Source organism: Panthera uncia, chromosome D4, assembly GCF_023721935.1.
Source record: "Panthera uncia isolate 11264 chromosome D4, Puncia_PCG_1.0, whole genome shotgun sequence".
NCBI lineage: Eukaryota > Metazoa > Chordata > Mammalia > Carnivora > Felidae > Panthera > Panthera uncia.
In genome coordinates this window covers 55,002,383-55,071,121 of record NC_064807.1, presented here as the reverse complement: position 1 = coordinate 55,071,121, position 68,739 = coordinate 55,002,383, and the positions used below count along the sequence as shown (strand labels likewise).

At 52.4% G+C, this 68,739-nt stretch overlaps 3 protein-coding genes across 8 annotated transcripts; all 3 read left to right on the top strand.

Annotated features, from left to right (window-relative positions):
* The first annotated feature begins 112 nt into the window (after positions 1 to 112).
* On the top strand, positions 113 to 13,928 carry DCTN3 (dynactin subunit 3). 5 transcript variants are annotated; one of them, XM_049625496.1, is made up of 7 exons: positions 129 to 329; positions 1,816 to 1,900; positions 2,598 to 2,684; positions 3,688 to 3,783; positions 4,758 to 4,816; positions 5,428 to 5,487; positions 10,883 to 13,928. In XM_049625496.1, the coding sequence occupies exons 1-7, from the start codon at positions 234 to 236 to the stop codon at positions 10,928 to 10,930; spliced, it is 531 nt and encodes a 176-aa protein (XP_049481453.1). In that variant the 5' UTR covers positions 129 to 233; the 3' UTR covers positions 10,931 to 13,928. The 5 variants fall into 5 exon arrangements, with proteins under 5 accessions (XP_049481417.1, XP_049481427.1, XP_049481453.1 ...); XM_049625479.1 differs by lacking the exon at positions 10,883 to 13,928 and adding an exon at positions 5,677 to 5,991 and having other exon boundaries at positions 166 to 329; XM_049625486.1 differs by lacking the exon at positions 10,883 to 13,928 and adding an exon at positions 5,677 to 5,991 and having other exon boundaries at positions 169 to 329; positions 3,688 to 3,771.
* On the top strand, positions 6,567 to 10,030 carry RPP25L (ribonuclease P/MRP subunit p25 like). 2 transcript variants are annotated; one of them, XM_049625544.1, is made up of 2 exons: positions 6,567 to 7,556; positions 9,199 to 10,030. In XM_049625544.1, exon 2 carries the CDS (start codon positions 9,233 to 9,235, stop codon positions 9,722 to 9,724), a length of 492 nt encoding a protein of 163 aa, XP_049481501.1. In that variant the 5' UTR covers positions 6,567 to 7,556; positions 9,199 to 9,232; the 3' UTR covers positions 9,725 to 10,030. The 2 variants fall into 2 exon arrangements, with proteins under 2 accessions (XP_049481501.1, XP_049481508.1); XM_049625551.1 differs by lacking the exon at positions 6,567 to 7,556 and adding an exon at positions 7,571 to 7,951.
* Positions 13,929 to 33,391: 19,463 nt separating the features above from the next.
* On the top strand, positions 33,392 to 66,389 carry CNTFR (ciliary neurotrophic factor receptor). The gene is made up of 10 exons (XM_049625364.1): positions 33,392 to 33,490; positions 36,199 to 36,308; positions 48,215 to 48,299; positions 52,522 to 52,755; positions 59,615 to 59,732; positions 59,907 to 60,073; positions 61,314 to 61,477; positions 64,947 to 65,127; positions 65,538 to 65,706; positions 65,798 to 66,389. Coding segments are annotated over exons 3-10 (1,119 nt in total). The 5' UTR covers positions 33,392 to 33,490; positions 36,199 to 36,308; the 3' UTR covers positions 65,799 to 66,389.
* The last annotated feature ends 2,350 nt before the right edge of the window (positions 66,390 to 68,739 follow it).

The following is a 68,739-nucleotide window of genomic DNA, read 5'->3' as shown; positions in this document are numbered from 1 at the left end:
GCAGGAACTGGAAACTAGGACAGAGCCTGATAGGTAGTCGTTGCCTTGGTAACCAGACAGCTTTTGACACCTTTCGCTGGCCCTGCCGGTCACTTCCGGCACCCGAGGGCTGAGTCGTAACGTCACTTCTCGTATTGAGGGATGCCCCCGCGCTCTGATTAGCCAGCCTTCTCTATTTGGCCGGACGTCCCGCCCTCTGCCTGTTCCTCGGCTGAGGCGGGGGCGAGGTAGCTATGGCGGCTGTCAGCGACGTGCAGCGGCTACAGGCCCGTGTGGAGGAGCTGGAGCGCTGGGTGTACGGGTCTGGCGGGCCGCGCGGCTCGCGGAAGGTGAGTGATCTGGGATCCAGTGCTGCCTTTCTGGGGCAGAGCAAGAGCGGCCTACTGGCATGGTCCTCGGGATAGGTGCAACCGCTCCAGCCTCGTCGCCCGCAGCCAGACCTTTGGAATAACAAAGGTTCGAAACCTTTCGGAGCTTATCGGACCCACGGGCTCCATTTCCATGGAGGACACTCAGCGTTATTAGGACCGATTGCGATGGGCTCATTGTAAACTGTGACTAAGACTGCCTCTGTCCTCTCGGGCTGGAGACCTAACACACTTGAAAATCTGACTAACGAGAGTTTCTGTAAGAGCTGAAGTCCACAATGGAAGGGCTGGCATAGAGCCCTGCGTAATCAATTGCTAAATATTGTGCAGAAAGAGGTCCGTGGGACACTGGAGGGCGCAGAGCAAAGGTGGATAAGGAAGGCTCCCGGAATGAGAGATGAGGTCTGAGAGAGCCAGAATTAGAGGGAAGGGATTGGATACCCGGTGGGTTGTTGTTTTTTTGTTTTTTGTTTTTTGTTTTTTTTTTAGTTTATTTATTTAGAGGCGACGGGGGGGGGGGGGGGGGGGGGGGAGGAGGGGGGAAAGGGGGGAACCCCAAAGGGGCCCCCCGCTGTGGGGGGGGGGGGGGGGGGTGGCTGGATTCCACCAACGGTCATACCATGACCTGAACCAAAACCAAGAGTCCCACACCTAACCCACCGAGCCACCAGGGGCCAGAATACCGGGTGTTTAGATATGGATGGAACACTCCTTCACACCAGTGACTGAATTTTGACAACCGTGAACCTTAGTTCTCCTACCCTCTCCCCCCGCCCCTTTTTTAATATAGGAAGACCTTTTACTGAAGGTAGAGTGTCAGGCATACCCTGGAGTTAGATGCATCAGAGATAATGATGTCTGTTTGTATACTTCTTATGGAATTGTCACTAGCAGATTGTGCCCCATTTGAGAACTGATTTTTCAAAACATTCTCTCCCTTTGACATCCATGACAAAAATCCTCCTTGTTTTCCTTCTACCTCTGTGGCTGTTGCTGCTTAGTCCCATTTGCCTCCCCATATATTTGACCCTTGAATATTAGCATTCTTCACCCCATATTCTAAAACCTGGGTAAGATCATTCACTTTCATAGCCTCTCCCTCTGTTTGATCCTTTAATATGGGAATTCCTTACCTTCTACCCCTGGAGCCTAGGTAGGTTCAGCCAGAGAGGTAGGAACCAGGTTATGCTAATGTCCTATAAACTCTAACATAGTTAATTACCTTCCCAATCAGACTTGAAACTTCCCAGAGACTACATGACTATCTCCCCCTTCACACTGAGGATTCCCAGAAGGTGGGGTTGCATCTCCTTTAAAACAAGAGAAAGGGGCGAACCTATTTTGCTGGGATAAAGAGATTTGGGAGATGAAGGAATGGGGGTTCTTTACCTCTTTCAAGCCTTGGTCAAGCAGCGAACCTTGGAATTAACTTTCAGTCCCCTTGCAGGTGGCTGATGGCCTGGTCAAGGTACAAGTGGCTTTGGGGAACATTGCCAGCAAGAGGGAGAGGGTGAAGATTCTGTACAAAAAGAGTAAGTGATTCCATAGGGTGCCTGCCTTCCCTCCTTCCCATGCCTATGCTTCCTGGGACCTGGCCCTTGCCTTCCAGCCCAGTAGGTCATTGGAGTCACTCTATGGGGATAGAATGTGAAGATATTTCCCTGCTGAAGTGGTGTCATGGGGTGTGATTTCTACTTTGTGGTTAAACTCCAAGCCCATGACAGTGTCATAAGTTATGGGATAAGGGCTCTGCCTCAAAAGTCCTCTGGTGAAGGAGGGAGGAGAGGTATAGTATTTCCACAGGCAAGGTTCAGAGGCAGGAAGGAAATTAGGCACTGAGAACCCAGGCTTGGCTCAGCCATGCCTTTTTGATTATGTCAGAGCCAGCAACCTAAAAATCAGAAAAGGCTCTCACTTGTCTTGGTGGCACTGAGGAGCAAGTGGCCTTCCACTTTTGGTGAAGATAGGTCAGTGGGAATGCTGAGGGTTCCAGGATAGTGGAGGCAATTGTGTTCCCAGCTGTAAAGGCTGAGTTTGGCCAGGAGGTATTCACAGGGGAGAGACAGGGAGGTGGGGCCCAGTGGAAGCCTGCTGATAGATACTGTGGGTGTCATCTCCTCACTCAAGGCTCTCCCCAAAGTTGATCACTAATATCCTTCTAATATCCTTCATAAGACAGATTTCCCACACCCCACCCCTATGCCATTTTCTGTTTTGCTTCTTTTCTAGTTGAAGACTTGATCAAATATCTGGATCCTGAGTACATTGACCGCATTGCCATACCTGATGCCTCTAAGCTGCAGTTTATTTTAGCAGGTAGTGCTGGCCAATCTGTGCACATGCATCTGGGGATTATGGATTATGGGGGAAGTTGGGCATGGAGATGGCTTCCCTGCCAGTCTTCTCATGGATACAGCACTGGAAGCTGCAGTCTAAAATTCTGGCCTGGCTCTTGGCTGAGGCCTGAGGTCATCCTGTGGTCTTCTAGTGAACATTGGGTATGGTATACTTCTGAGCCAGCTGAGGCCATGGTGCCAGCAACACTGGGAACTACTTCAGTTTTCTAACAGTGGTCTGCCTCTAGGATCTTCCTTCAGAACCTTCCTCACTTCTGCTCACTAGATAAAGGAGCTTCTAGGAAAGGGTGGGAGCAGAGAACATTGCATTTGGGAGAGGTGAGAATATTGGCACGGGTTTCAGCATTTTCCTTTCATGTGAGAAGGCACAGGTGTTTCAGAGTTCTAGGCAGGAACTATTCACCTGGCAATGTCTGCTGCTCAATTTAGTCAATCACTCCATGAGGTAGGGTTTGCCAAGTACCTGTGTTTGTTAATTCATTCAGAAGATGTTTAATGATCATTTTCTGTGATCCAGACCATCCTCAGTGTGAGGCATACAGTGGTGAACCAGAATGCCCCTGAACCATTGCCGCGGCTCAGGTGCCAAGTTCAGGAGATCTTTTCCTATATTAACTCTGGAGTCCAGCCTTTCCTTCCCTCCCTGGCCACTGTCTGCCTGGATTCACTGAGTTTGTTATAGCAGGCTAGAGGAAGAGGCCTTAGAGTTAAAACTTCAAGAAAGGTGGTATTTGGGGAAACCTAGAGGCTCCTTGGGTTCAAGATGGGTCATACCAGAGGCATCTAGGAGAGGTGGGAGCAGAATGGGGGACTGTGCACCTAGAGAAGGGGGCAGTGAGCAGAGTAGCTGCCCCATGCTGCAGGACTCAGCCATCTACCCTGTCAGGTCCTCAGTCCCTTGCATGGAAGTAGCAGTGCCCAGGTTTGCCTCACTGCCACTATCTTGTCTGTTTATGTCTCAGAGGAGCAGTTTATCTTATCCCAGATTGCACTCCTGGAACAGGTGGAGGCTTTGGTGCCTATGCTGGACAGCGCTCACATCAAAGGTACCTCTTTAGGTCTGCAGCTCTACCACTCTGCTTAGGGAGGTGGGTGGATGGACAGGACTTCCTTGTGCTTCAGGTTCCCTGGGTTCAAGCTAAGTCTGCTCCTTGTCTTTACCTCAACCCTGGGGATACCTGTCATCTGCATTGGGATGAAAATTGCCAGAGCAGAGAATTCGTTTTCAGAACCTCAGGCAGTTTGGGCCTAAGGACACTAGTGTAAGTCCAGCAGCTCCCAACTCTGAGTATTCCTTTTACCTTCTACCTCACCCCTCAGCATCTGTCCTTTAGGCTGCTACATAGCCCAGATTTTACTATAAGAGTTCCTGCCAGGTGTGTGAATGTGTATAAATTCTTCCTGCCGCACTGTTGAGAACAGTCCCTGGGCCTGAGTTTTGACAAACAGACAGTGACTTTAATTGAATCCAGATATCCATCTTGTCTGTCTCTGGAGGTATTTTTTCCTGTTCCCCCTCCCTACCCCTGATCAGCTATCTGCTGAGCATTTGACAACCTTAAGCTATAGGCTCAGCATGGTGGCCAGGGCTCTGGGTGTTGGATTCTAGGTGTCCAGCTTAGGAACCTTGCATTCATCCTCAGCCCACCTTCAGGCTCCCTCTTCTAGGCAGACCTGGACCCACTGGACTGAGAGCAAAGGAACAGATCCCATAACAGGCAAAGCTGTCTTTACCTCACCCTGCTTACAGCATTGGGGTGGGGGTATGGGGCAACTCTGGGGACCCCAAGGTTTATTTTCTCCTAGGGCCCTGTATCCCCACCCCACCCCCCACCCCTGCCTTGGGTCCGAGAGTAAGACTGGGATGGGCAGGGAGCCACACCACCACCTTTAGCTGCAGTGGTCGATGAAGCCTGGCGTTTGCTTAGCTTCTCCACTCAATACTCTAATCCTGCTGAAGACCTAATAGACTATTGAACAGTCCCGGGGGAAGGCACAAGCATCATCGGGCAGTATGCGTTGTGTTTTACAGCCGTTCCTGAGCATGCCACCCGCCTGCAGCGCTTGGCCCAGATCCACATCCAGCAGCAGGTATGGGAGGGGAGAGGACTGGAAGAGAAAGACGTGGCGAGGCTCCTAGTCCCCACCGCTGCCGCCTGGGCAAGCAGCCTCAGGCTACCCTGATGTCAGCTCCAGGGGAAACCTGAGGGTTTATCCTTTTATCTTCCTCGGCTTTAGAGAGGGAAAGGGACTTGCTTGGCCACATCGGGATCTCTTGACTCTCCGAGTAGGACTATTCTGAGATACCAGAAGATTGATGATGGGAAGTACCCAAGAATTTCTGGGGATGGTGTGTCCTTGACTATGGGTGGAGGAGCTGTTTTTTGGTTTTTTGTTTTGTTTTGTTTTGTTTTGCCATTCCCAGGCCCCAAAGTTTAAAGAGGGTTCAAATATAGGGGGCAGGGGAGGAGGACACATACTAGCAGGAGTGTTTCCTTAAATGTGTGGTTCACTCCCCCTTAGGACTGCTGTTAGGGTACCCATCCTGGAGCCCCATTAGAAATTTCCTCCTTTTGACTCTGGGGTGAAACACTACCTTTTCTAGGCTTTATGGGCTGTGAAGGTCCCTGACGAGGCAGGAAAGTTAATGGGAAGTGGGGGCTTTATCCAACCCCTTTCTCTGCCATATGTTGTCCCCGTAGGACCAGTGTGTGGAGATCACTGAGGAGTCCAAGGCTCTCCTGGAGGAATACAACAAAACTGTATCCTTTCTGCTCAGCCAGGCCCCTGAGGAATGTTGTCCAAAGCCCTGTCCTTTTGTTCCATCTCCATCTCTGTCTCTTTCATCCCATCCCAGTCAACCTGTTTCCCTCCTCCCCTACCCTTTGGCAAATGCAAAATCTCTCCAGTCCCTCACTCAGGCTCCTGTTCTCACCTTGACCTGCCACCAGACAATTCTTCTCTCCAAACAATTTGTGCAGTGGGATGAGCTACTTTGCCAGCTAGAGGCCGCCAAGCAAGTGAAGCCAGCAGAGGAGTGATGGTTGCTCCCCATCCCAGGGTGGGCCAGGACAGCCAGGTTCCAGGGCCCTGTGTTAACCTGCCTTTGTAATAGGGCAGAGGCAGGTCTGTATTGATTGGATTCACAGCCTACTTGTCTGTATTCAGGGGCTCTGAGATCAGAGGTCTGGCTACTTGAGATTTGCTATTTGCACCCACTCCCCACATCAGTGTCCTATTCCAGTGACAATAAACTATAGAAATCACTGGAGCAGTGTGCCAACTTCCTGGTCTAGGATGGGAGTGGTGGTGAGGATGGGGGTGGTGGAAGGCAGAATTGTCAACCTTCCTAGTGGTTGGACCAGGAGGTATACTCATCCTGATCTGGCTTTCTGGGAGATGTAGAGTTCTCAGGACAAATGCTCTCATTTGATTGATATGAATGGAGTATTTATTTGTGTATCCATTTATCCCACATTTACCAAGTATCCTCTAAATGTCAGGTGCCATGGTAGGTGAGGAGGACACAGGTAGGGTCCACTTGATCCCTGCTCTGCACAGACTAGCTGGGGAGACAGTCAAAGAAAAGAGCAGTCCTACCAAGTGGGCACAAAACAAAAAGGAATGAGGGAGGCAGTCCTGGAGGGTGATATGTAGGATGTTTGAGAGCAAGGGAGTAGCATGCGCAAAGCAGAGAGGAACCTTGAGGTTTCTCTCATGGGAGTTTACTTGGTGCTATTAAGCGGGAAGAGGAGCCCAGAAGAGGTTTGGTTGCAGGGCTTTGGGCTCTGGGCTGGGGTGGGGGGCGGGGGGAGGGGTGGTTGTTGCCGGGTGGAGAGGGAGGGAACCTGAGGATAAAGAGTGGAGGAGTGGTGCTTCACTCCAAGTGTTTGCTGCCCCCTTGTGGTCTCAGGGAGTGCTGTCGTCCCAAATCCCTTTTTAACAGTCTGCTGGCCACCCAACGGTTTCACTAGCGTCTCAAATTCAGCATGTCGAAAAGAAGTCTGAAACTGGGAGTCACCCTAGACTCTTTCCTTCTCAGTTCAGTCACCAACTCTTCACCAAACCTACGTCTTCCAACTTAATCTACTTTTCTGTATTCCCACTGCCATTTCTCTTAATTCTCACAAATAATTTAACAACTATTTGAGCGCCTATTATACACTAGGCAACATACGAGTCTCAGTGGACATGCCCCCGGGACCCCGCGGCCTGTTCACCGGCCCGCGGCCGTTGGTAGAGGCCCAGTTCCCCCACCCCCACCCCCTCTGGCGGTAGCACAAATTGGTTTGCTCACAAATTGGTTTGCCCCCTGATGAAAACCCTCCGTGGCTTGCCATGCCCACAGAATTAAGTCCAATGTCAGAACTCGGTGACCAAGGGACTCCCCCGCGCAGCAGCAGTCACTTCGAACGGAACCTCTTGCCTCTGTCCAAAGTAAAACCCAATGCTTCGCCTTTGTTCTTGCTGTGCGCCCAGCTGGTGACGCCAGCGGAACCATCTTCTCAGGGCCAGATCCTTCCCAACTTTGGGACACGAGTCTCTGATGGTGGCTCCTCTCCGCAGGGCTCTCTCTCCACCCCAGTAGGGATGCCCTTGCTCCAGGATGTAACATCGGAGACTGTCTACATGTTCATGGTCTCGGGATGTTCTGGCTCAGCTGACTCCTAGGCGTCCCCGCGAAACTCAGCTTTCCCGCTTAGGCACCGCTAGGCACGGCCCCTTAGGTCCCGCCCCTACACGGCGTGCGCGGCCCCGCGGCTTCGGCGCGCTCCCGGCTTGGGCGCCATCTTGGCTCCTGATCGAATTTGAGGCGTGCGCGGCCGGGGCGGTGAGAGCGAGAACGCAGTGGGGTGGGGGGACCCTGGAGGTAGAGGGAAGAGAGGGGAGGCTGGTCCTTGGTCTCTGCGGCTTGCTGAGCTCTGAAGTCCGCCCGTGGCGGTGGAGACGGCCAGGTTATAGACTCCGCTCTATGAGTAGCCCAGGCAGCCCTCCGCGTCAAGCCTCTGCTGCCGTTTCTGAGGGATCTGGGCTGAGGGCATTGACACTGGGAATCTCAAGGTGAGGGGTGCATGGCCCTATCCTAAGGATCCCGGAGTGGGAGAGAAGTTCAGTTCTGTTTGAGGAGCATCTGGACGAGTTCTTGGCTCTTTCCAGGGAGCTTGGAGTATAGGAGCCTCTGCGAGCGGAGTGAGGGGGCCTTGTCCCGGTCTTGGAGAGCTGTAGGTGAGGAGCGCTTAGTCTGGTTTTCGAAAGTCTAGGGCAAGGGTGTAACCGGGGCCCAGGAGTGCAAGAGCACCTGGCTTTGGGATCCCAAACAGACCAGGTTCTGCCACTCCTGGCTGACAAAATCCGAAGGCAGAGAGCCAAGTGGTGGTGAAACAATAAAGTAATTTATTTCAGTGAGGCCAACACCGGAAGACAGCGGACTAGGCTCAAAGACCGTCTTCAAAGTGCTGAAAATACTTCTAGGTTTATATAAGGAGAATGTGAGACAAAGGTCGGTCCGTAGGTGCAAGAAGCAGTAATGGGCAGATTGATCATTGTCTTGGGGCCAGTCAAGGGGGTCTTGCTGGCATTAGGGCAGCCATTATTGCTTGAGGGTTATTTTTGGTTCCCATCAAGGGATGCTTTGCCTGCAGGATCTTTTCCCTGAGTTAAAAGATAAGCTGGAGGGGCACCTGGATGGTCTGTAGAACATGCAACTCTTGATCTTTGGGGTTGTGAGTTTGAGCCCCACATTGGGTGTAGAGCTTACTTAAAAAGAAAAAAAAATGGGGGAGGAAAATATAAACTGGAAAGAATTTTTTTTTTTTAATTTTTTTTAATGTTTATTTACTTTTGAGAGAGGCGGAGACAGAGTGCAAGCGGGGGAGGGGCAGAGAGAGAGAGAGAGCGAGAGACACACACACACAGAATCCGAAACAGGCTCCAGGCTCTGAGCTGTCAGCACAGAGCCCAATGTGGGGCTCGAACCCACGAACCATGAGATCATGACCTGAGCTGAAGTCAGTGCTTAACCAACTGAGCCACCCAGGTGCCCCTGGAAAGAACTTTATTAATTAGAAAGTATAGATTGAGGTAAAAATGGAGGTTCTTGAAGTCCTTGTTTAAGGCTCATGCCCTGTCCCAAGGAGCTCAAGATGAGAGAGGCTCATTCCCAGTCCTATGGCGCTTGGGATGAGGGGGCTTGGCCCTATCCTAAAGACCCCAGTGTTTGATGAATTTGGTCCTGTCTCAGGGACTCCAGGGTGGAGGGAGGGTTATGGCCCTGTCCAGAGGAATGGGGTATGTAGGATACAGCCCCTTCCCAGGGTAAAGTAGGCATGGCACCTTTTCTTAGAAGCCGGGGGTGAGGGGATATGGTCCTATTCCTGGGAAGTCTGGGATGAATAGGACCATATCCTGGAGAGCTGGGGTTGGGGGGTGTCCTGGGGCACATTGCCCAGCATTCATCTGACACTTCCCTGCAGTGGGCCGTGAAATTCAGACACAACAGCAAGTGGGATGGAGCACTACCGGAAAGCTGGCTCTGTGGAACTCCCAGCACCTTCTCCGATGCCCCAGCTACCTCCTGATACCCTGGAGATGCGGGTCCGAGATGGCAGCAAAATCCGCAACCTGCTGGGGCTGGCACTGGGTCGATTGGAGGGTGGTAGTGCACGGCATGTGGTGTTCTCAGGTTCTGGCAGGGCTGCAGGAAAGGCGGTCAGCTGTGCTGAGATTGTCAAGCGGCGGGTACCAGGCCTCCATCAGCTTACCAAATTGCGCTTCCTGCAGACCGAGGACAGCTGGGTGCCAGTCTCACCTGACACAGGCCTAGATCCCCTCACGGTGCGCCGCCATGTACCTGCAGTGTGGGTACTGCTCAGCCGGGACCCCCTGGACCCTAATGAATGTGGCTACCAGCCTCCAGGAGCACCCCCTGGCTTGGGCCCCACATCAAGCTCCAGCTGTGGCCCACGACCCCGAAGAAGGGTTCGAGACACTTGGTCCTGAAGATCTGCTGAGCAAGCTGTTCCCCAGGCATGAATGTCTAGGTTGGCTTTGCCTTCTCTGAGAAGTCTCTGTAACTGTTCAACATCCCCAACAAGACTTGAATCTACAGAAATAAGCCTCCCTGTCCTGCTTCCCCTTCTCTCTGGTGTGTGAAAAGGGACTGCTACAGTGACAGGTGTGCAGTCTTAGGTGGCTTCTGGATTGCTTAAGAAGGGCTTACTCAGCCTTCTCCCTACTGTGCTTCTGTCTTTTCTTCTGACAGAAATCCAGGGAGTGGTTAGGAAATAAAGGTTCTGCCTAATTGTCTGATGAGCCTCTGCTTGACCTGTGTAGAAGTGGGATTAAGGGAGGGGGAGTCCCTGCACCCCCCTTCCCCTGGTTTAGGGACATTTTTCTTTCTCTGCAGCATTTATTATAGTATAGTGGTTAAGGTCATGGTCTCAGGTAACAGACTGCCTGAATTTGAATCTGCCTCTGCCATTTCCTAGTAAATTACTGCTTTGTGACCTTGGGCAAGTTACTGCTCTGAGCCTTAGTATTCCCATCCATAAAACAGGATATATATATAGTGCTTACCTCATAGGGTTGTTATGAGGATTTTTTTTTTAATGTTTATTTATTTTGAGAGAGCAAGTAGGGAAGGGGCAGAGAGGGGGAGAAAGAATCCCAAGCAGGCTGCATGCAGTCAGCTCAGAGCCCATTGCAGGTCTGAACCCCATGACCCTGGGATCATGACCTGAGCTGAAATCAAGAGTCATGCTCAACTGACTTAGCCACCCAGGCGTCCCAAGGATTTTTTAAAATTTATTTATTTAGAGAGAGAGAGCGAGAGAGAGCACACAAGCAGGGGAGGGGCAGGGAGAGAGAATCCCAAGCAGGCTCCGTACTGTCATCTCAGACCCTGATGCAGGGCTCGATCTCACATACTGTGAGATCATGACCTGAGCCAAAACCGAGTCAGACACTTAACTAACAGACCCACCCAGAGGATTGAGCTCCCTCAATCAGGACAGAGCACCCCTATGAGGCTTAGATGTAGAAATATGCACATATGACTCTTAGATACCACCTGGGCATATAGTACTATATAAATGTTAATTGCTATCATTATTAATGACTCCATTTACAAACATGTATTTTCGTATCTTGAAAACATAGCTCATGGGGCATCTGGCTGGTGCAGCTGGAAGAGCATATGGCTCTTGATCTCAGGGTTGTGAGTTTGAGCCCCATGTGTGTAGAGATTACTTAAATAAATAAACTAAAAAAAAAAAAAAAAAACAAACAGCTCAGTCTCATATCTCCCTTCCAGGCCTCATCCTTTCTTTTTTACCCCTGGCTACTCCTTTTCTGTCTCAACTTGGCCTTAGACTCTCAGACTTACATTGGTAAGGTCAGGGGCATGAGGAGAGAGGTAAAGATTGCAATGGTAGCCAGGGGTCTGCAGGGATCAGAGCAGGATTGTGGGCAGTGGTAGACTCAGTGAAGAGTTGAATCAGTTGGGTCTCCCACTGGATTTTGAGGTCTTCCCCAATATTTCCAGTGACTGAGTGTCCAGTCACTAGGAAAGCATAAACTTGGGGCTGTTGTGGGTTCACACTGTGGCAGGATGAGCCCGTCAATTTGAGAGTGTTGAACTGATGTTTGGCTGAGTCTAGGCAGGAGGGGATGGATTGTTGGGAGAAATCCAACAATTGGAGGCATCAATAAGGGCTTAGGGCAGGGATGAGGGGACCAGAAGGCCAGAAGGCTATGGTCAAAACTTGAACACTATGTTCTGTGCTTTTCAAGATAGGTTGACCAGAGTGATGTGAAAGACCTTGAGGGAAGGGCAGGTGATGCAGATTCAGGGGATATTAGAGATAGGAACCCTCTGAACTGTTGCCCAGTCAGGCCTCTCAAATACAGAGGGTCAAGGAGCATCAAATACACCCCTATAGGCTGTGGCAGGGATTCTGGTGTCTTGCTACCAGCAACTCCTGACTTCTCCCCATTCTCTTTGTGGCTAACTCAGGTTTTTGCTCCCTCCCAGCTTCTGTGTATTGCTTTTTCTCTAAGTATCTCCACTTGTGTGTCTTCTACCATAAAGAGCTGTCTGAGCGTCCTTGTTCCCCAGAGCTTTGGGGCTAGGCCACTTGCAGACTGTCGATGTGTGGCTCAGCATCCCATCCTGATCCAGCCTGCTGTGGCCAGGGTGGAATAATCACATGGAATAAACATGCTGACCTGTGCTCAGGGGATGATTCAGAAAGGTGGTATTACAAGCTCTGGGGGTCCTAGGAAGGGTTCCCATTTGGGCAGTTCATTAAGGCACCACCTAGTAACTCCAGGATGATGGCAGGGCTTGTGTGAAAGAAACTGAGGAGGGGGTCAAAATCTCTTGGAAGGAACAGGATCTATAGCTCAGAGAATCAGGAAATAGGCCACAGGAAGAATTTTAGGAAGGGAACCCGAGAGAAGATAGTCCTTTAGAGTCAGAAAGCTTGACCCAATTTAGGAGGGAGCATAAGAGTTGTATATAATTGCTGATTCAGTGTCTTCCCATTCAATATCTCCTCCTTAATTCACTCCAGTATGGCTTCTACCTCCATAATTTGTTAGAAAAGGTTATGCCTTGGCATGAAAGGTAAGGAAGTGGAGACAGCTCTTTCAAGAAGTGGCATTGTGAATGGGAGGAGAGAGGTGATAAATAGTTGTAGAGAAATGTGGATGCAGAGTTTTCTATTTTAATGAGTTAGAGATTTGAACATATTTGTAGGTTAATGGAAGAAGCTAATAGTAAAAGAGATTAAAGAGGCAAGAGACTCTGGATAACTCATAGAATGAGACTCTTCAAGGGGTAAAAGGGAATGGGATCCAGAAGCATGGAGGTATGGGCCTTCCAAAGGGAAGAGGAGAGATGATTCCCTGTAAATTCCCAGGGAAGAAGTTGAAGATGGGTGTGCATACGAGTGGGTGTGGAGGCAAAGGTGGGACATGAGGAAGTTCAGAAGGTTCCTATTGATGTGGGAATCCAGCTCTGCTGCTGAGAATGGAATGAGGAGGCTGGTGGGAAGGAAGTATGGGATCGTTGTTGCTGGAGAGATAACCAGGGGGTCACAGGAGGATGACCAGGCAGGGCTAAAAGCCCAGGTAAGGCTGGTGACCATGAACTTGTAGTGTTATCAGTCAGGGTGTGTGAGCTTCAGAAGCATCCATAGTACAGGTGAGGACTCAGGAATCACTGTTGCATCCTTCCAGACTAAGGTTAAGACAGGCAGAAACGATAGAAGAATAGTGAGGAGACTAGCAAGATGTAGTGAAGAATCAAGGAATCCAAAGTGGGTCAGGAGAGAAGTAAAGATAGGGGTAGGGGTCACTGTCCTAGACATCCCCATGAAAATGTCGGGGTGGGATGGGATGAAATGGAGTAGTTGAGTGAACTAGGACAGGGCATTGTCACTATATGCATTTCTAGGGCTGTTGTACCAAAGTATCACAGATTGAGTGGCTTAGAACAACAGAAATTTACTGTCTCACGGTGTTGGGAGACTAGAAGTCTGAAGTCAAGGTGTCAGCAGGGCCATTTCCCTTTCTGAAACTCGTAGGAGAATCCTTCCTTGACTTGTCCTAATTTCTAGTTTGCTGTCAGTCTTTGGCCTTCTTGGCTTTTAGATGTATCACTCCCGTCATTCATCTTCACATTTCCTTCCGTTATGTCTGTTTCTATGTCCAATTTTCTTTTTATAAGGACACCAGTCAGGGCACCTGGGTGGCTCAGTCAGTTAAGTGACTCTTGGTTTTGGCTCAGGTCATGATCTCATACCCCACATCAGGCCCTGGGCTAACTGAGCCTGCCTGGGATTCTCTTCCTCTCTCTGCTTCCCCCTCCACATGTGTGCACAAGTGCTCTCTCTCAAAATAAAACTCAAATAAATAAATAAGGACACCAGTCATATTGGATTAGGGCCCACCCTAATAACCTCATTTTAACTTGATTACATCTGTAAAGATCTCATTTACAAACAGTCACCTTTTGGGGTACTAGGGGTTAGAACTTAAACATATCTTTTATGGAAAGAGATAATTCAATAGTAGTTAAAGGATGAGATGGAGGAGTTGTGGATTTGAGAGTTTTGGTTATGGGCCTGGGAGTGGATAGCTGAGTGGCCTGGAGAGAGAGTCACCGAAGACAAGGTTGAGGAATTAAGAGGATAGGGAGGGTGGTGATGTGTGTGTTGGGGGCAGGAGGGGGGCTTCAAGGTGGGCAATGGGGTCATCCAGGATGGAATGTGCTGAGCATTCTCACTGCTTCCCTTAGAGGTGGTGTGTATAGTGAGTTTGTTCCCCTTGAAATGGGGACTTAAGACCACAGTATGACTGGAGGGGTTATATACCTGCCACATGCAAGCAGGCACCAAATCCTGCCAATTTTACTTCCTAGGTGTCTCCATTCCCACAGCTGCTGTTGTTTTGTGCCTCTCAGTATCTTGTAACATTCTCCTTACTGGTTTCCCTGCTTCACTCCCTTCTGAGCTCTCCTCCAAACCAAGCCACTAACTTTTCCCTTTGTTTAGAATGCTCTTCTGACAGATACCTGCATGGCCATCTCCCTTCCTCCTTTAAGCCATCACTCAAATGTCACCTCAGCAAAGGCCTATTCTGACCAATCCATTTAAGACTGCAGTCAAGCACTTTTTTTCCCCTTCTAAATATAATTTACATCTTTAAAATAGTGTTTAGTTTATTGTCTGTCTCCTCCTGATGAGAATGTAAGCTTGGAAAGGGTAGGAATCTTTTTTTTTTTTTTTTTTTGGTGCAAAAAAAAGTGATTTTATTAAAGCTTGGGGACAGAACCCATAGGCAGAAAGAACTGTGAGGAATCTTTGTTTTGTTGACTAATGTAACCTAAGGATCTTGAACACTTATTGGCATATAGCAGGTGTTTGATGAATTGATGACTGGTTAATATAAGAACGAATGGCTATTGAGCCTCCAAGTGTGTGGCCATACCCAGATCCTGTCATTCTCCCTCAACCTTCCCATGTCCAGATTAGAGGACAAAATCCAAATTAATTCATTGGATGGTCTTAAAGGACCTCCTTGCTTGGTCACTGCCATGGCTTAGTCTATCTTTGGCCTAATCCCTTTGGACCTGGGCTCTGGGCATACTAACGTCTTACTCTTCTGACATGCATGAGATTTTCTGCCTCTGAACCTTTGCTCTTGCCATTTGTCTGCTTGGCACCCATCAAGAGTGTTCAAAGGACACTAGTAATAAACTCTGAGCGCTTGCTCCTGAGGACCTATCTCTCCACTCCCAAACCCCTCTCAATTTGGGATAAGGCCTGATTCTGTAAGGTACCTCCAGCTACCACTTTGGTCCTTGCACTAGGAAGGTGGTGTATGGTTGCACTTCTGAATATGGGCACAAGGTGGCAGCATTTACAAAGGGATAGCCCATCCTCTTGCAGGGTTTGTACAGAGGTTGCCAGGAGATTCAAGACCAAGGTACTAGTCTAGGCTTGAAATTTGGCCTCACTGGGCTCAGAGATCTCTCATTTGTTCCACAAACAGCTAGTGATCACCCATAATGTGACAAATACAGTCACTGGCTTCAGAACCTCTAGCCCCAGCTATAGCCACATATATAGGGATTTTCACTATTGGTATAAGTACAGAGATTAGGGAAGTTCATTAGACTTCAGGAGTTCAGAGCCCTCCGTCCAGTCTTTAGGAAGAGTCAAAGCTTCAAAGAAGAAGACATTATGCTTGTGTAGAATCTTGAAGAAGCACAAGAAGTGAAAAGGATATTCTTGGTAAAGGGCAGGCATGAACTAAGGTATAGAGGTGAGAAAAGCACAGAGATCATCACTGGAGCATGAAGTTCAAGGCGGGGAGTGTGAGGAATCAAGCTCCAAGGTGGGTGGGAGCCAGACTGGAAGGGCCTGAGTGTCTGGCCAAGGAGCTTGGGCTTTTTCTTGAGGGTGATGGAGAGTCACTGAAGCCTTTAAGGAGGAAATGATGTGGCATTATCAGATTGGTATTTTAGGGAGAGCTCTGGCTGCTACAGTGTAGAAAATGGGTTGGGGGCACAGGCAGAAAAGTCAGTGAGGAGGTTGCTGTAGGGATCCAGGGGGAGATGGTGAAGCCAAAATTATGGCTGGAGCAGGCCTTAGAGAAGCCTCTCCTAGCTCACAGAAGCTTTCATGGCCTGGCACTTTGAAAGAATTCTTGGCCCTTGGCACCCTCTTCCCTGCCATTTAAGCCACCTCAGCCCTTCTGTTTCTGAGGTTCCTTTTGGCTCTACCTTAGTTCCCCTGGTTATCCTGGTTGGAACCAGTGTTTCTGTCAGTTTCCATGTGGGGCCCTCAACTTCCTTAGGTCCCACTCTCTTGGGAGATCTGTCAACCTTCAGCACACCCTACATCCCAGCCTCCCTCAGTGTGATCCTTTCATGCACATCCTTCTTTGACAGAAACACCAGATAGATATGTGACTGAGGGGCCTCCTCCACTAGGGCTGTCATTCTCTGCCATTGCCGCCCCCGCCACCCCCAGCCAGCATTCATACAAACATATGTGTGTGCATACACATATGCGTGTATCATTGACAGGACTGATGCTGAAGGAAGGGTATCCCTGGCAGGCAGAGGAGTGTCACCTGAGGAAATGTCTGGAGGTAGGAAAGTACAAGGGAGTGTTTGGGGAGCAGAGGGGAATGTTGTTAGCAGGGTCTGGAAGGGACTGGTCAGGGCCTTCAAGGTTGGGCCCTGAGCCATGACCAAGTACTGCAAGCAAGGGGCACCACAGCCAGGTTTTGAGCAGAGATTGGGAGAGTCACCTTCATTCAGTCTCATGAATATGCACAGAACCTGTTGAATTATGCAGACCGAAAGGATGTAAATGTATATGCAAATTTTCTGCTGCCCTTCTTGTTGCTATGGAAACCAAAGAACAGCAAAAGGGGGCCCAAACCCTGGGGAGACCAGACTGGAGAGACTGGAGACCAGGAGGATCTCCTCTCGCCTGCTTTTCCCTTTCCTTCTGTTTTAATCTTTTTCTTTGCCTCACTCTTTGTCTCCGGGCTCTCTCTTTCCATCTCTTTGCCCCTCTTGATCTTTCTGTCTCTATCTCTATTTATCCCTCCTGTTTTTTTTTTGTTTCTGTCTCTCAGTCTCTGAGCTTCTGTCTGTCCATGTGTATATATCTTTGACTCCATGTCACTGTTGCTCTATGACTCTGAGACAATGTTTCTCTGTGACTTCAGGTCTCCCCCTATCTTTGTGTCTTAAATTCCATGGCTCTCCCTCCTGCATTTCCCTGTCTCCATGTCTCTGACTCACATCTTTTTTTCTCTGCATCTCTATTTTTGTGTCTGACTCTCTCTAATTGTGTCTATTTCTTGGTCTTTCTTCCAAGTTCTTTCCCTTCTCTTTTCACTCTGATTCTGTCTCTCTGAACTTCTTATTCCAATGCTTGTCTCTGATGGGAAGGACAGGAAGCTGCACATCTGTTCTTGACTGATGGCCCAGCCACCCACATGTTCAAAGATTCCTAGGTGCTCTCCCCACATAAAATCCTGTTGCAGGTCTGGCCCCTGTCAGTGTTGCCATTGGATCCCTGTGACAGGCCTATGCTGGCTGCCAGTACACCAGGGCTCCTGTTCTAGCCTTTGCCTACTGTGTGACCCTGCCTAGTGTTTCTCTCTCTGGATCTGTAGTCCCATCTCTTTCGAAGCTGGTGGGCATCTTGAGGCAATGAGGTATAGAGAATAGAGAAGTGAGAGGTGAGTCTTAGTGGTTCACCCATCTGGCCCTCTGCCCAAGGGCTGACGTGAAGGGTCTGGCTGGGGCCCAGGTATGAGGGTGTCTAGGGCTAGTTGAGACCAATCCTGGCCCCCAGAGAAGACTTCTTGCTGATCCACAAAATCAAGCAGCAGCCTATCCACAGTCTATCTATGCTTCTGCCTGTTGCAGCCTTAAACATCCAATTACGTGTTCAGGGTCCTTTGTTTGCCCCTCTGCCATTGCGCTTACATTTATAGAACACCTATTCTACACCATGCTTCTGCCTTCACAGGTCCACAGTGATAGAGAAATGTCATCTGGGCTTTTTGCATCTTCCCCCTCCCTCCCAAGAAGGGTCTCTTTGGTCCAGGTGGAAGGAAGAACACAGACCCTTCAACTCCCATAGCTTCCTATCCCTGGTGGGCTCATTTGTGGGTATAAAGCATATGCAGCTGCAAAAGTCATGGATCAAGGTTAGGAGAAACAGGGACACAGAGACAGAGACAAGAGTAACTGGATCTATGGAGGCAATATGTCTCCATACAGGGTTTGGGATGGGGTATAGGAAATTTAGGGCAGGACTGAGGGTGAGGGTGGGCCAGAGTATTTTGAGGGCAGGTAAGCCACCCTATGTAGAGGTGGAAGCTTCCCCTTTCAGCCCTGGACAGGATGCCTTAACTTCTAGGGAGGCACTAGACATGGGGGATCTGGCTGGGGCCCAGGTGTGGGGGCAGTCAGAGCAGTCAGGGCAAGCCCCCTCCTCCAAGAGACTGCCAAACTAAGCCCCCAGCTCTCCTGTCTCGCCAGAAAGGACACAGACATAATCACTCTTCCCATTGACTGTGATTCACCCATGTTCAGGCCCAGGCGTGATCATGCTGTCAGGAATTCCATGTTTGAATTAAAAACCTCCCTGGACACCCTACCCCACCCCACCTGGGCCAGTTGTGCCAATGGGTGTTGGAGCAGGGTCAAACAAGGCTATCTGGAGGGCTTTAGGCAAAGCCACACATGGAGAGACAAAAAGGGATTAGGGGAAAGATGGAGAGTGAGAAAGACTGAAAGAGGAGACATAAACATTGATGGGTAGAAAACCAAAGCCAGCAGATGAAGGGGGCTCTTGTACCCACCAGGCTGGCACTGAACACTTGACTGGATTATCTCATTTAATTGAATCCTCACAACAGTCATAGGCAATAGGCACTATTATGATCCCATTTTATTCCTGAGTTAATTGAGGCATAGAGACATTCAGTCATTTCCCTGAGGTCACAAAGCCAGTAAATGATGAGTAGGTATTTGAACGTTTCAGTCTCACTGAAGAGCCAAGAAGACAGACAGACATAGAGACAGAGGTTGGGACAAATTCTCACACCACCACTCATGGCAAATCTGGGACTCCTGGAATCATCAGGCAGCTGTTCAGGGGAAAACCTTCCCACAGGCCAAAGAACATGCAGCTTCCTATCCTTTCTATCAGAGTCCAGGACTGTGACAGAGAGAGACATAGAGGGAGAGAGAGACAAAGACATCAAAGCAGGGAGAGAGATGGAAGGGGAACTCTGTGCCACAGAATTCCTTATCTGACTTTCCTCCTTCCTGCCAGGTGTGCAGCCTGTCCTGCCCCTGAGTCAGATCTAGCCCAGCAGACACCTTGCTTCGGTGGGGCCTAGGCTTTGAGATCCACTTTTTCTTCCCTACAAATTTATTTATTTATTTTAAATTTAATGTATTTATTTTGAGAGAGAGCACATGGGAGGGGGTGGAGAGAGAAAGAGAGATTGAATCCCTAGCAGGTTCTACACTGTCAGCACAAAGCCCAACTCAGGGCTTGAACTCATGAACCATGAGATCATGATCTGAGCCAAGATCAAGAGTCAGATGCTTAACCAACTGAGCCACCCAGGCACCTCTCCACACACAAATTTATTGAGCACCTACTAGTAGAGAGGCACTCCTGCTCCACATCTCCTACCTCTTTCTCTTTCACTATTGAGAAATCTTTCCCATTGTCTAACTTCAATCCCCTAGGATAGGTTCTGCAATAAGGGATCAAGATTAGAATTTGGGGACACTTCGATATGGAGGCTTATTCTAGCCAAGTACAGAGAAGAGGCCCCTGAGGGCTGGCTTTGGGTGCCTTCTGGTTGGAGGCCCCTTCTAGTTGGTTTGGAGAAGAGGGTCGTGGCCCAGCTGGTGGGGCCTAGAGAGCTGAGCTGTCAGCAGTAGGGAGGATAGGGTTGAGAAAAAAAACCAGGAACTATCCTGAGGGAGCCAGGGAGTTGGCTTTATGGTTTCTAATGTTTTAACCCTGGTTTCAATTACCCCCGGGGTCCCCAGGCTTCCCTGACGGTTGTGGGCTCCCAAGCTTGAGGGAGGCTCAGGACTCTCCTGGGAATGCCAGAAACTAGAGGCTCAGGGATAGGAGTCTGGGGGCAGGGGAGAATTTCCATCCTCTTCTTCCATGTGTCTGGCTGAGAGGCCGCCAGACCAAGCAGGACTCTGGGGACAGCAGGGAGGCTGGGGAAGGAGGGGCCTACACTCTGCTCACAGGCTTCTATGGAGGGTCTACATCAGCCAGCTCCTTAGCACCAGTTTGGTCCCATTGGCCTCAGCCCAATCCTGGCTGCTAAAGCCCAGAGCTCTTTCTTGGCCTCATCAGGCTCCTTTTTGGTCTTGTGACAACCCTGACTCCTGGCTTTCCTTCTGCCTCTGGGGCAACCACACCTTCCCTGCTCACTCTGTTTTTTAAATTTATTTTTTTTTTATTTTTTTATTTTTTGAGAGACAGAGTGCAAGCAGAGGAGGGGCAGAGAGACAGAGAGAGAGACACACACACACTTACACACACACGGAGTCGGAAGCAGGCTCCAGGCTCTGAGCTGTCAGCAAAGAGCCTGATGAGGGGCCCGAACTCACAAACCAGGAGATCATGACCTGAACTGAAGTCAGATGCTTACCCAACTGAGCCACCCAGGCACCCCTCTGCCCACTCTGTTTATTAATCATGGTTCCTAGGGCTTCAGCTTCAATCCTCTCCTCCCCTCCTCCTGCCTCTCATCATTTTTTCTCCCTGCTCCTGTGATCTATCTTGTTATCTTCTAGCACGTTCAGAGTGCCCAGATCAGTCCAAGACTTTGATGAATGCCCGTACAACCAGCAAGAGCCAGTTACAGGGGGCATTAGAAGCCGAACAGGGACTGCACACTTCCAACCAGGTGGCTCTTTCTCACCTTCTGTGTTCTTCCCATCCTTGTCGCTGCTGGTCACCATCCCACAGACCTTCAACTCCATGGATATGTCAAGCCCCAACTCTCTCCAGCTCAGTGAACGGCACCATCATCTCCCAGTTACTCAAGCCAAAAACCTGGGAGTCATCTGTGCTTTTGTACACAATGTTCCCTCTGGGCCTGGCACACAGTAGGTGCTAATAAATGTCTCTTGAACTGAGCTTAATTCAGTTTTCTCTCTTGGACTCCCATCTGCCTCTGTCTGTTTCCCTGGGACTTGGTGTCTCTGGCATTCAATCTTTAAATCTCTAATTTTTCTCTGTCTTCTCAATCACTACAATTGAGTTTCTGAGGGAGAAGCTGGGGCTTCTTTTTTCCCCTCTGTCCCTGCCCCAGGGAATCATAGGCTCGCTGGAAATGGAGCTGTGGGAGATGAAGGGAGGAAACCAATCTTTGGGCCATGTGGCCCTCAGTCCTATTTGGAAATAGGGAAGCAGCTCTACAGCAGCAAGGATCAAGGTCAGACTCTGGGCTGGCACTGGAAGGAGACAATCCTTTGAAGACATATGCCTTCTATGAAGAATTGGGGAGAAAAGGATCAAGACCCACTGGAGTGGGAGGAAGGGTAAGTTCTTTGTGTTTTTGAGCAGGGAATTAGTTTCATGCAAAATTTTGCAACACAACATGAAGAAAAACGGCATCTGTGATTTTGCAAGTCTGTGTCCTTGCTCCAGCCTTCAAACACACTTGGTGTCCTAATCCTGACTTCTCTGTACTCTTTTGTCTCTCTCCCCACCATCCACTCTGATTCCCCTATTCCTTCCCTGACCATCTACCACTCTTTCCAAACGTATCCCAGACCTTGGGATCACTGGGGGAGGGTCCTTGGAAGAGCAGACTCTAGACTAAGTGTCCAGGGGTCTGTTCTCTGTGTATAGGGCAACACAGGGGTTCCTCTGTCAAGGGAGCAGATGGAGATGAATCTGAGCCCTCCCCTCCCCCACCTCCCCTGACAAAGCCCTGTTCTCTCTTCAGCCCCAGGGCCCTGCCCCGGGTTAGATTGGAGGTCTCCCTCCCATGGGTAATTGCAGACACCTCTTCCCTGGCTGCCCCACCTTCAGCCTTAGCCTTTCTCACTACTCTGTACAGCAGCCTCAGTGATCTCACTAAAATGTAGATCTGGTTATGTTCCTCACCTACTTTATGCCTTTCCAGACTTGCATGGCCTTGGCACTAAAAGCACTTCAGGATGTGGTCTCTGAGCCACTCAGGCTATCTCAGTCTGCCTTTTGCCTTCTGGGTCACTGCTTAATCCCTTACTGGACACCAAATCCTCTTTGCCATCCCTTGAGGATGTAACCCATTCAGATAGCCTCCCTCTCCTGTGCCCTGGGACTTTTCTCCTCTGGGCCAATGTTGTCCTGCTTGCTTACCACATTCATTCATTCATTCATTCATTCAACATTTATTTAAATCTAGTTCAAATGTTAGGAGTACCTGTTCTATGCCAGACCCAGCTCTAGTTGCCACAGGGCTGCCCTCATGGAGCTCACAGGCACCACACAAGTAACTAGGTAGTTTAACGTCACACAAATTACTATAAGGAAAAAGACTATGGCACTATGGGAGAAAAAAAAGGGGCTTAGTCTAGGCTTCTTTTAGGTGATATTTAGGCTGTCACCTCTTGCCTAAGAGGACCATGGATTCAGACACAGCACTCTCACATGGACAAATTGTATACTTGCCTATTTTGCTTAGTATCCATCTTCCTTAACTAGAATGGGAATCCCATGAGGACAAGGGATTTTTAAACTTTTTTAGACAAAAAGTAAACAGTAAAGTACACAAACCTTAAGGGTACAGATCAGATTTTGACATATGTGTTTACACTTTTGGAACCCAACACCGCCCCCCCCCCAACAAACGTAAGTACGATTCCGACTTCTATCACCATAAATGAGTTTTGCCTGTTCTTGAGCTTTGCATAAATGAAATCATTCAATATGCTGTACTCTTTTCTGTTTCTTTTTTTTTTCTTTGATTGACATTTTGTCTGTGAGCTTTATCCATTTTTGTTGTGTGTAGCTATAGCTGTTGTTTTGTTTTTGGTTTTTTTTCTGTAACTGTATCATAATCTATTCATTTATTTGGGTTGTTTCCAGCTTGAGACTATTATGAATAAAACTGCTATAAACATTCTTTGTGAGGTAATAAGGTACATAGATGTTCAACTTAGTAGATCCTGCCAAACAATGTTCCAAAGTGGCTGTACTAACTTATACACGTACCAGTAGTATGTGGAGTTCTAATTCCTCCATGTCCTTGAGAGGGCAGAGCTTTTTGTCTGTTTGCTTCATTGCTATATTCTATCACTTACATCAATGTCTGGTACATAGTAGATGCTCAATATATACTTATTGATTGCCTTATGAATGAGGGAGCTATCTGCATTCCTGGGGTCCTGCTCTGGCCCAGGCACTAACTTGCTGTGTGACTCTGGGCAGGTGACTCCCCCTCTCTGAGTTGTTTCCTTGTCTGTAGCATAAGGGGAGTGACAGTAGAGGCTTTACCTTCCAGTGCCAGCTAGATGCTCTGAGAGCTGGACACCTGTTCATTCATTCAGTCCACTTGGGTCTATAAGGTCCTACTATGTACCAGGATAGTGAGGGTGTGATCCGTGACATACCACTGACAGCCTCTTTCAGGTCAGCCAAGACCAGGGGTCATTGCCCATCTTGTCCCCAACTCATCCTTCTGGAGTCTGTTCTTCCTTCCTCTGTCCAGCCCTGACCCCAGGGGGAGGGGGTCTGGACTGAGCCTGTGGATGGAAAATGTGATTAATGATCAAAAAAACATCCAAAAGGAAGAGACCAGGAAAACAACTTGGGGAAAGCTCCTCGCCCAGGGGAGGGGGGCCATGTCCTGGGCCTTGGGACAGCTCCGGCTGCCCTCCCGCCGCCCTTTCTGGGAAGCTGCCACAGAGTGGGTAATTTTAGCCAAAAGTGAAAAAAAAAAAAGCCACTCTAATTATTTATGAAAAAAGTTCCCCCCACCCAATGTAAATTATGCTTCCCCTGGAGGCTTCCCCCTACTGTTACTCCATTCCTAGTGGTCCCTCTGCTTGGTCAGGCTGGGGGGGCCCTAGAGACACTGGGCTGGGGGCAGAGGAGGAATTTCAACATGAAATGTTTTGTTCATTAGCAGAGAACATAGGGGGAAATTCCCTTTTTGCCTGGGCCTGGGCAGCCCAGGAGAATACCCAAAACCTATTGTCAAAAATAGAGTCTGGGCTGCAGAGCAGGGTGGGGGTTTTACTGGGGTGGCGGGGGCGGGGGGGACACAGACGTTTATTCCTCTTCTCTTAGACTCCGGGCTTTCAGGGGTTTCCTGAGCCTTAATCCTTCCTTCTTTCGGGGATTTCATTCCCATTGTCTCAGGTTGCCCACAAAACTTCCTTCTTAGCAAAATGGGAGGAACTGGGGTTAGACTGGCCTTAGAACTTCCAACTAAGGAGGAAGGGAGGATATCAAAGAGAGGGAGGGGAGGCCTTGGACCTATCCAAATAATTCAGAATTCTGGTAGAATATGTTGGGATCAGTAGGTAGCAAATCTGAGGGGGGCCAGGAGCAGGAATGAAACCACCTCTTTCTATCTGAGTGGATTTAGAGGGCCCCAGTGAGGAGAGAAGTACATAGATAGCTCCAGAGAGCTGAGGACAATTCCAGGCTGAATATTTAGGTTTCCCTATTATAGTTTCAGCTCTTTCCTGTTCTTTACTTTTAGGGAATCTTTGCCCTTTCCTGGTGCCAAGGTTAGAAGGGTCAGGGCACTCTTAGGCAGTGGTCCAAATGACAAGATTCCAGAAGGGGCTCTGCAGCATAGGGCTGTTGTAAGTGGGTCCTAGGTGCTGTCCCAGGATAGAAGTGAGTCCTCCCTGGGGTGCTAGGCTGGACCCTGAGTGTGTGTGTGGGTGCTCAAGGGGCCCCCCTGCCTGGCTCATCCTGGGGCTGTGTGGGGATCGGGTTTCTCGGCGCCTGGAGCCTCCGCGAGGCCGAGCTGTTCCCGGTCCCCAGCCAAGCCGCCCCGGGCGCTGGCACTGGGAGAGGAAGCAGGGGGGGGGGGGCGGGGGGGGGGGGAGCAAGGGGGGGGGAAGTGGGGGGAGCTATGAGGGCTTTTACGTAACTGCCTCCCAGAGCCCGCCCCTACTGCCAAACCCCAGTGTGGAACTTTGTGTGATTGAGTGTATGTGCCTATGTGACATGCGGTGTGACTGAGTACATGGCTGTGTGTGACCGTGTCTGTGTGTGGGGATGGTGTATAAGTGTGCGATTCGGGGGGGTCCTGCCCTTCTGGGACCTCTAGCTGCCAGTCCTAAGCAGAGGACCCTGACTCCCAGTGTGCCATGGCGGGGTTGAATATAAACTTTTGACTCTTTGAAACTATGTTACTTTACATGACTGTGTGTTTGGCATTTGTAGGCAAGACAGAGAGCCTATGTGTGTTTGTAACTTCGGATAGCCAAGTGTGTGACCCTAGTGGAACTTTCTGATGGAACAGCACATTAGAAGAGCATCATTTCCCAAAGGAGCACTAGAAAAGGTAGACCATAGGAGGTGGGATAGAAGCCTCCTTCCCTGAGGGCACAGCAGTAGGAATGGAGAAGGGTCCTTGCTATCCATGATGGAGGAGGGTTGAGCCAAAAGTCCTGCCACAGAGCCCTCTTTCATGGCAAGTGTAAAACTCCAAGGACTCAAGAGTCAAGAAGAATTTCCCTCAATTTCCCAAGTCTTTCTGGGGTTATCAAATCTGAAATCTACATCACTTGCAGGGCAAGAGGGCTCTGAACTAAGGGCATTATTTCCTGCTGCCCCTCACTGGAGAAGCAGATGTTGTTGATCGGTGAAGATAGGGTGGGACTGGGAGGAGAGCGTCCATGAAGTTGGTTTAGCTTAAGAGTAAGTGTGCATGACAGAGAAGGGAGCTGGCGCGGAGCTGGGGCCATGGGAGATAGGGGTGCCTAGCTGGCTCAGTCCCTAAAGCATGTGATTCTTGATCTCAGGGTTGGGAGTACCAGCCCCACGTTGGGAGTAGAGATTTCTTAAAAATAATAATAATAAAATTAAATTTTAAAAGCTTGAGAGGACACAGGGCCAGATCCTGCAAAGGCTTTGAAACCCCACCTAAGAAGCCTGGCTTTGCCCCCACGCCGGGGTATGGGAGGGTTCAACACGAACATTTAGGAAGCCCAGAAGCTCGTGGCAGATAGGGCATTGAAAGCTGTGGGAGCGGAAACCCACGGGTAATCTGTTGCCCCAATCCAGATGGGAGCAGAATCAGTTCTTATGGCGGCCAAAGGGAAGGCGCCCCACCCAGGCTGTTCCATAGGTGGGCGCCGCCTCTGAGCTGGAGCCGCAGCCTTAGGGGTGTACGCGCGTCCCTCATCGCCCGCCAGGTGTCGCTGCGACACCGGAGAAGAGGGCGCGGCCAGGGTGTTGCGCCTGGAAGTTGCTGAGGATCTACCGACGCCGGGATCCAGTCCGACGTGCGCCTCTTGTCCTTGCCAAGCCTCGGACGCACCGACATATCCGGCTCCCGGATCCTGATTGCCTGGCGCAGACCTTGCCCCGGCACCCGCGGACTTCGGTACTGCTGACTACAGCCCCCGAGTCCCCAGGTGGAAAGGGGACGTTGTTCGGGGAGGAACCCCCCACTGCCCTCATCCTGGCAGGAGGCAGTGGCTAAGACACTGAAGGATCTGGAAATCCAGCAATGACCTGCCGATCTCGGCGCCAGTCGGCCCCTCGAGGGGTATGGGGGCCCCCTGAGCACCCAACCTCATCCAGGCCTAGTTGCTGCGCAGGGTGAGGGGCAATTCCTGACTCCCTCACCCCCCATTTCGTCCCGCCGGCCCCGCTCTTTCCCAGGGTCCACCATCCCGTCCCCGTCCGTGGCCTGGGAATCTGGAGGCTGCGGGCCCGAGAGGCCGGATAAGGGACCCTTACTGTGGGTAGGGATGGGCGGGATCTCAGCTGAGTACCACTATTTCGCTGTGTATCTTTAAGCCCCAGCTGGCCCTCTCTGAGCCTCAGCCCCGGCTGACCCCTGCCGGTTGCTCTGAGGGGATTCCGAAGCCACGGAAGTGAAAGTGAAAAGCCCAGGCAATGGCGGGAACAAGGGAGTCCCTGAAGCACTTCTTGGGAAAGGGCCCGGCGCTTGGGCAGCCTACTGGGAAAGGGTGTGAGGAAACTACGAGATAGTTCCTTCCCCTCTCCCCGCCCCCAGCCCTGGAGCAGCTCCCGGGAGGGGCCAGGCGCAGGGATTAATGGTCAAAGGTCGGGTGAAAAATCCATGGGGTGGAGATAGGGGTGGGCCACTCGTTCTCCGCCTCTGGCATTCAACCTTTCTTTTGCGCTCTCGCGTGGCCTCAGAAGTTGGTTGGGTTGTCTAGCCTTAATCCCCCTTGTTGTAGCCAGACCAGAGGCCCGAGGGCAAGTGAAGTGAGCACACTGGCCCCTCAGGGGCCGAGGCTGCGAAAGGAAAATTCGAAGGGTGAACCTCCAGCGCCGAACTCGCGCGTGCTCAGCATTCTGGAACTGCCCGTCCAGGCATAGAGGGTGTAACTTCCCTACCCTGTTCATCCCAGCGGAGGTTTCCCCCCAGACCATGTGTCCCGCGGGGCGAGGAAAGAGGGGATAGTTATAGTGTCACCGGAGACTTGATGGGAGAGAAGGCCTGGACTCCCAGCCTGGTCCATCCTGGTCAGGGTAGCGAAAAGCCCCATTCCCTCCGCGTGAGAGGTGTATGTGTGTATGACTGTAAGAGTGGTCATTGCTGGGAGCAGAATAGGGGAGGGGCAGAGACGGCTGGTCTCCTGTACCCAAAATGGGTCCTGGGGGCTCTGGCTCGTGCTTCTGTCATAGAGATGCCTACGGGAAGACCCTGAGAATTGGCCCAGGGTGTGCCAGGGTGTCGGTACGAGGTAGTCAAGGCCTGAACAAGCGGGAGCACTGAGCAGCAGAGACCTGGCCAAGGCTGAGTGAGAGAGGGAGTGTGAATGAGCGACCTGGGAGGGGGAGAAGGGGGCGCGCCCAGCGTCCTTAGGGAGTCCGGCGGAGTGGGTGCGGGTACGTGTGCACGCCTGGTTTTGAGACCAGCGGCCGGGCCTGCGCGTGAAGCACAGGGGCCACAGCCGTCTGGAGGGCAGGCGTTCCCAAGGAAGGGCGAATGTGAGGGGGCCACGCGTGCCAGTGCGGGCGAGTGTGCCAGCGGGGGGAGGGCTCGTGCGAGCGCGAGTCTAGTGGGAGTGGGGGCTCCCAGGCCTGCGCAGAGTGAGTGTGCCCGCGCGTGCCAGGCGCGGGAGCGTGCCAGGCCGGGGGCGCGCGGGGGCAGTGGCCGGGAGGGGGTCGTGGCGCGCGGCCGCGGAGGCGCGGGGAGACAAGGCGGGAGGGGGAGGGGAGCGAGGGCGCGCGCGGCCGAGCGGGCGCCCGCGGTCACATGGGCGAGGGAAGGAGGGAGGGAGCGCGCGAGGGAGGGAGGAGGATGGGGGGGTTAAAGCCGCCGAGCGCCGAGGAGCCGGTGCAGAGCGGGCGGCGGCGGCGGCAGCGGAGGCGGCGGCTCCAGCCGGCGCGGCGCGGGGCTCGGCAGCGGGATCCGGCAGCGGTGCTAGCTCCGCGCTCCGTGCCTCGCTCCCTGCCCGGGGTGGTCGAAGGGCAAGGCGCAGAGCCCCCGCGGCCCGAGGGCGCGGTGAGTACCCCGCGGCGGACAGCGCGCGGCCGGACCCTCAGACCCTCGGGCTGACCGACAGACCCGCGGCCCTCGTGCGCGCGGGAAGAGGGAGAGGACACGCGTGGGCCCGCGACCCCAGGGAAGAGAGAAACGGGAAAGTTCAAGGGAAACTTTGCCCGCAAACTCGGGGGCGGGGGCGCGTGAGAAGCGGCCCCCAGCGTCCCGGGGCGTCGGGGGTTGGGCGTGGTGATGGTGGGGGCGGACAATCGGCTGGGGGGATGTGGCCGGGCGGATTGTCCTAGCGTCCCTATTCTCTCTCACCCCTCAGCAGCGCACGCGGGGTCTGGGAAAATTCCGGAACTGGGGGGTTGTAGTGACCCCCGCGCGCCCGAAGGCGGATTCCTTCTCCCGCAGAAATCTAGACTTAAAAGCGCCCAGGGGTGTGAACGGACGGTTGCGCGTTTGCCAGTGTATGTGTGTCCGTGTGAATCCGCGTGTGTGTGTCTCGGTGTGAGCCTGCCTGTGGTTTCCTCGTGAGTCCGCCTGTATCTCCATGTAGTGGGTTTCCTTCAGTGTCTCTTTGTAAGACCCCCTCTGTTGTGTGTTTGTGAGTCCGCTTGTGGTGTATCCCCGTCTCTTTGTGAGTCAGCCCGTGTGTGTCTCCTCCAGTGCGGCTCTGTGTGAGTGGGCTTGGGTGTCCCTGTGTTGTTCCGAGTAGTGTATCTCCCCGTGCGTGGGGGCTGGGCCGCGGGGAGGTCACCAGACGGACAGCTCTCTTCCTCGGCTCCTCTCCTCTCCCGAGCCTCTTCTCCTGCGTCTAGTTCTCGCGCTCGCTCGCTCCCTTGGCCCCCTCCCCCCTTCAGTAGCTTCAGGCGGGCAGGACTATTTCACGCCTTGTTGAAAATTCAGGATTTTCTTTCTCTTTCTGTCTAGGCTCTCTCTTTGATTAGTGTCTGTGTGTGTCTGTGTGGCTGGCAGCTTGTCTGCAACACTAGGTGTGTGTCTGCATGCCACTGTGGGAATGGGTCTGTAACGCCAGTTGTTTTGCTTGTAATACTTGGTATGTTTGTGTCTGTGTCACTGGGGGTGTTCATGCGGCTGTAATCATTGAGGTGGGAATTTGAAATGCTGGGTGTGTGTTTGCATTGACAATTGCTGTATGTCCAGGGCGTCTGAAACAGTGTATTTTTGTGTTCTAACTCTGGGTGTGATGGTATACCATTGCTTGTGTAGGAATGTGACTTCAACAATTGAATATTCCTATGGCTGCAGGGCTAGCCAGGGCTTGGGGGTGGAGGGCCTATGTGTCTCAATAAACTATGCCTCCCTCTCTACTGTCAAAACCACACAAATCCTCTGGATTGGTTCTTGGGGTTCCTGGTCAGGATTGGTGACATGGAGCTAAGGTTCACATTCCGTCAGGGTTAATACTCCGAGGGACTCTGAACCTTATACAAAAACTAGGAGTTTAAACTACACATTCAAGACTTCCTGGGGCTTCTTTAGAATTCATAGTCAGATTCACACTGGGACGCTTAAATGCATATAGGCATACACTCAGATTCACGCTTAAATTCTGGGGCTCATATCCAATTGTACACTTCAGTTGTAGGGTTACATCAGACTCACGTTGGGACTCATGCTGACACTTCTATTCTCATTCCTGTTCTGAGGCTCATAGACTTACACTGATACCTAGAGCCCATGCTCAGAATCTCACTGGGGTCCTAGAGTTCACATCTGGATTCACACTAAGACCCTGGACTTCCATTTTGGATTCACACTTAACATTCTGGGGCTCATAGCTGGAGTCACATGAAGACTAAGGGCTCACACTCAGATTCTCATGGGGAACCTCAGGCTCATATTTGAACTCAAGATTCACACAAGACACTGAGGTTCATAGACTCATCCTTTTACCTTGGAGCTCACACTGAGATTCACACTAGCAAGATTCTCACTTCCATCCTGGGATCACTCAGGGACCCAGTGTTCAGTGTTCACACTCAAGACTAGCATCTCTGGTGATTACATTAAACTCACTTCTGTCTTGGGGCTTAGACTCACACTACACTTTTATATATTCACATGGGGGCCCTGGGATTCACACTTGGAATCACACCCAGTTATGCTTCCATTCTGGGGCTCACATTCAAACCCAAACTAGGGTTGTGGTGAACTCATAGTCAAATACACCCATGCTTTCTTTGGTTTATGGTGTAGAACAGGGCAGTTGGGTAAGGAACAGCAACTGCCACAAGACATGTCCCCTCCAAAGGTGGAAAGGAGAGAGGATACATATTTGGGAGTGTCACTCACTTGGGTTGTGGACTGATGGAGAGGGTTGTGGGAAACACTCACCCAGTTAAACCTTTTTGCCTTTCTTTCTGCAAGGAGACTAAGGATGATCTGAGTGGCTTTTTGGCACAGGAGTGATTATGTACTCTTAGAGTCCCCATGTGAAAGCATATCCCCCTTAAATAGTTTGGGTACCCCTTCTGTGGTAAGGGAATCGGTGTGGGGAAAAAAGACTTGTGTCTTCCCAAGACATTTCTCCCATCCCAGTCATCCTTAGTATGGGAGGAGTGTCAAGATTGACTTGGTGAGACGGTAGACCTCTGGCTCCTTTGACCTTTCCAGGGTATTGAATCTCTGATTCTAAGGGAGATGGTAGCCTGGATCTGTGGTGAGAAGGTAGCCAAAGGAGGAGACTGGACTGAAATCCACCCTCATATTTCCTCTGCCTTGGCTGGAGAAGGATAGAGGCCAAGTTATGTTATATCTCACAATGTCTCCTGGAGTGTCTATGGAACTCTTAACCTTGTCTCTATGGTATGACCAGCGATCTCTACTGTACTCCTCAGAAAAGCAGTAACCCTGTGGGGGAGGGTTGGGTTAGGTTGTAAACTATGCTGGGACTCCACCTGCCTTGGAGACACTGCTGGGCTTACATATCTTCCTGCTGTGGAGGCCAGCAAGTTAGGGCTGCCTGAGGTGCATAATCACCCCATGGGCACACCGACAACAGTACAGATCTGGCCCTCAGGCTCAGATGGCTCAGCTCTATCAGCTCCCTGTCCCTGAAGGGGACACATGCTCCCCACCCCCCTCTGGGGGGGGGCCTTGAAGGACTGGCATTCTGGTCTCTGCCCCCCCATGGTGAGTTGAAGTGTAAATGAATGGAAACATATGGAGCAGATTTTCTTTGAAATGCAGATGGTGGGGGGGGGGGCCCTGTGTGCCTGGTTGGGGGGGGGGGTCCCAGAGAGCAAGAAGGCTGAGAAGAGAGCTGACCCCTCCTCCAGTCCCACCATAGGGTGAGGATAGTTGTGTAAACTGTGGCCCTGGGTGACCACACCCACCCAGGCTCCAGCTTCCTGTGGGGAGAGGCTGGGGAGGCCAGTGGTCCCTGTGGGCTGAAGGTGCTGAGGTCATCACTCCCCTTTACCTCTGTAGAGGGCAAAGAGAGCCTCCAAAGCACAGAGTCATGCTGGGTTGGCGTTCACCAGAGCCAGGAACTCTGGGGGCCAAGAGGTGGAAGGGGGAGCTAGGGCAGATGTGGGGAAGAGTTAGACCCTGCTTCTTGCAGAACTAGCTCTGGGAAGCTGGGGCTACAGCTACAGTGGGAAGAACTGAGGCTAGACTATAATGATGACATCTGGTCAGGGCAAGAGCTCCTGGAGTTTAGGATTGGAAGAGTCCTCAATCCTGAAGGAGTTTTTCCAGACCTGGGATAGTCAGTATGCCACACTATACACTATAATTTCCCCTCACAAAACTCAGCAAAGTTACGTAGTAATTGCCTGTGAGCTCTGTGGGACCCGGGGACTGGGTTCTCTGCTCACTGCTGTACCCTGACCCTGGCACAGACCTGGAACACTCCTTGGTAAGAGGGTGATGCATCTTTTTCTCTCTCATCAGACTGAGTGTTCCATGCGGGCAGGACCATATCCTCAACTGCCAGCACAGTACCTGACACGGATTAGGTGCTCAATAAATATTGAGGAATGAATTGTTGAGTGGGAGAGGGGATTCTCTGGGGTTTGTGGCTTGAGACAGAGCAGTGTCTGTTGTATTACCCCTATTTGACTTGAAAGGCGCCTGAATGATTTGTAGTCTAGACTAAAGGAAGGATCTCCTTGCACTCAGGGAAGGGGTGCAGAGGATAGGCAGCTTATTCCTTGAAAAGGTTGGGACTAAGGGCGACTGGGGTGGAGGTGGGGATGACTGATTCTGTGGCAGAGGTCAGAGGTCACTTCTGTCCTCTCAGCTTCAGGATTTTTCAGAAGTCCTTTTCTCATGTGGTTGTGAGCATGTCCCTTGGTCTCTCTAGGTTGGTTTCTTGGACTCTAGCTAAGGCAATAGACCCCATCTCTGAGCTGCTGAGGCTAGGCTCTGAGGTTGTTTAGCTGCTGTGGGCACCACAGACTGTCTGTATTGGTTATTAATGTCTGTCTGAGAACACGGGGTTCAGATCCTAAAAATACCCTGTCCAGCCAGAGCCTAGGAGTTGCTCGTGTGGGCTAGTGTAGCAGTGGCTGCATCTTGATAAGATAGACACAGAGCCAGAAGAGACCAGGAGAGTATAGGAAAACTGAGGCAGCATGGGCAGGAGATGCATGAGAGACAGAGCTTCTGTTGTATATGGGACAAAGATTTATAAAACTAGTGCGAGTTCTTCAAATTATGGCAACATTTAGGGTAGTCTGTTATTTTACACTGTAGAGAATTTACTTCCTGGGGAGTTTGAATATACATCTGATATCAGATGTATAAATTAAGTAGTCAGTCGTAACCATTTCAAGTCCAGCTTCAAGATATTCCAAAATAAGTATGTGGCAAAGAAAAAAAAAATCTTCCTTAAGTAGCCTTTTCTGAGCCACTGCCCCCATCCCTACCTCCTAGAGCCCTTCCTTGCAGCCTGAGTCCCAGTGGGGTTCTTGTACACCCCCTTTTATAGGCCCCCACCTCACTTCTGACCCCCCAGGCATCTGTGTATCCCCTCTTCCCTGGAGATGGATGCTGCACAGTGGTTCCAAAAAGGTAAGAAAAGCCTGGCCTCTGAGGGCAGATGCCGTGTGACCTTGGCCTGTAAGCTGACCTTTCTGGGCCCCTCTGTGAAATCACGGGATTGGGGGGGGGGGGGGGCTGGGCCCTGGCCCAGGCCCGGAGAGAAGGCGGTTTTGGCACCCATCCAGCTCCCTGACGTCAATGATTCTCCAAATAATGGAATCAATATTGGGGGGGGGGGGAAGCGTGAACCAGGCCCCAGCGATTAGAAACAGATCAGCACAAACCCGCAGCTGATTCTGATAGAGCTGCCTTGGAGAGCTAGGGTGGGAGGCCTGGAAGGAGGTGGACCTGGGGGGGGGGGGGGGCGGTGGCGCTCAGGAATGGAGGCGGAGCCACCCAGTGTCCAAAGCAGGAGGATACACAAGTAGGCAGAGATTCTGGGTTGGAATGATGTGGTGGGGGCCGCTGAACTAGTTCCTTCCTCCTTTGAGTCTGTGGGGTTCCAAAGCTAGGGGAAGTTTGTGAATGGAGACTTCTTTCAACCAGTGAGTGATAAAGGGTGGACAAGGGGAGTTTGTAGTTTATCTCTTTGCTTCCTAGACTTGGGCCCCTAGGCCATGTTAGGAGTCACAGGTTATACCTAGGATAGGGGAGAGTACCGAGTGAGACCTAAGGGAGATGGTCTTTTACTTGGAGGTAGAGGGCATTAATCTAAGATAGATGGGTATTCCCTCCTCAGAATGGGAGTCTGGCCTCCTCCATCAGGTTGTATCCTCTCAGCCTACTAGAAGGCAGCAGGTGAGGATGGAGAGGGCCGTGGGGTCCATAAGGGGCTGGCCTGGCAGCAGCTGACAAAAAACAGGAAAGAGGGCTGGGGGAGCAGCTGTAATTACGGGGCATTTATTATTAATCAGATGAAATTGCTGGAACAGCTGGTGTAATATGCGTAGCGATACAGACTCTGCATGCACCCCCAACACATGTGCACGCACACATACGCACAAGCCACGCACAGCCTGAGCCTTGTTTGCTTACACAATTTTTTTCTTGTGAAGGTTGGAGCCCCCCCCCCCTCTTTTTTAAAGTAATCTTTACACCCAACATGGGGCTCGAACTCACAACTCCAAGATCAAGAGTCGCATGCTCTACTGACCGAGGCAGTCAGGCGCCCCTAGAGGGCTCCTTATGTGTGTCTGTGTCTTTTGATGTTGGTACTTATTTGTGTTTTTTCATGTCTGCCTGTATCTTCCTCTCCCTCTGTTGTCTCTTTTCCCAAATGTCTGTTAGTCTCTGGCCTGATGTGTGCCTCTTGTCTCTAACCTGTCTCCCTCTGTTTGCCTATCTCTTGGTATGTCTGTATCTATTATCACCAGCCACCCTGTCTCTAACACCTTATTTTAGTTTATGGCCATCTCTGTCTGGTTGCGTCTTCGGTCAGGGTTGGATGACATGGATGACCCTTTCTCATGGGTATGTGTTTAGGCACCTGACCATGCCTTTGGCAAACACATCTGGGACCTATTTTTTAGGGGGGGGGAGGGGAAGTTGGATCCTGAGGATCTCTTCTGTTGAGTGACTGGAGCCCATTGAAGCAATAGTGGCTTTCAAGACAGCTCTGAATACAAAGCTGGCTTCCTTATCAGCTACCATTTGTGGGATATCAGCTACCATTTGTGGGATTTTGGGCAAGGTGCTTTTGTTCTCTGAGCCTCTGTTTCCTCATCTGTAAAATGGAAACAGGGTTAACTCTAAAGTTGTTTTGATGATTCAGTACAAAATGTATGTTAAGCACTTATCATGATACCTGACTCATTAAGAACTCGGAACAAGTGTTAGCTGTTACTGTTACTGGGAAAGGCATTGTGCAGGCAAGAGAGAGAACTGCAGAGGCAAACCAGTAGAGCACAAAGGCTTTGGAGCTAGACTTGGACTCAAATCTGTGCACTGGAACTGATCAGCTATATGGTCGGAGGCAAGTTACTTAACTTCCCTGAACCTTGTTTTTTCAACTGTCAAATGGGAATAATAATAGAACCTACCTCATGGAGAAGTCATGAGGATTAAATGAGATAATGCATATAAAGTGCTTGACACAGTTCCTGGCATATAACAGATTCTCAATAAATCGTAGTGGTGATGAGAAGAGGATAGTATGATGGTGGGTGTTTTTGCCCTGACGGTTGCGTGTGAAAAAGTGTGTGATGTGGAAGTACTTGTGCCTGTGAATTGGTTGTCTGGGGACTTTGGATTGTTTGTGGATATGAGTATGTATCTGTATGTGATGTTAGGCCACTTGTGGCTTCCCTTTGTCCCTGTGGTTTAGCATCCGAAGTCAACATGGGGTGCTGGAGGGAGTCTGGACTATTCTCAACTTTCCCTTTTCTAGGGGCACCTGGGTGGCTCAGTTGGTTAAGCCTCCGATTTCAGCTCAGGCCATGATCTCTCAGTTCATGAGTTTGAGCCCTGCATTGGCCTATGTGCCGATAGCCCAGAGCCTGGAGCCAGCTTCGGATTCTGTGTCTCCTCTGTCTCTCTTGGTCCCTTCCTTGCTCACACTCTGTCTGTCTCTTTCAAAAATAAATAAACATTAAAAAAAAAACTTTCCCTTTTCTAGACACTTACCTGCTGCCTGCCTCAGTCTCCCCTTCTCTGAGAGGCATTGTATGGAATGAGTTCTTAGTTGGACTAAGGCCTGTGGGTCCTCTGTGACCTCTGATTTGTGCCCTTTGCCCTTCTAGAATCCAGCCTTGTCACATCATCCCATCCCCTTGGTTTTGGAAGTCTTGGAAAGAGTTGGTCTGGAGAAGGAGGACATTGATGTGCTCAGTGTACGGCCAGTGGTGAAGAGGTATGTGCTGGGGACCCACATGAGGCAGGTCTGTCTCTGGGTATCAGGCTGGTGCAATGGGGCTATAGGTTTGGGGATGTGCGTGAAGGAGGGCCTGAGATCCCTTCCTTCTCTTCCTCTGTTCTTCCTTCTGAGGCTTTTCATGCCCCTATGATGGGCCCACGAAGGGGAAGGGACTTACCCGCAGTCACACAGGCAAGGGCGAAGCCAGGTCAGAAAACTGGGTTCTGTACTTAAGAGGGCTGAATCCTGGATGTGGGAATATATTTCTGTCTCATTGTCAGGCTCCCTCTCTGCCCCCAAAGCATCTCTCTGGCTTGATTGGGGAAGCAGCTGGGCTTGGAGTAGATGGGATGGGGGTCGGAAATTCCAAAATCTTCTGGGGCCAGCCATGGGGCTGGGCTTGACTCTCCCTGCCTTTCATTAAGGGCAGCCAAGGCCCCCGATTGGCAGCCCAGGGTGGGGGCGTCCAAGGAATCGAGGCGCTGGAGCGGAACGGAAGGGCCTATTGTCCAAAACCCGCCAGAGGCCCACAAAGGCCAGCCGGCTTTTCATCTCAGCTCCCAAACAGACTGGCCATTTTCCCGGCCCAGGAGTAGGGGACTGATTGACCCTTCAGAACTAGGACTGGGATGTTTTTGAGGGTGGGGTGGGGTATCCCATGCTGACACATGGCCATAAAAGGGACTTAAAATGGAGGTGGGGTTCTGAAGAGTAGGGAGGCTCCAGAAAGCTGTAGAGAGTTAAGCTTCCAATCCACTGTTCCCAAAGGACCTAAGGATACAGGGTAGGGTATCTGATAGAAATTCGGATTTACACAACAATAGATAATAAATATTTATAGGGGGCACACCTGGGAGGAGTCTCATGATTTGATGGTAAAGTGAGCTACTTCTGTGAGCACATAATCCCACCCCCCCACAATTGGGATCACCGTATTGAGTTGCAACAGGGGCTGGAGAAGAGAAGGCTAGTGGTTGGGCAAGAGACTGGGCTCCTGCAGCAGGAGGAACTGAGGCCAGACAGCAGGAAGGACTTCCTGCCAATGAACAGTAGCTCTGATGCCCTGACTGTGTCTCTAGAGATCCCAGAGGATCACAGAGAGCAGGGGAGCTAGAGAACACCCCTGGGGTTAGTTAAGGGTTAGGCAGCTTCTGTGGGGGCCCAAAGAGGAGGCTGGGAGGGAAGACTTGGCAGTTCTGTCCACCCTCCCTCCACAGCACCTCCAGCATCACTTTAAAAACAGCTTTTTAATTTAACAAAGTGGATGAAAAACTGTTTTTGGAAATAAAGATATCTGCTGTCTCCCAGGCTAGCACTCAGCCCTTGCAGAGAGCCTCTCTCCGGGTTTCTCTCTGCTGCTGGTGGTTCCTTTCCTCTCTCTCTCTCTCTGTCTCTCTCTCTCTCTGTCTCTTTTTTTGTTTGTTTCTGCTCTGCAACCCCCCAGCTTCCCCTTGGCCTCCTATTACCCCCTCCCGTATCAGCCTCCTTGGGTATCTCATCCTCAGTCTCTTATCTCCGTGTCTCTGCATCTCCTTTTGTCTCTCCTCTCCCAGTTTCTCTTCCAGGGCTTGTCTCTCTCCTGAATCATCTCTGTCTCCCAGCCTGTCTCAATCTCTGTCTCCCTTCCCCCCTTCTCCCCCAACCCCTGCTCTAAATGGGTCTATTTAAAACACCCGACGCTGCCAAGTCAGAAAAGCGTCTCCTGATAAAGCGCATTAGGCCGAGGGAGGGAGGAGGAGGGGGGAGGGAGCAGGGAGCAGCGGGCGGATGGATTGATCCAAGCCCGTAACCCCATTAATCAGGCATCGTGGATCCCCCTCCCTCCCCCAGCTTCAGCCCCTTCTGAGCTAAAAGCCCTTAAATATTTATCACCCCTCCCCCCAGGGGGTGAGGGGAGGGGTGTGTGGCCCTTGGTGTGAGCATCCCCAGCTGCCTGGTGCGCACCCCCTGTGTGTTTACACATGTGCACATGTGGTCATATGTGCATGCATGGGTGTGCATACCTAACAGACCCAGGGCCCATCTTGTCCCCCTTCACCCCCCCACCACGGAGTAGCCTGGTTCCTTGGGCAGCCCAGCCCCTAGGGGACCCTGGTAATCTAGCCTGGGTCTTTGCCTCTCTTAAAAAGTTGGGCATGTAGAATAGGGAGACCTTTGGGGTCAATTGGAGGTCCTTATGCCCCCAAAGTTCAGTAACTGGAAGATTGGGTGGCATTGCACTATTATTCTCAGAGGGTCGGAAGGTGAGCTGGGGTTCAATGTCCAGATTCCCTAATATTCCCAGAGCAAGAAGTAACTTAGGGAATAGAATTGGGGGCTCCATGCTCCTAAAGTGCAGGAAGGTAACTTGGAAGGCTGGCTGAAGTTTCCCCTTTATCCTCAAAGGGCAGGAATGTGACCTGGAGGTGGGTTGGGCACCTACCATTACCCTTAGAAATTTAGGAACCTTGACCTGGGCCTGGGTGGGGGTCGCCATCACCCCCAGAGAGTAGGAAGGTGGCCACTCTCTGGGGGGTGATGTGGGACTGGGTCCCACATCTCACGGCTTATTGATTTCCCCTGGCTACAGAGGTCAGTCAACCCTGAGACAGGCTGGGGTCCGCCGGAGTTGGCCTGAGGCAACTTCGCCCTGGGCGGGGGAAGGGAGGCCCGAGCGGCCCTGGGTGTGAGGAGGGGCCGCTGCTCGGAGCAGAGGGTCCCTTCCCCCTCCCTCCCCCAGCATCAAGTGCCACATCTCCTCCTGACTCAGACAATTAGATTCAAAGGATGACCTCACTGCCTGCCGTCCCTCACTCGCTCCCTCTGCTAGCTCGCCTCGCTCGTGGCGCGCTCCTTCCTCCCCTCCTCCCGGCCCGCTCGCCGCCTTGCTCGCTCGCTCACTCACAGCTCGGGCCGGCCCCTAGCCCGCCCGCCCGTCCGGAGTCGCGGTGTTGCGGGGGGCTCCTGCCCCCCGGGCCGGCCCGGGCCTCCTGGGCCCCAGCCCCGGGCGCCCGATGCCCGCGGGCTGCGGGGCGGACCCAAGGAGCGCCGGAGGCACCGACGGGGCGCCTGCGCGGGGACCCAGGTCAGTGGCCGCGCGGCCGCAGGGCCGGAGAACTTGTCACCCCCACTGCCGCCGCTGAGACACCCCCGCCGGCGCCGCCCGCCAGCCCGCCTCGGAGCTTCCCGCTCCTTTCTCGGCCCCCGCCCCCCGCGGCTGCTCGGCGCGCTCCCCCTGCCAAGCTGTCTCTCTTCTCTTTCCCCCCCCCCCCCCCCTTCCCCAACAGCCCCTCTGCTTCTACAGCCGGTGGGAGGGACTGGGACTTCCTGAGGTCCCAGGGATGGGGCTGGGGCCCATTGGCTGAAACCCGCCCAGGCTTCTGAGAGAGGAGGGGGCTCTAGCTGTTTCCACTGGCCTGGGGGAGGGGACCACAACCTGGGTGGGAAGGGGGCTACAGAGAAAGAGGTCCAGGCAGGGTGTGGGGGTGACATCTACAGAGGGGATGAGCTCTTGATATCGTTCTTTTCTCACATCCTGTGGGCCTCTTGCCTGGCTTCATTTGTTCCCACCTCCTAGCAAACTATAGTCCCCACTGCCTAGTTTCATTTGGTCCCCACAGCCTATGGTCTTTTGGGCTCTGTCACCTGGTTTTCCTAGACCCTTCTGCCTGATTTCTTTTGTTCCCACTGTCTACTTTTTTATTTTCCTTAAGTCCCTATCACCTGGGCTTTATGGGATTGCCCTACCTGGTTTCCTTACATCCTCTTGTCTGATGTTTGCTTCCCTTCCTGGCTTCCATGGAGCCCTACCATGCTCCCTTTATGATAGGGTGTTAGGGCCCAAGCTACACCTGGAGTGGCAAATGGTAAGGATGTCAACAGCAATGCCAGTTGTTCCCAGGTTGGGGCCTGGCCAGCACAGCTTGGATTCCATTCTGCCTGGACAGCGACACAGCGTCCTCTCTTGTGATGGGGGGCAGGGCTGCAGGGTCCAAGGACACTTTACAATTCTTGTCCTCAATGGTTAGTTAGAAGAGCACTTGCTTGGCCAGTGCTGTCCCCATCTCTCTTTGGGCCTAACAGTGATGACAGGGCTTTGGCAGGGGCTGGGGGTTGAGGTCTGAGCCGCATCTCCTTCTCCTTACCTTGCCTCTTGCAGCCAGGCCTGACACTCAGGTGCACTATAAATAGTTATGGGCACAGAGAGGTTTTGAAGAGGACTGGGATCATACAGCAGGTGGCTAGGTTGAGAACTGTTGCTGATCCTCATCCTGGAGAAGAGGGGGTGCTAAGGGGAGGCAGGAGGGGTCTGGGGAGTGAGCTTATTTCTGGGGTTTTCTGGCTTTTGCTACCAGTGCCACCATCTCTTCACCCAGGGGTGTCTGGCCTGGATCCTTACCTTACCCTGTCTGTCTGGCCTGGATCTCCTCTTATTCCGGGATGCTGGGAAAGCAGGGTCAGGGGAGGAAGGAGCCACCTAGGAAGTTATCAGATATTTATTTGCTTTTGGGGGATGAACAAAGTTTCTCCTTCCCTTTTCCTTCTTCCTTAGGCTACCCTGAGCTTTAGCACCCTACCCCCAAGTGCAGCCCGGGCAATCCAAGGACCCAGCATGGAGTAGCTATTCTGTGTGTATCTTTGTATTTCTCACTGCTGGATGTGGGAGCATGAGAGGCTGAAGGTGACTGGGGGACTCTGAGTTTCTGGAGGTGCGATGATATCTGTGTGGAAGATAGACTGTTCTGAATGTGTGATGGCATCCATATGTGAGACTGTGCCTGTTTTGAGTGAGCGTGTGTGAGTCTGTGTGTATGACTGTGACTGTAATACGTGTGTGCATGCACAGCGTGTGTGAAGCTGTGGCAGTGGGCGTCCACGTGGGAGGGCCAAGATGTGTAGTCACGATGGTGAACTATGGGTGCCAGTGTCTGTGAGAGGCTGCCTGCGTGTGTCTGTGAAGCTCTGGCTGTGTGTATGTAAAGGTAGGGAGGGCTTCAAGGAGCTCTGCCAGGTGGTAGTGAGAGTCCCCAGTGTGTGCTACATCTCGGGGAGAAGTGAGCACTGGGTGCCATGTGACCCTGAATTGCTGGTGTGTTTGTGAGCATGTGTGTGCACGTACTCATGCCTGTGTTTACCCATCAGGAACAGATTGCTCTGGCTTCCCCACTGTGAGGAGGGAGTAAGGGGGAGGAAGGATGGCTTGCTTTTGCCCAGCAGACCAGAAGCTTCCTCAGAAGTAGTGTGTGCAGTGTGTGTGTGTGTGTTAGGGGGGCAGGGAGAACAGGACATTGTTACATGAAGACAGGCGAAGTTTCTGTTCCCCCTACTCCATTCTAGCTCTGTCAGAAAGACCATTTTCAGTTCTTTTTGTTAGAAACCAATGCTTCACATGCAATGTCTCCCCTGCCCCCCACCCCACCCGTGTGTATGTATGTGTGTGTGTATGTGTGTATGTGTGTGTGTGTGTGTGCACAAGCTTGCAAGCATAGGCCTCTGTGTATATATTAGAGGGTGTGTCTGCACCATAGCAGTCATGGGGCCAGGGATGGGGTGTAGTGAGAGATGCTAAGGCAGATAGGTCTTTGTCCCAGCTCCCAAGTCTGGAAAACTATTCTGTCCGTCCTTCTGTTTCCATGGAAGGCCTTGCAGCCTCTTTCCTGCCCTGCCTCATCAGCTGGGATGCTCCCCTCCACTGTCATTGCTCTGCCCATCCCCCACCAATGAATGGGAGTTCTTCCAGCTATCTAACCTCCTGCTGCAGCTGTCTGTCTCATCAAGAAGAGCAACCCCCCACTCCCTGCAGACTTAACCTGACTGGTGCATGGCCCTTTTCTAGGTAGCGGGGTCCTCCTGATTCTCCTAGAAGCCAGAAGAGATTCTGGACTAAGGCTAGGAGGATGGGGAATTTGGTGCTTGTGCCCCAGGTTCTTTGAAGTTGTCCAGAGACCATGTGCCCAAAGGGAAGATACACACTTACTTGCCCCTTCCTGTTCTCCATTTGATGGGAAGGGGATTGGACCACATGACCTTTGAGGGAGAAAGCCAAGACCTTTTGCACATAGAGGGCTGCTTAAGCCCAAGCCTGCATATATATGCATATATAAGCCCATGCCAGGTAACCAGGCAGCATGCAGGGCCCTGAGTAGGGCTCTACATGTGGGCATGGGCTGGTGGGATTCAGATTCCCACCTCTCCAGGATACCTCCCTGCTGCCCAGCCAGGCCCATCATGGGAAGGCCCCAGGTTCCCCCCACAACACGCCTGTACACACGTGCAGCAGGGCACGCACATGCTGATCTCAGGGTCCCCATGGTGCAAGAGGCTGGAGGTGGGGGGTTTGAACACTCAGAGTCCTGGCTGCTGCCAAAATCCATTGGAATCTTGTCCCCCCCCCCCGGCCCCCCCCCCCCGGCGGGGGGGGGCACAAAAGGGGGGGCGGAACCCCCCCCCCCCCCCCCAACTCACTCACATTGGGCCGCTCCTTTTCCACAACCTCAGCCAGAGACTGGAGCTAGGGGACTGCTCCCTCTGCCTCCCTCCTGGCCCCCCTCCCACTGGTGTTCAACTTCTGCCCCCTTCTACGGAGGGAGATGGGAGCCTATGTTTAGGTGGGGTCCTTTCCCCTGAGCACTGGGGCTTGACCCTAGAGTGAGTGGGGATGTGATAGCCCAGGAGGAGATAAGGCTTGAATCCTGAACCCAGGCATGGCTCCTATGCCCCTCGGGGTGGGGGCACTAGTAGCTGAGAGGAGGGCCAAGTCTGGATTCAGAGAGAAAGCCAGAGACAAGAGACTCAGAGACAGAAGGTAGAGACGCCACAGAGAGTGGGAGCCTGCCCAGTGGCCAGCCAGCCCCAGTCCCAGAAGCTGGCCCCTGACCCAGGCCCGCCCCTTCCCCGGTAGGGGGTTTGCCGGGCCAGCTGCCAGGGGCCAGGCCTCCCTCCTCGGCCTTTAACCCCCCCCACACACACCCTCTGGACTGCTCAGGCCTCTGCCCCCGCCCCCACCGCCCACGCTGTCCAGGCTGTCTAGGCCTGGTGGGATCTGGGGGCCTCTCAGCCTTAGCCCCTCCTCCCCTTCTTGGAGCTTCCAGCCAGCCCTGACTGTCTCTCCCAGGCTCCCCTTCGGCCAGTGCTTCTCCTCCTTGCCCACCACATCCTTGTCCCTGTTACTGCCACTGCTCTCTCATTTTCTCTCTCTACCTCCAAATGAAGGTGTCTCTTTTCCTTGCTCTACCCTAATTCTTCTGCAGGTCTGAGGCCTCTAGAGCTCTCTAAGCTTTTAAGTCAGTCCATGCTGTGTCCTGTCCTGTGCTCTTGCCTCTTCTCAGGATGGGTCCTCTACAACTGCTGTCAGGAGAGGGGAGGGGGACGAGGCCCTAGGACAAAGTGTCTTTTCCCTCACACTGAAGGATTCTGGAGTCTGGGGTTGCCTAGGGGGACTAGAAGCTGTGGAGATGTCACCTTGGCTATGCCATGGGTCAGATGCCCCCCAGCAGATATGCATGTTCCTGAACTCACCCTGCTGTAAGTCCCTGCAAGGGTAGTCCAGGCCAGTGACTTTGGTTGGATTTTAATTTTGGGGACTACCACATGGGCCCTCCCTATTCGTTCATTGTTCAGACCAGATTGAGCCTACCTGACCTCAGCATACCCACACCAACTAATGCCTTGAAGCTCAGAACATATTGTTGCACGTCAATACTCACATTTAGAGCTGGGCCCCAGCCAGTGATGCTCAGAACCCCTCAGTTCAACCCTGGATGTAGCAGGGTTTCCTGAGGGTTGGGCTTGTGTAACCTTCTGTAGGGATAAATAGGAGCTCTCCAAATTCATACCTCCCCTCCCTTAGGTTCTGCCTTTAGCTGGGCAGGGGATGAGGGTGGGGGGCACGGGGCACCTGGAAGTTTGCTGGAGCTGGCAAGAGGGGTCTTGGGCCCCTCGTAAGCCTGACTCAAACTGAGAAATTGAGGTTGCTCCCTAATCGGGAGTCTGTCATTGTGTCTGTCTGTGTCACTGCTAGTGACTGTCAGCCTCCATGGTGCCAATATTACTGTGAGCTGGTGTTATCCTGTATGACTGTCCATGTTACTGAGTCTGACTGTTAACATCCTTGTGTTACTGTGGACACACCATCATTGTTACTCTATGTGACTGTCAGTCTCATTGCATCTTTGATTCTGAGATTACTGTCACTGTGATTGTGTCAGTGTCAACAGGTATCATTGCCCCATTTGTTGGTGTCATTGAACGTGACTGTCATTCACTGCATTATTGTCACTATAGAGACTATCAACACTCCTGTATGTCATTGTCAACTATGGAAATGTGCCCTGTTCACTGGGTGTTTTTATCATTGTGTAATGGTGTCTTTGTGTCACAGTAGGACAGTGACAGTAAATTGGGGCCCAGGATTTGTCTCTTGATGTGTCACCTATGTGTGTATAACGATGACACTATGAGATTCTATGTCAGGAGAGGTTCTGGGCTCCTTGTGCTAACAGGGTTTGGGTTGCTAGGTACTGGCCTCCTTTCTTGTTAGTGGAGTGCCCTCTGTTGCCTCCTCATGGTGGGGCTGGGGCTGGCTGGAAGCCAGGCTGGCCCCCTGGAGGGGTCTACAGAGAGCCTCAGCCAGTTTGCATAGCCCTTATCTGAAGCTTTATGGGATTTATCCTCCAGATCTATCCCAAAGCCATGGGGTGTGGACTTGAAAAATTCTTGGGAAAGAGGCTCTTTGCCCTGGAATGGGTGGCCTGAGGTGAGCTAGGGCAGGGTGGAGGTTATAGTCTGGATGCCTCTGGCCTCAACTTCCCTAACTGGGAATGGACCCAGTTGGGACTTTGAGGGAAGGGGGAAATGAAATTGGTTTGGGACTTTTTGGATCTGCAGGGGCAGAGATGGGGTGGGATAGGGTGGGGTTTTGGTCTACCCTAATTCCCTGAGAGCTACACTCTTATATCTCCAGGGAGAAAGAAACCCTATAGCCCCCAGGAACGCTGCAAGGACACTATCCTCCTTTTGCACTGGGGGAGATGGATGGGCTTAGGGAGATGCTCTAGGGTAGACACAGAGACCCTTTCTGGATCTATCCCTTCCTCTGCCCTTGAATCCCTGCCCCAACCCCTGTGGTCTCTATCTCTCTTCCCGGGTCTCTTCTTCCCTTTCTCCCTATCTTGGTATCTTCTTGTCCCCTGGGTCTTGGCTAATGGCTTTCCCTCTTTCCCTGTCTCTATGCTCCCCCCTCCCTGGGTCTTTCTCTTTTCTGGGTGCCCCCAGCCATGCAGTGTCTGTCTTGGTACCCCATCCCCCACTCTCTGCAGCACTTGCTCTCAGCAGCGCCCGTCTCCCATGGCTGCAGCCCCGTTGGCCCAGGGCCCGGCCCTTACAGTAACTCATCGGGCTGATGGAGGCGACTTTGATGAAGAAGCCACCCCTCCCCCTGAGGGGGCCTGAGTGTGTGTGTGTGTGTGTGTGTGTGTGTGTGTGTGTTTGCATGTGCATGCATACATGCATGCTTGTATACATGCACACTCATGCCAGGCTGTCTCCTTTCCCCTGCACTCCCAACTGGGACCAGGAAGGAGCTGGGAGCAGAGGGCCACCCTGTCCCTCTTCTTTCATCCTGTGATCTAACCTTGGTCCCCTCTGCCTCCGCATACCCTGATTCCTGCTCCCATGTGGTAGGGGGGCCTGGCACTAAGGTAGAGTATTTTCCTGGCTGTGTGGAGAAAGACATGGACAGATGGCAGAGGTGCTGGGGGGGGACTATCTGAGGGCTACCTTCAGTGATTGAGGTGGAGAACTAGGTAGGCCTCTAACCTCTTGCCTCTCTCTCTCCCTCTCCTTTGCTCCTTAGCTCCTTCTGAATTCATACAGTTTCTGGGTTCATTTCCTGGCCCCACTGCTTGCTGACTGTGACTTTGGCCATTGTCTTAACCTTCTAGGCCTGAGGAATAGTTGAAGATAGGGGAGTGGCTGAGGATCAAGAGGAGTCAGGCCAAGTGGTAGCTAAGGCCCTGGGAGTCACTGATGTGGGAGGGGTAGCCAAAGCCACCCGGGGCCTAGAGAGACAAGCTGTGCCAGGGAGGAGCAGTCAGAGCACCTGTGGCTGTGGCTGGAGGACAACCAGGTGCAGATGTGGGGACCCACCTGGTGAGGGGTTAGTGTAGCCACAGGCAGGCAGGAACCCTCTCCCATAAAGGAGCCCCCGGAAGTCAGATTCTCTCCAGTTCTCCCACCCGCTGCTACAGGCTGACACTCACATTTGTCTCCTCCCTGCTGTAGCTCTGTTTGCAGTTTCTCTGGCAGTTCTCTGGCTGTATGTCTGGCTGTTTGTCTGGCAGTATTTCTGACAGTGTCTCTGGCTGTGTCTGGCAGTGTGTCTGTATGTCTGAGTGTCCCTGGCAGTGTTTTTAGTGGTGTGGATACTTCCTGACTGAGCATCTGGCTATGTCTCTGGCTCTCTCACTAGCTGTATTTTTGGGTGTATGCCTGTTTGTGTCTATCAGTTTCTCTGGTATTTCTCTGCTTGTGTGTCAGGCAGTTTCTCTGGCACGGTTTCTGACAGTGTCTCTAGCTCTCTTGCTATGTCGCTGATGGTTTCTCTGCCTGTGTTTCTTGCTCTTTCTCTGGTGGTACATTTGCTTGCATGTGCCGAGCATTTTACAGTATTTCTGGTGGATCCTTTGGTTGTATGTCAGTTAGTCTCTGACCATGTCTCTGCCTGGTTATCTGGTTATAGCTACCTGTTTCTCTGGTTTTATCTGATTGTGCCTCACACAGTGTCTTTAGTATATCTCCAACTGTGTGTGCTCTTTCTCTGGGATTCTGTCTGGTTGTTTTGGGCAGTTTCTCTGCCCAGTGTCTTGGCTGTATTTCAGGCTATATTTCTGACAGTACCACTCACCCTGGTTGAGTGTCTGGCAGTATTCCTCTTCTAGATCTCTGCTTCTGTCTGGCTGACAGTCCCCCTGTCTCCTCACACTAGGGTAGAAGGGTCATATTTGAGGCTTTTTCTGTAGGGAATAGTTATTTCCCTGCCCTCAGGTATGATTGTGTGCTGGGGTAGATTGGGGTGCAGTTGGATCCATCCCATGAAGCAGGATAACAGATTAGGGGGCCACTGGAACCATCCTGACTTGTGGGGATATATCCTCACTGTGCTTTGTGTACCTATGTAGGTGTGTGTAAACACTGATGCACATCTGCTGGGCTGAGGGTCTCAGGCTCCTGGGGCACATGTCTGGGGTAAAGGATGGGCTGGGTCCCCCAACAAGGACTTATATGTGAAATACCCTTTCTCTCCTGGTCACTGTACACTAAAGCAAAAGCCACATCTGACCTTGGTACCCTGGTGCTGTGAACATCACAGAGCCCAGTGGCAAGGCTCATGGGGAAGTGGGGGGTGGTGCAGATATGAGGGGCTTCTAACCATCCAGGTTTCAGGCTTTCTCCCCAGGAGCACAGCAGGGGGCCTTCCATTCAAGGCAATTTGGAGAAGTATAGACCTCGTGTTAAGTTCAAACATTACCCTTTCAGTTTGCAATGTTTATAGCTAATTAGCCAACCTCACCAGTAAAGTTATTTTTGTTTTTATAAAAATGGCCCTAGCATAACCAATGTTCCATAACTCATCCGTGGTTGACTACATCCTGCAACCAGCAGCCTTATTGAACAACAAACCACTGTAGGTTGCCTTGTACCATCTTAGCAAATGTTTGCCTACAGATGCCAATAATGTTGCTTTCTATTGCTTGGAAGAGAATCCTGAGCCCCATTAAGAAGGGCATTTGGGGTCAAGGTGTCCTAGCCCTAGGGCTGGGATTTCCCAGTCTTGCCTGAGAATAGGGAGGGGCTCCCAGGAGGTTCCTGCCTGGGCTGATGCCTCTCCTTCCCCCGCCATCCCCTATCCCCATTTCTCCCAGCAGATGGCTGCTCCTGTCCCGTGGGCCTGCTGCGCTGTGCTTGCTGCCGCCACTGCTGTTGTCTACGCCCAGAGACACAGTCCTCAGGGTGAGTGTTGGAGGAGAGGATTCTGGGGGGGTGGGATGGTGCTCCCTGATGACTCCCACCCAGAGCTGAACATGAACCCTTCTCACACAGCTGTGTGCATCCACCCAAGACCACACACTGGCACTTGCTGGCATTGCCACACATGAACACACAGAAGGACATAAGTCATATGACACTGATATGCTGGGTGACCCACTGATACCTCATGTGCACAGTCCTCCAGTCACTCCGTGTGGTTCCGTGCTGATGGTATCTCTGTCTTGATAATCTCTTCCTCTTCCTACTAGAGTGGCTGTGTGGGGTAACGGGCAGGTGAGATAGGAGTTGGGGGCTGCTATAGGTAGGGCCTGTATATTAATCTGATGAAATGGGATCCCCTAGGGGTTTGTGGGGGGTGTAGTGGAAGGCACTGAGAGAGACAGTGGCCAAGACTGCTTTCCCCTATCCTAGAGAGAAGATGGAGACAGAGATGGTTGATAACAAGATGTGAGGATGGGCAGGGTGACAAGTGGGAGAGGGCAGGCATGCTAAGGAAGGGGACAGGTCAGTCAGCTAGAATGATTGGAGGAGGCAGGGATTGCTTAGGCTGGGCCATTGGCAGCCTCCTGCCCTTCCCCTACCATTTGTCCAGTGAAGGCTGAGTTCTTCACACAGCCCACAGAGCAAGATGCTGCACCCCTTCTGGGAAACAGGTACCCTCTTAACTTGACCACCAGCGCTCAAACTGCATTTGAGGCACACCTCACATGGCCACATCAGTATAAGGTCTGACCCTGAAACTCCTTGAGCAAGCTCTAAGTTGTCAGGAGCTTTCCCCTTGGATGGGTTCTGCTCCCACCCCAACCTTGGCTGGATTAGGTAGAGGCAGAGAAGGTGGGGGCACCTCTGGGACCCAGGCACAGAGCAGATCCTGTCACCCTCAAGGGTGTGGGTTCAAGGAGGGTGGTGGGTCAAGGCTCTGGTGGCTTCTTCCTTGTAAGACTGACACTGAGACCCAGAAAGAGCCTAGCTCACCTCAGGGCTGCTCCCCAGTGGGCAGGGACTGAAAGGACCACCAGGTCAACCCATTAACCCCCCTCCTGCAGTCAGTCCATCTTGGGCTCTTGTGCTGACCTCACCTGCTTAGACCTGCCAGTGGCCACTCCCATTGGCTTGGCTCCTGCCCTGTGTTGCATGTAAAGACAGAGCCACATGTGACCAAAGACTTGAGTGTTAAGTCTGTATCTCTGAGAGTATAACTGTCTTTGTGCATTAGGCTATGCTCTTGTGTGAGTGAGACCATGTCCTTGTTTGAATACATTTCTCTGTGTGGTTGTATCCTTGGGGGCTGTGCCCTGCGTGTGACGTTGTCTATGTGTGACCATGCTCTTTGTGGAGCTTTGTCCTTGCCATTGAGATTGTACCCTATGTGTGATATTATGATGGTTTCTTTCTGTCTCTTTGTATGTTTGTGTCCCTGTTAAATTGTCTCCCAGATGTGAGACTGTGCCCTTATGTGTAACTGTGCCTCTGGGTGACAGTGCCCTCCCTGTGCATGCATATGATCATCTTGTATTAGGTGTTAACCATCCCTGAAGTGGGATGGTGTCCCTGTGTGGCTGTGACCTTGTGGATGGTTGTTCTGTGTGTGCTTGTTCTTCTTGTGGTGACTGTCATTATCCTATGTGTGTGGCGATGTGAAGTTGCTTAGGACGCCCGGGGGGACTGTTTCCGGCATGTGGTCCCCATGTGAGCCTGTGTGCGCAGGTGTGAGGGAGCCATCAGCTCTGTCCTTCTGTGTTCTCCATGTCCATGACCTCATCCTGTCTCTGTCTCTCATCCTGGCTTCTAACAACCTTTTCACAGCTGATTCCTTTGGAGCATTTGTCACTGCGTCAAGGCCAAGAACCCCATCCTCCCCCTGCTGCTTGATTTAATTTCTGAAATGGACAGCACATCAGTAGGGGCACCCACAGGGCGGGAGGAGAGCTATCCAGAAACAAAGGATTAAATCATTGGCATCTTTGGAGCTGTTGCATGGCTGTGTGTATTGCCATTGTTGTTATTGTAGCAATTGTGACAGTGTGTATCGTGTGTGATTGTCATGTCATATTGCCCCCTCTACCTCCATATTGTGGTCTGTAGTTGTCTTCTGTCATTGTGTTGTCATTTTTTCATTCCTGCCCTGCCCTTACATTGTTGGTTTGTCACTGTTGTCAGGTTGTGTTTCTGTCTCCTTTGTGAGGCAGACAGGGTGCTTGGGAGTGTTATCCCATTGCCATTATGTTTGTTATGCTGTTAGGTGGCTGTTTCCTCATCTTATGGCTGTACCTGCCCTGCAGTACTAAAGAACCACATTGGGTCCAAGTTAGTTCTGAGCTGCTGTTGGTCAGTGTTGACGTGTGGCCGCTGGGACCATGGTGGCCACGCCCCCTCCCCTACGGTCAGTTTTCAGCCTCCTCCTCAGGCAGCTGGATGCAGAATGTCTGTTAGTGAGGGAGGGGGCAGGGCTCAGAGAGAGAGGGGCTTGGCATGTTTCCTGGAAGCTCCAAGTTTTGAGAAGGGAGGCTGGAGGGGGGCTCAATGGCTAGGGCTGGTGGATTGGGGGGGGGGGCTCTATGGCTTGAGCCTTGGACACTGGGCCCCTGGTCAGGGGGAGGCCCCCATTCAGTCTCTGGTCCAGCCTCACAGCTGTGGCCTCTAAGGCCCCCAGCCACCGCCCTTCCGCCGTTCATCCTTTGTTTGGCTGGTCCCGGGCCCCCACAGATGAGTGGTCAAGGCTGGCTGGGTTTCCTACTTCCCTCTCCTCCGACAGGGGACAGGGACCGAGAGGCTCAGAGAGGGGCAAGACAGAGACAGGCAGCAGGGGAGAAACCTGAAGACACAGAGAGACCCTGGCACAGGAAGGGTGACAGAGGCAGCAAACAGGGACAAATGTTCCAGCACAGAGAAAAGCAGTACCAGGCAGGGGGCTGCAATGGGGGGGGTGGTGGCTGGTGGCATAGGGGGATCCCTACCCCCTGTAGTCCTGGTGGTGTTAACAAGTCTAATTAAGAGGCCACTGGCCCAAGTTAATTGGCTCGTTAACAGGAATTGCCTCTGAAAATCCCCCAACTCAGCGGGGTGGCTCTCTGGAGGGGAGATGTAAGGGAGTGTTAACGAGGGATCCCGCAGCCCCCCCTACCGCTGCCCCCCTCTCACGTTGCTCTTCCCCTTCCACCCTTTCTCCACAGATCTGGCTGAGACCTGGGAAGCATCTGTCCTTCCAGGCTTGGGGGGCAGGATGAGGAACGAGGAGATTAGATTCATATCACCCAGCTCTACATGTTTGCTTCTCTGCTGTTGTCTGTAGATCAGTGTCCCCGATTTTCTGTGTCCTACTCATCTCCCCCACCTAGTGCTGCCTCTTGACAGGTGCTCCCTCCCACCCTTCCACTCCAGTCTCCTGGGCTCAGTCCATCACGCCTGGGTTGCCGAGGCCAGAACTGGGGTTTGCTTTTGGCTCTGACAGGCCCCTCCTGGGGGCAGAAGAGAAATGGTCAGAGAGCTTTCTTGGTCCCAGCACTCTCCCCAACCCCAACCTAGCCGTTCCTGCCTCACAAAGTTGATAGCTGCCAGGAGTTCCCTAGGGCTTCCATCCTGGATCTCCCTTATCCTGCTGCTGCCCAAGCCCTGGATAGCTGAAGCAGGGTAGGTTAGGGGCTAGCTTGCCAGGGAGGCCAGAGTTGGGGAGAGGGAGAGTGGCAAGACCGGAGACAAAGATGGGGACAAGAAACAGAGGGAGGAGTCCAGAAGTAAGGCCCCTCAGCTCCAGCTTGCCTGGGTAGCAGATGTCAGTGATTGGGGCTGGGCCTATAGGTGGCAAGAGGTTAGGGTCACGGGGGGTCAAGAAAACTTTCTAAAGGACCTAGTGACTGCAAGTGACCTGGTTTTCAGTGAGATTTAACCCCTCCCAGGACACTATACAAACTTTCTCTCACACATATACACACAGAAGATCACCCACCCATGCATAAAAACACCAGACGTGCACTCACACATACAAATATGGAGACATTCACATACCTATACACTTCCACAGCCATAGAGAACATTTATGCACTCATCTCCTGATAGGCCATTAGACATAGAGCCTCTTGGCCTAGACTCCTCACAGTGTCTCATCCGTGCACATTTCACCTGTTGGTCCCGGGCAGCTCTGTGACCTGTGACTTTTGCCCTGTGCTCTCCCCACCCCCCACAGAGGCACCCCACGTGCAGTACGAGCGCCTAGGTTCAGATGTGACTCTGCCGTGTGGGACAGCAAACTGGGATGCAGCGGTGACATGGAGGGTAAATGGGACAGACCTAGCCCCTGACCTGCTCAACGGCTCTCAGCTTGTGCTCCATGGCTTGGAACTGGGCCATAGCGGCCTCTATGCCTGCTTCCACCGTGACTCTTGGCACCTGCGCCACCAAGTCCTACTACATGTCGGCTGTAAGTGTTGCTCCCAAGCCCTCACTTGACCTACCACTCCACTCAAGAGGACTGTCCGTGAGGCCCAGACCCTTAGCTCAGATCAAGTCCTCTTCCTTTTGGGGAGGCGGGCTGCAGCACCGACCCTTGCCTTCTGATCCTATCCTAGCTTTCTCTTCTGACCTCTGAGCCCGGTGTTTCCCACTGAATCCAGACCCCTGGGCATTTTGCCCAGGTATCTCACCCCCACCCCACCCCTGCAGGTCTTTGAGATCCGAAAATCATACTGCCTATGACAAGATGAGCAGGGGAGGGCTGGCAGGGCATGACCTATCTGGGGCCTGGTAGGGAGGAATCTTAGGGTCACCGCTCCAAGGTGGAGTGAGCCAACTCCATGGTGTGCTCTCACAGAGGCTGGTTCTGTGGGTATAGGAATAGGCACTCTGGGAGGCTCCAAGGAAAAAAAAGAAGGCTTTCTGGAGTGGAAGGCACTGGAGACTTGGGAGATTTGGAAGATACATTGAAAAAGTCACTTCTGGCAGAGAGCTAGGTATGACTATAGGACTTCAAGGCTGGGAGGGCATGAAAAGGCCTCCAAGGCTGGGGGGCTGGTGTAAATGAGGAAAGGGAGCTAAAGGAGGGGATGGGGCAAATCATGATCCTACAAGCTAGGGAGTAACATGATCAGGGTTACCTTCTTAAAAGATTCTTCTCACTGTGGTGAAGAGAGACAGGTTGGATGGGGCAGTGCCAGGGCAGGAAGGAGGCTGTTGCTGGGTGCGGGAGAGATGATGAGGATCAGGGACTGGGGCATGGAGTTGGGGAAGTTGAGAGGGGCTGGTTGGACCTCCAGGAGTTGGTGGTAGATTGGAGGTAGAGAAGACAGGAGAATAGAGAGCAGGAGGCGTCAAGACAGTTAGTGCTACCAATCACTGTGACAGAGGCAAGGTGGAAGGGTCAGTGGAAGAAAAGATAGTGTATTCTATTTGGACAGTAGTATGCAGGTAGTCTTAGTTTGGGTTTCCTGAGAATCCGATTCCAAGACGAGAACTTGTATGCAAGCAGTTTGTCAGGTGGCAGAAACACAGTGAGGAAATGAGAAAGTGATAGAAAAAGGAAGTTAAGGTGACCAATAAAGACAGTTATCCAGTCACTATTATTCACTTACCCTCTGGGCAGCTGCACCTTAACCTTGGAGAACTCAGAGAGCCCAGGCAGACATGTACCTTGGGAGTATTCCTGCCTGGGGGGTGAGGGAGCTCAGAAGCTTATATACCAACTCCTGTCCATCCTTGGTTGAAAGAGTCTCCTGGGGGTGAGGGCAGGGATGCTTTAATTCCCCTGCACTTTGGCCTAATGCCTCAGCAGGCAATGCAGATTTTGGTGACCAATGAAAGCTCTTAGGCAAATAAATGCAGAAGAGGGCAGTAGGTGTGGGCCAGAGATCTGTTGCAGCACCACCAACATCTGCTATAGATGTGTTGGGTTGGGGTACTCAGGGGACATCTGGGAGTTGATGGCTATAGCCAGTGGATCTGAGGGTCTAGGACTCAGAAGGGACCTGGGCTGGGGATGGGATAAGAAAGGCCTTAGATGGGGTGACATGACCAAGGGAGAGACTCTGGGATGAGGAGAGAAGAGAACCCAGAACTGGGCCCTCAAGACCATCACTTTATAAAGGGTTGATGGAGAGAGATGAGCCACAAAAAGAGATAAGGAGCCAACAGGAAGGTAGAAGGAGGAGTGAGTGAATGTGATTCAGAAGACAGGTTGGAGAAGTTGAAATGATGAGCTTATCAGTGTTGCTGAGGGTCAGCTGAGCAGGCACCTGGATCTCAGCCAGAGGCACCCACCAACAGAATATTCTTTCCTCACAGGCTCACTTCTTTTCTCCTTGAGCCAAAGATTCATGTTTTGCTGGCCTCATCCAATTTTTGTGATGCACCCCACTTTCTGAGGATGGTTTCTTTATTCCCTGGGAGCTGCTGAGGGGAGGAGATGCTTGAGGGACCTGGGAGCAGGCCTTTTGCCCATTGTCAGGAGATTGGTATGGACAGCCATGGGAAATGTTAGACTGAAAGTTTCCCCATGGTTATCCACAAAACACTGACACACCAGTGGGATTAGAGGAAGGGTGAGAATATGTTTTGGTAGGAATATTCATTTTCACACAGAAAAGCCTTCTGTGTGTTTAAACTAGAGAGATGGCAATCATAACCAGCCATCTTAGTTGCAAGCCAAGGGTGGAATGACCCCTGTCGGCCAGCTTGAGAAATACAGGACCAGCCTACCTAAATTCTCTCTGGCCCACCATGAGGAAGGGCCATTGGAAGTGGAACTCTCAGCCCAGCCCCACGTCCTTACACACGGAAAAGGTCATACACTGAGTGCCATGGAAGAAGAATGAGACCAATTTGACACCCTGGTATTCTCAATTTGAGTCCCAGAAGCCCTTAGGATGGAGACAGCTGGCCATGATGGTTAGGCCTTGGTGATCATGGGCCCTCATTCCTAATGACTTGATCTTCTTTGAGAGGTCATTGGAGGGAAATAGGGTCTGGAAGTAATGTCTGTAGTCTGTACCCACAGGACATGCCCACAGCTGCCCTGTTGTCACCAGAGCCCAGACCTTTTATATATAGTGGTGACCACTCCCCAGGCCCTGCTTGTCAGAGGAGAGCTGGCCATGAGTTGGCTATAGTAACAGGTACTTATCTCTCATTGCCTTATTTCCTTCTAAAGAGCTGGTGGTCAGAGGAACAGGGCACATTAATCATGATTGTCTCAGTCACTTTATATTAGTAACAAGAGACTGGGTTTGGCAACCCTCAATATCAAATTATTCTTCTAGCCAGAACTCAGAAAACAGGACAAAGTTAACCCTGATTTGTAAGTCATTCAAGCCAAAAAATATTTCATATTTATCCTAAACATATATGATTTTCATGTTTCTATTTCTAAGGGAAACTGATCATAAAAATACCCTCTTGAGGGGCGCCTGGGTGGCTCAGTTGGTTAAGCATCCAACTCTTCATCTTGGCTCAGATCATGATCTCATGGTTCATGAGTTCAAGCCCCAAATTGGGCTCTGCACTGACAGCATGGATCCTGCTTGGGATTCTCTCTCCCTCTCTCTGTCTCTCTTTCTCTCTCTCTGTCTCTCCCCTGCTCTCAAGTATGCATGCTTTCTCTCTCTCTCAAAATAAATAAACATTCAAAAAATATATATATACTCTTGAAAGTCCCATTAACCAGACTGATCCTTGAACTACTTTCACCTCCCTGCCTTCAGGTGGATACTTACAAACAGCCCAAAGGAGTCCCCCACCCAGGATGATGGAAGGACCACCCACATTAGGAAATGGGATCACAGGGTTACCTTTAGTAGCATCCTTTTGTTTACTAGACAGTGCTGATTCAGTGTCTTTCTGTTTTTAAGCTAAAACAAATCAGAGTAATTTAAAATGGACAATTCCTTATCCAATTTTTAAATATCTATATTTGGTTGGTCAGGAAAGGAACTCCAGAACCCCTGGTTCAGCAATGCTTCCCCCTCAGCCCTGTTTGGCTGAGAAGGAAAGAGCAGCTTGTGGTTGAAGATGTCTGGGGGAAAAGGACAGGTGGGAAGGCAGGAGAGGGGTATGTGGGAGTCCAGAAGTTGGGGTGCCTTGAGAGATGTCATGAGATAAGGTTGGGGCAGGCCATGGATTTGATGCCAGACAGGAGGAGTGTGGGTGGGGCCTGGGCAGGGCTGGAGCTGGAAGGGTCACCCTGCCCCACCCAGCCTGATCTGGCCTGGCCAGGGGTGTGGGCAGCCTGTTTCTCCTCCTCTCTGGGCCGGCCGGCGGGCAGGCCTTGTGCGTGCCGGGGGCTCCAGCCCAGGCAGGCTGGCGAGATGAGAGGAAAAACATGCGGTTTGGTGGACTGGACATGGAAAAACAAGCCAATTAGGAGGAAAACAAACAAACCCTGGGCCAGCGGGGGCAATGTACACGCATACACGGCCCCGCATGGGACCCAAGGACATCCTGCCACAGGCTGACGCAGTCACTTGGGCATCTCAGGAGCCCCCACAAGGGGCAACTTGGGATGCCTGGGCATCCAGGAATATGTCTGTATGACCAGACTGTGACATGACACAATTACTTCTGAGGTTTTGCTCACACAGAGCCTCTAACATGTTCTCACATGGTGTTCAGCTCATACGTGTGAATATACTTGAACTTCTGGGCACTTTCCCACACCCACAGTTTGAAAAAATATATTCAGGCTTAAGCTCCATCTCCTATATAGTGTCCCAGGTATGTCGTCTTGCTGTCACTACATTTCAGACTCAATGGTGCACTTACACACATTCTCAGAGAGTACCTCAGCCCCTTGGCCATACACATACAGACAGTCTTAATCAAACTGCCCTGTCCGGAATCACACACAGCCAATTGCAAAGTTACGCAACTGCCCAGTCTCAGTCACACACATGAAGCCTCTCAGAGTTAACGCACAGCCTCACAATTGCAGTGTCTTAAAAACAGCTTCTTCCCCATCTTGCAGCACACTCACAACAGGCCTGATCACACACTGTCCCACAACCTCACACTTGGTCTCTCATAGCACCCCCACCTCCGCCCACCCGGCCCCTCAGCTGGGCTCCAGCTGCAGCAAGTCACTCCTTTTCTTCCTTTCTTTGTTTTTCTTTCCTCCTTTTTCCTCTGAGAAACCTGGTCCCTGTCAGGAAACCCAAGCCCTTCCCTGCTCAGGGCCCAAGGCCAGGCAGGAGTAGCCAGATGACAGACAAAGCCCTGCCTGGCCCCCCGGTCCCCCATGACCTGCCCAGTCAGAGAGAGGAACTGGTTTGAGGGGGAGGCTGGTCTCAGGGGGGGAGGATGGTCAGAGGGAATGTAGGGGACTGGTCAGTGGGGAGGCTGGCTGGGGGAGGGGGCCTGTGAGTCCAGTGCCATGGCCCGCTCTGCCCTCCAAAGAGTCCCAGGCAGCAGGGAGCTGACTCTGCAGCCTTCAGTACCCACCCCACCCCCAGCACCCTTCTCCTTTGAAGCTGGGGGTAAGGAGGGGGGTGGCAGGAGGGGGGAGTGGAGGCTTCTCAGCCGACCTCGGAATGTCCTTTCCTCCTGGGGTGGCTGCCAACTCTGGCCTGGCCTACAGGCCCCCACAAGGCACTTCCTGTGTCCTTGGCCACCCCCCACCCCACCCCCATGCCTCTGTGCCCCTGGGCAGATAGGGAAGGGATAGCAGAGGCACACAGGGTGAACATGGAACAGACACAAGATGGACACAGGGCCAGGAAAGCTTCCCAGGGGAGGCAGACAGCAGTGGATAGAATGCAGGTTGCCCCTTGTGGGGGCTCAGCTGGGCTCTGGCTCTTCCCTGCAGCCCTGGGGCATGGAGCTGCCTTTGCCCACAGCATAGCCCACTCTAGCTGCTACATTCACCCAAGCTTCCCAGATGCCTCTCTGACCCCTCATCTTTCTTGCTGCAAAGCCAGATTGGGCCCTAGGGGTTCAGCCCCAATACACATATACTTCACACACAATGGACATGTACATGCAATCACACAGAATCAGTCACCATCACGTGTACACTGTGGATGAAAGCCCACAGTTCCCTGTGTGTCACCATGGTCACTCAGCAAGCATAGACATGCACTCCCCCCTTCACAGTCCCTGGCTTATTGAACTGCCCCCCTCCCATTTCCTGTCCACCTGTCAGGCAGGGGGTGGGGCGGGGGGGGCACAGGAGGGAGGTGTCAGTGTCCCTGGAGCCACTGACGGACATTCCTTGCCTGGGTCAGATCACAGAAGTTGCCTCCTTCCAGGAACCTGAGCCGGCTGTCCTCACGCCTTACCCAATGCCTAAGGGTGGGACAGCTGGGCTAAGTGCTCACAGTAGCAAGAAGTGTGGTTAGATAGCAGAAAGGACTTCCCAAGTGTGTATGTGTGGTCATGTGGGTGGGTATCCCCATCCTGGAGTTCAGTCCCAACTCTAGCTTGCTGTGTGACCCCAGGCAGATCCCCATCCCTCTCTGGGACTCCCCATGCTAGAGTGAAGGCAGCTGCTGACCAAGTAAAGAACTGCTTAAAGGGTCTGTGATGGAGGAGCTGGGGGCTAAGGCTTGGAAGTGAGGTATATACCAAGGGAACAGTAGCTTCCTCTCAACAGGCATATGCACACACATGCAAGCCTACGTGGCCACACATTCTGAGCCATGCCCATAGATACCTCTACATTCCATTGTGGATCATTCATGTCACAGAGACACATGTAACATATATACCCACGCACCTAGACACCTATACACAGATACCCACATGTACAGCCACCCAGTGCTATTGCTCCTGTGGAACCACCAGGCCTCTCCTTGTGTTTCTTAATCTCTACTGAAGGGAAGCCTGGGATGACTCTTCTCCAGGGAGCTCACTCTGACTACTCCCGCAACCAGAGGACCCAATCAGGACAATCTGCCCCCGCGCCCCCCCCCAGCTTCTGTTGCACAGTTTTTCTCTGGGAATGGACACAACGTGTCAGGAGATGTGGGGCTGGGGCCGATTCCCCCAGACATCATCTCCATCCTGTGATTGATGAGCTGAGGCCCGCAGCCCCCTGTTCCCCCACAATTCCCGCCTCCATTGAGCAGGTGGGGGGGGCTCCCTCTTCATATAGGCCTTGTTTTTCTTTAATTAAACATCTGGCTGTCTGCGGCCTGGGAAGCCTCAGACCCTTGCTGACAGCCACCCCTCCCCAACCTCTGGCATTGCTGATGGGTTGAAGGGGGGAGAGCTGGGGTTCTGGGGCCCACCTGTCCCCACACTAGTGCAGGGGACTAGGGGCTCCAAGAATACCCTGACCGTGCTGTCCTCACCCCCAGTGCCGCCGCGGGAGCCTGTGCTCAGCTGCCGCTCCAACACTTACCCCAAGGGCTTCTACTGCAGCTGGCATCTGCCCACCCCCACCTACATCCCCAACACCTTCAATGTGACCGTGCTGTGAGTAGACTTGCCTGTGACCCGCTTTCAACCCTGACCTCTGACCTCTCCTTCAGCCACCCACCATGCCCTCAGTCCAGACCCTAGCCCAGCCTTGGGCTTGACCTTCCCCCAACCTCTGCCCCACCTGACTCTTGATGTTGGTAACAGTGCCTGGGCCTCACCCTTCCCCAGGCATGGCTCCAAAATTATGGTCTGTGAGAAGGACCCAGCCCTCAAGAACCGCTGCCACATCCGCTACATGCACCTGTTCTCCACCATCAAGTACAAGGTCTCGATAAGTGTCAGCAATGCCCTGGGCCACAACGCCACAGCTATCACCTTCGACGAGTTCACCATTGGTGCGTCGGGAGGGGGGTGGTCCCTGCAACATACTCCAGTGGGAGTGTGTGAGTGGGGGTGTGCCAGAAGTGTATATGAGCATTGGTGGGGATAGTCACATGTGTGCATAGGTATATGTGGAATGTATATACGTGTGTACATATGTTCATGGCATGTATATACCTGTGAATATTTGAGTGGGTGTCCTTTACCTGTAGGGGCCAAGAGACCTTTCCAGCAGCTCTTCCCATACTCTCTCTGGCTCCCAGAGTATTCAGGAGGGGGAGGGGGGGCAGGCTGGGCCAGACCCTTGTGCAGCTGCAGCCTCCACCCCCCGCCCCACGCTAATGGCTTCCTTACGGCCTGTGATGAATGAGGTGTCAGAACAGGAGACAGGACTGGGACAGATACCGCCCTCACCCCCACCCCCATCCCAGTCAGACCCTTCTGCCTACTCCTGTCCCACTCCAGCCAGACCCTCTGCCTGCCCCTGCCCCATCCTATCCAAATCCTCTGCCTGCTCCTGCCCCAATCCCAGCCAGACCCTCTGCCTGCCCCTGCTCCACCCCATCCAGATCCTCTGCCTGCCCCTGCCCCAATCCCAGCCAGACCCCTTGCCTGCTTCTTCTCCATCTCAGCCAGACCCTCTGCCTGCCCTCCATGCCATGGCTGAATCCCCCAGCCAGACTGTTTCTACATGAGCTGGGCCCTTAGACTCCTGTCAGGAGTCCAACCCAGATCTGCCACACCTGTGGACTGTCTTTTAACCTTGACCCACAGAGCAGCTTCAAACCCAGACTCTTCCAGGGTAGACTTTATCTCAATTTGGAACTGGAAGAGTTGAGGTGAAATGCTGAGCTTGAGGGGAGTGTATGATGCTGGTGCAGGAGGGGGTGATCCAGATGACAATGGAGGTGATGCTGGTAATGGTGGAGCCATCATTTAGACTTGGTAATTGGGATGCTGGTCATCATGAGCATGGGGCTGGGATGATGGGATGAAATTTGGGATATCATTATCATGAGCTGGTGACAGTGACTGTAGTGGACAGTCCTTGGTGGGAATAGGGATGTGAGAGGTTGAAATAATGAGATGGTTGTTAATGGTGGTTGCCAGAACTGACAACAGAGAAGAGGGGTGGCAACCATGACAGTTATGACAAGAATTGGCAATATGAGATGGTGGACATGGTGACTGGGGCTGACAAAGTGGGGTTTTTCCAGAGATTAGTGTGGTAATGAAGCTGTGTCTCCTTAACAGTGAAACCTGACCCTCCAGAAAATGTGGTAGCCCGACCAGTTCCCAGCAACCCTCGCCGGCTAGAGGTGACTTGGCAGACCCCTTCAACCTGGCCTGACCCTGAGTCCTTTCCTCTCAAGTTCTTTCTGCGATACCGACCCCTCATCCTGGACCAGTGGCAGCATGTGAGTGCCCTGCCCTGCCCAGATCCCAAGTGCCAGAATCAGAGCCACGCGGCATATCCATACGACCTGTATCAGCTGATAGCTGTTCCAATGTGAAGCCTGAGGGCAGCCAGAGAGGCTTTCCTCAGGGAGAAGGGATCAGATAGGCCTGGGAGGATGGATGGGTCTGAGGGAAGTATCCTGATCTGAGGCCCTAAGGGGTTCCCAGTGACCTCTGTTAGTGTGATGGGACCACATCTGTTTTTGTGGCACCCAGGGTAATGGGGAGAAATCCTGGAAGAGAGATGGCAGGCAGGGCAGTTAGTTAGTATTTGCCTTTCCTTACCTCTGGCTCTCCTCTGTGATCAGGCATCTCCCTCATACACTCTGGCCCAGGCTGTGGGCTTGTACTGGACCCAAGGAGCAGGACGGCTCTTATCCTCAAGGACTCATAGTCTCAAGGGTTCGAGGGATCAGAATCAGTCAGTGGAGGCAAGCTTGTTCCAGGGTAAGAGTTCAGGCCATGATTAGTGTCAGGGCTCCAAAGTCAGATGTAGCTTAGGGGTCAGCTCAAGGTTATAGATCAGAAGGTAGTCTAGGCTGGGAACTAGGCAGTGGATAAGGGCTGGTATGGGGGTCAGGCTGTGGTCTGGGCTACCTACCTTTTCAGTACGTATTGATCAAGCTACTGTAGCTCAGGGGAGCAGCCAGGGGTTTGGGGAAGATTTAAGGTTCTCTCTCCTTTGACATTCCAGGGCCCTTAGGGTTGTAGGTGCTCTTTGTGGCCCATGAGGTCTGTGGGCTCAGACTGGGGCTGGGCCACAGGCCAACCCAGGCTGGCACCCAGGGGTCAACCCACCCACCAGGCTCCAGCCCCATCTCCCCATGCCCCACTTCCAGCTAGCCTTTAAAGTGCGTAATTCAATTCCAGGGTGCCTGTCCGGGTTGCAGGCCTGGCCCCCACAAAGGCTGCTCACATATTCCCTGACAGAGTCCGGAGTCCCTCCCGCCTGGCCAGCTGCCCGCGCCTAATGCATTGCTAATAACCAGGGTCTAGTTTCACAAGCCCCCCTCCCCTGCTAACGAGCTACAGGCAGCAGCCCTGCGCATCGCAGCGCACACGCCTCATAGTGGACCTGGCATACTGCCCACCACACACATGGGAGTATGTATACATACACGTGGTTCCTAGCAGGAACCATGCTCCATACATGCATGTGACTAACATGCCAAGGCCATGCACCACAGAACTGACCCCCATACTGATGTGGACAGAGCAAAATATGCAGACTCTGTGGTAAAAAATACGTATGACCTGGCATGTGCTTTCCCTGTTCCATATCTCATTGGCATTGTGGTTGGTTAGATTTATGGCTCTTTTGAGCTTGACTTTTGCTCTGAATACAATCTACTCTCCCTTATCCTTAATATTGGAAAGGAGCAGGTGTATGATTGGGAGGGGGTAGAGAGGGGTGAGGAGAAAAAACATTGTTTGGATTTTCAGGAGGAAATGAAATATACAGGCCAGGAATTATACAAGAATGGGTACCATGAGGTCTCACAGGGGCTATCTGAGCATGGACAAGGAGGAGGCAAGTACAGGGACCCAGCATGGGTTCCCTGAATCTTCTGTTCTTGCCCTAACTCAGCAGGGAGGCTGAAGGGCATGCCTGACATATGCTATAGCCGACTGGATGGAGGACTCTGAGGCTAGGCAGATGCCAGTTACTAGAGAATTCCTGCCAGTGGAAGAGCCATTCTCTTAAGGGGATGGATTAAGGGATCAGTGATAACCCAGCAAGAAGGGCCCAGTCTTAGGAGATGTGGCTGCCAAGAAAGGATTGGGTTCCTGGGCCACATTCCTAGAGGTATGGTGCCCACCATAAGCCCACCAATAAGTGGTAATCTGATCTGCTTTTCATAGCTCTCTCCCTTTGGGGAAAGACAGTTGTGAAGATCTGGGGAGATAGAATCAAAGGAGAGGCCTGAGGGTCAAATCCTGACAAGAGGGAAAAGGAGCTGAAGGAGCTGGGACTACTCAGCAAGAGGGGGTCTTTGCAGGGCAAAAGGGTGTAGGGGACCAGAGGAGGAACTGGGCCCCAACCCCAGGAGAGGAGAGTCTATGGGGCCCACCAATCTTCTAGGTCTGGGAGTAGGACTTACTGAGCTCAGGTCTGGGCCCCAAATGACTTTCACTCTGACCCTGACCTTTACCAGTGCCTGCCACCTCAGGGCCATGGGGATGGGGGCGGGAGGGGGGATTATTGGAGGGGCTTCTTGCTGTACTTAGACACACCTTCACACATATGAGTGCACATACACGTGTGCACATGTACTCACAGCCTTTCAGGTAGGTAGCCCAGACCCCAGTTTTCTGGGAAGGAAGATTGGAACAGGGACCAAAAAAGCCCTGAAGCCAGACATGGCCCAGAGCAGCATCCCCCCCCCCCCCCCCCCCCCCCGCCCGCCCGCCCCTGCCGGCTGCCCCTGTTTACGAGGAGGCTTAATGAGGCAGCGGGTGCCGCTGAGATGAACCAGAGCTCAGCCTGGGACTGGGAGGGGCGCTGGACAGGCAGGCCAGCCTGAAGGGTGGGGGAGACCAGCAGAATAGGGCTGGCCTCCGCAGGGGTGGGGTGGCGATGCCTCCAGGAGGAAATGGAGCAGCTGCCCTCCTGTCCTGCCTCTTGGGAGCTGCCCACCCCACCCCAGTCCACCTCAGGCAGGGTGTCGACCATACTGAGGTCTTCCTGAATGGGAGGAAGTGGATGCACTGGGCAACTGGGAAGCCAGGCTCTGAGCTGGAACCCATGATGATGACAGAGCTGATTGAAGTGTGTTTGGTCCTCATTATACCCCTGTGAGATAGATCGTAAATGCCATTTTACAGATCAGCACAGCAAGGCATATGGAGGTTAAGTAACTTGGTCACTTGCTTGTAAGGAGTGGAACTAAAACTTGGACTCAGGAAGCCTGGTTCCATGACTGTGTTCATAACCTTCCTTCTAAGCTGCTTGTTTTGTTTTGTTTTGTGTTTTGTTTTGTTTTGTTTTGTTTTTTGTTTTAATGCTGCTTCCTGATGGGAGAGGGCAGCATATCACCATCCCCATTCTTACCCTGTTACTCTTATCACCTCCAGGCAGGGGCTGAGATCAGGGCTCAGATTGAGGGCTGTGAGGAAGCTGGGATGACCACAGAGTGAGACAATGAGCAAAGTCCTCCTTCTGTTCCCCTGGGGGTGCTTCCAGTCTCCTTAAAGATTTTCTTACTCTCCTTTAGGATCATCTTCCCTCTCTCGGGGTTTCCTCCCTGACATGTCTTTACCTTCCTTCAGGAGTATTCTTAATATCTCCTCTCTCTCCCAAGGAAGCCCTCATTTCCTCCAGGGGGGTCTTCACTCTTCTCTGCTCAGAAGTGTTCTCAGTTCCTCTGGGGGTGCCTCACTCTCCTGACCCCCAGGGCCCCCTACCCCCATCCCATGGTCTGGCTGCAGGTAGAGCTGTCAGATGGCACAGCGCACACCATCACAGATGCCTATGCTGGGAAGGAGTACATCATCCAGGTGGCGGCCAAGGACAATGAGATTGGGACATGGAGTGACTGGAGTGTGGCCGCCCATGCCACGCCCTGGACTGAGGAGCCACGACACCTCACCACTGAGGCCCAGGCTCCGGGTGAGCCCATCCCCCATCCCCTGTTCTCTCAGTGACCTGCACTGTTGCCTGGTTCTATCTTGTGCCTTTCAACTCCTCCCAGGACTTAGAGCCTTAGAGCCTCTACCCCAGGCACTCTGTGGCTGCTTCACTGCTGTCTGTCTGCCCTGCCCATGCTGTTCCTGGTCCTTGCTGTCTGGACATTCTTGGTAGGGGCCATTGGGTGGAGGGGTCATCTGTGAGCCTTGGGGAAGCACGATCTGCCTGATGGGTGAGGCAGGATGTGTTTGAGAGAGGAAGCAGGGGCTGTCTGATGGGAGAGGCAGCACTGTCTAACACAGGGAGCAGGAACAATACACCTCATGAAACCCCCCAGAGCTGGGTTGGACTGTATCCCTGGCCCTGCCCTGAGTTACCCCCATGTTCCCCAGAGACCACGACCAGCACCACCAGCTCACTGGCACCCCCACCCACCACGAAGATTTGTGACCCTGGGGAGCTGGGCAGCGGCGGAGGAACCTTGACACCTTTCTCAATCGGCGTCCCTGTGACCCTGGCCCTGGCCGCTGCTGCCGCCACTGCCAACAGTCTCCTGATCTGGTAAGTCAAGTAAGGTTGGGTGGCAGAGGGGAACCTGAGGGGATCCCTATCCCACCCTCATCCCTCACAGCCCCCTGCCCTGTCTCCCCAGAGCCCGGCATCCCGTGAGGACATGCCAGCGCACCTGCAGAGGAGCAGGAGGCCGGAGCTGAGCCCGCAGACCCCAATTTCTATTTTGCACACGGGCAGGAGGACCTTCTGCATTCTCTTCAGACATAATTTGTAGAGACCCCGGCAGGCCCGGGCCTGCCGCCCCCTAGCCCTGCCACACCACACTGGCCCTCCTCCCTCCCTCGGGAGAGGAGGACCTTGCAGCCAACCCACCCACCAAAGACCCACCCCTACCCCCACCCTGGCCCCTTGGGCTGGAACCTCCAACGCCAGCGACTCCCAGGAGCCCTGAGGGGATCCCCTTACATCCATAATTTCTCCTCCTGCCCCAGCCTCCTGTCTGTCCCAGGGTCTCTGTTGCCACCATCAGATTATAAGCTCCTGACACTGGGGGGGGCCCAGCCACCCCTTCCCCCCAGTGCCCACACTTTTTCACTCCCCCACCTCTGCCCATTTTGTACGGCCCTCCCCTTTCCCTGTTCCTACCCCACAGTATTTAATGCCCTGTCAGTCCCTTCTAGTCTGACTCAATGGTAACTTGCTGTATTTGAATTTTTTATAGTTGTATATACAGGGGTGGGAGGGGGGGGGGGGTTCTCATTAAACGTCACCATTTCATGAGTCCTTGGAACAGACCCACTTTGGGAGGGTTTCCTTCTTCCAAGGATCTCTCCCCTTCTAGGCCTGGAGGAGGGAAGAAATTCTAGTTGGGCATCCATATAGGTGGGGAGAGGCAGTTTAGTTCTCAGGCAGACGTGTGGAGCTTTCTGCTGCTTTGGAGGATAGGGCTCCCTGAAGGCCAGGGACAGAGTTGCAGGGACTGAGGGGTTCCAGTGAGGCAGGTCCCACATGGGGATGTCCAGTCAGTCCTAGAGGCTGCTGAATCCTGACGGGAGAAGCCTGTCAAGGGTCATCTCCAGAGCTGCCTTCCACGAATGCCTAGGTTTTACCCATAGAGGCTAGAGATGCAAGAAGGGAGGTGGCCAGACTTTATCCTTGGGGTAGGAAAGATTGTCATCCCTGCCATCCAGGAGATACAGTCCAGGGCTTCTAGCAGGTCAGGCCTGGGGCTCATCTGAGCTACAAGGCACAGAGCGCAGAGCATTCTGGGCCTGGGCAGTCCGGGAAGCTGCCTGAAGGAGGCCACTTGGAACGTGACTAGGGACTGGACCTGTGCTTCAGGACTAGAAATGTGGGGTACAAGATTCACCCCAATGTTAGATTACAGTCAGGACTCCATGTGAGCGGGAGAGGAGCAGGCTTTGGGTTTACAGGGTGCCCAGTCTTTGGTCCATCCCTGTACCCTGCCCACACCTCTAGTTTTCAAACTAGAATTCCAAGATCCTTCTGATTTCTTCTCAGAGGAGGGGCTCCTCGCTGCCCCAGGCCTGCTCAGGTATAGCCCCCTTGTAGAAACCACCCCACCACAGCTCCTCAGCTGAGGATGCCTAGGGCTGGGGCCAAGTTTGCAGGTACCTCTGGCCTGGGGATGGGAGGAAAGGATTAGACCAGAGCCCCAACCCAGCTTGGCCTTGCTCTGGGTTCCTGAGACGAGAGAGAGATGGAGTCAAAGCCATGGATACACTGACTTGTGTACACACTCCCCACAGCAGGTGCTGAGCACCATACCTACACTAAGCTGCTAATACCATGATGCCACACACACATATGCCAATTCAAGCCCTTTTTTCAGACCAGGGTCAGAAAATGGGTGTTCCTTGCTGGTCTCACCAGGCCTGCCCCTGCCCCTTCCCCTGCCACTAGGAGGAGGGATCCATAGTGCCTCAAGCACTGATGAGTTAGGCCTCGACAGGACCTGGGGCTGGGTGAGGGGCTCAGAGTGAAGGTGGCTAGCTCTCTTCCAGACCAGGCACTACAGGAGGAGAGGGGTGTTCCAGGTGGGAGATCCTATCGAAAGCAAAGGCCTGATATCAGGGTAGAGGGGCCTGTGGCTTTTCAAGCACAGTAGTCTCAACTGTGGGAATGCATGACTCCTCATTCACAGGAAGAGGCTCCCAGGATGGACATACTGAGAAGTGGCTGTGGACCTGCCCGTGTACCCTGGACCCCCTATTTGCCTGTTTGTCTGGTTCCTGTGAGGTGTGGCTTGGGCCTGAACCTATACTCTGGGTTTAACGGGTGGAGGGAGGAGGGGGTCACAAACTCTCACCCAGGTCATTGTATTCCTGGGATGGGTCTGAGCCTCCGCCTTCCCTGTCTTTGTGGTAGTGGGGCTAAAGTTCGGGGATCTCTGGCCTCTGCTGTCTTCCTGTCTTCAGAGCCTTGGTCAGCCCTGACCCACCCACCACCCACACAGGGCTTGGGCATCATCAATCTGGCCTCTATTAGCAACATGGGAAAGCAATTATGTGGGGTCTGGGGAGGAGAAAGAGAGTAGGGGGCCTGCTGGTGTCTCAGAGTCCAATGGAGAGGAGAACTGGATCATCTCCCTGCCCCCAAACTCAAGAGAGAGACCCAGCTCCGTCCTAAGCCCCGAGGTGTCTGGAGGGTCAGTGTCATTGCCTCTGACAGGCGTGGGCCTGGGGTTAGTCATTCCTCTTTGGAAGTTCTGGCCCTCAACCTCACAGAGGCTGCTTGCTTTGGAGGGGCTTGGGAGTGCTGTTTGCTGCTGCCTCTGAGTACTGTCTCTCCACGTCATTATTTCCCATGGTGGTTCTGGGGAGCTCACGTAAGTATAGATATCAGTTCTTAATGCTAAATCAGAGCTCAGAGAATTAAAACACTGCTGAGGGGGGCTGCCAGGGGAGGCTTGGTTCCCAGGCCCAATGTGTACAGCAGCCTACCCTTTCAGCTCACTCGTTTCTTTTGTTCCACCAAGGGGCACTGGGGATGGGGACCTTACTCTGTGCCATATTCCTATAAGGCTAACTTGTTTTTGCCCCCACCCTCCTCTCACTCAAC

Coding starts and splice junctions, on each gene's coding strand:
- DCTN3 (XM_049625460.1), top strand. CDS start 234: ATGGCGGCTGTCAGCGACGTGCAGCGGCTACAGGCCCGTGTGGAGGAG. Junction 1,901..2,597: donor GAAGATTCTGTACAAAAAGA/GTAAGTGATTCC, acceptor CTTCTTTTCTAG/TTGAAGACTTGATCAAATAT. Junction 2,685..3,687: donor GCTGCAGTTTATTTTAGCAG/GTAGTGCTGGCC, acceptor TTTATGTCTCAG/AGGAGCAGTTTATCTTATCC.
- RPP25L (XM_049625544.1), top strand. CDS start 9,233: ATGGAGCACTACCGGAAAGCTGGCTCTGTGGAACTCCCAGCACCTTCT.
- CNTFR (XM_049625364.1), top strand. CDS start 48,215: ATGGCTGCTCCTGTCCCGTGGGCCTGCTGCGCTGTGCTTGCTGCCGCC. Junction 60,074..61,313: donor CTTCGACGAGTTCACCATTG/GTGCGTCGGGAG, acceptor TCTCCTTAACAG/TGAAACCTGACCCTCCAGAA. Junction 65,128..65,537: donor CACTGAGGCCCAGGCTCCGG/GTGAGCCCATCC, acceptor CATGTTCCCCAG/AGACCACGACCAGCACCACC.